Genomic DNA, 72,089 nt, shown 5'->3' with positions numbered 1-72,089 from the left:
GTCAATTGTAGCTGAGCTTTTCTCCCAATATACTTGGAATTACAGGATGTTCCACCCACAAAATTAAAGATCTACGAGTCTAGTTTCTAACTTATTTAGCCGTTCGTTGATACAATGTTGGAGTTGAATGATATTCGTGTTTATGCGAGACCGCGCAAGCAGCTCCCAATGGGACCCACTTATTCGATTGGATATCTTGATATATATATGTGTGTGTGTGTGTGTGACACCTACAACCCGTTTTTACTCATTCATTTCCACTCTATCAGATCCTAGACACCTAAAGACCTTCTCTCAAAGTTCTCTCATGATCCAAGACCCAAACAAAGGCCAAACAACACAAATCAAGTGTTGGGAATCCTGTGGCACTAAAGAGTTCTCGTTCTTCTTGTGGTTGCTGATTTTGTTGTGGTTCTAGCTCGTGTGGGGGGTTTTTGTAAGTGTTTTAAGTTATGTAAAATACTCTCCCAAGGTTTTCATATCAACCCTAGGTGATTTCATCTCTTCCAAAGTGATTCAAGTGCCGAGAAATCCGAAGTGCCTGCTAGTTTTGCTTCCTTGTTCTTATGGCTGCATTGGAAGGATACTTTGTGGTGAAGTAAGCTCCAAATCGAGTTGTTCTATCCATCTAAAGTTGAGGAAACTCTTACTATACATGTATTTAAGCTTATCCATGTTGCGGCTAAGTCGTGGATGCTAGAACTTGTGAGATATCTATAAAAAAGCTTGTTAGTAATGTTGTTGATTGGTGGACTATTTGGGAGGCTTAATATGATTATTATTGATATTGTTTAAGTTGTTGGTGGCTGTTGTGACGTGTGGGAATTCATATAAACATGGGATGTGCTGTCAGTTTTCTTGTAGAATAATTGTATCGTTCAAATGCAATAAGTTATGACATTCGTATTGTGACAATAGTATTGTTCATTGCTTGTAGACACAAGAGCTGCAAGTTAAGTTTGTTTGAGGATTGGACAAGATATTATGAGGTATGTAAGGTCTTCCTTCCTTTTCTTTGGCATGATTCTGTAAGTTATGTTGCCCTTATAAGGAATTCAAGGGGGCGTGTCTTAGTATACATACTATTATGACGATTAAGGTTCGTTCACGAGTGTAGTCATATGCATATTGAAATGAATTGTGTTGGTCGTAGTTTCATGTATTCTTAAGCAGTAAATAGAGCTTTCCAAAAGGTCCTTGTCTTCTATATGTAACAAGACATTCAGATGTCAATTAAGGATTACATGCGAATGGTCTAATGAATCAGAAGCAATATAATGTCCGTATAGTGAGGAAAAGTTATACAAAAATAGTTCAACAATGTAGAATAGTGTATAGTTTGCAGAATGATAAGAATTATTCGACCTAAAGAATGCCACGACTTCCAATACTTACACGTTTGTGTTCACGAAACTGATAAAGAGCCATGAAGAAAAGCCATGTTGCTCTCAAGTTAAGTAAGGTTGATTATATACAAGGGTGATGTTAAGAGACGATATACGTTACCTATGGAGTCGTAAACTACAGAATATGATAATTTAGCAATAAGAAGACATTCGTATTGTGACAATAATATTGTTCATTGCTTGTAGACACAAGAGCTGCAAGTTAAGTTTGTTTGAGGATTGGACAGGATATTATGAGGTATGTAAGGTCTTCCTTCCTTTTCTTTGGCATGATTCCGTAAGTTATGTTGCCCTTATAAGGAATTCAAGCGGGCGTGTCTTTGTATACATAGTATTATGACGATTAAGGTTCGTTCACGGGTGTAGTCATACGAATATTGAAATGAGTTGTGTTGGTCGTAGTTTCATGTATTCTTAAGGAGTAAATAGAGCTTTCCAAAAGGTCCTTGTCTTCTATATGTAACAAGATATTCAGATGTCAATTAAGGATTGCATGCGAATGGTCTAATGAATCGGAAGCAATATAATGTCCGTATAATAAGGAAAAGTTATACACAAATAGTTCAACAAGGTAGAATATTGTATAGTTTGTAGAATGATAAGAATTATTCGACCTAAAGAATTCCACGACTTCCAATACTTACATGTTTGTGTTCACGAAACTGATAAAGACCCATGAAGAAAAGTCATGTTGCTCTCAAGTTAAGTAATGTTGATTATATACAAGGGTGATGTTAAGAGACGATATACGTTGCCTATGGAGTCGTAAACTACAGAATATGATAAGTTTAGCAATAAGAATATAAGTTGATAGAGCGTAAATCCCGCATCTCTTGTTACATATTGATAAATCTATATATATATATATATATATATATATATATATATATATATATATATATATATATATATATATATATATATATATATATATATATATATCACAAACTAAGCATATTACATAGCTAAAAGTAGATAGAATCATGTAATCCCCAAAAATTAGTCGTGATGTGAAATAATGATAGAAGTGTGATTCTGAAATAGGTACAATGTTCTTTACGACTAAATAATATAAAATACGAAGGATAATATAGAAAGAGACAAAGGAATAAGGATTGGTTATTGTAACGAGTTACTAACAAACTTATTTGTTTATGAATACGAGTTTATCCATTGATGATTGAATGATGTCTGCACGAGTGATATGAAATGAATATGTATAAGACATGATTCCTACGGATGGTCTATGAACACGTAGGTGTACATTGAAGCCCTATGGACGATCTATGAATGCATAGGTGCATAATGAGGGTTGGTTATGGACGGTCTCAGTTGCACGCATAACCAGACTTGTATTATGAGGCATACTGACGGTCTATTATGTTACGTGTATGAGCAACCAGCTATTCATGATTGTTGTGATCCGTAGGGACGGTCTACTATGTTTCGCGTACGAGCCACTGGTTATTCATGTTGAGTAAGCCTTATGGACGATCTCCATTGAAACGTGTAAGTGCCACATTTATGTTTTAGTGTAGCCCTAGAGATGTTTGATCTATCTGAGGTAAGTATTCAGATATAGGATGAAGTTCCATAATACGTTTATTGGTGGAGGAGTATGAAGAAGGACATCGCTGGGCATATTGCACGGTGTTTGAATTGTCAACAGGTCAAGTATGAGCATCATATACCGGGTGGTTTGCTTCTGAAGATTGATATACCAGAGTGTAAGTGGGAGCGTATTACTATGGACTTTTTGGTAGGGTTTCCATGGACCTTGAGGAAGTTCGATGCTATTGGGGTCATTATGGATCGGCTGACTAAGAAGACGCATTTCATTCGTGTTATAACTTCCTACACTTCGAAGTAGTTGGCTAAGATCTACATTAGAAAGATTGTCCGCTTGCATGGTATACCTGTTTCTATCATCCTGGATAGTGGCACTCAGCTTACATCGCACTTCTAAAGGGCTGATCAGCGTGAGTTGGGCATGGATGTTGAGTTGAGTACGACATTTCATCCTCAGACATACGGGCAGTTTGCGCGGATTATTCAAACCTTGGAGGATATGTTGAGGGCCTGTACTATTGACTTTGAAGGCCAGTAGGATCAGTTCCTACCTTTAGCAGAGTTTTCCTACAACAACAGCTACTAGTCTAACATTCAAATGGCTCGTATGAGGTATTATATGAGAGGCGATGTCGTTCTCTAGTTGGTTGGTTTGAGCCTGGTGGGACTAGCTTTTTGGGCACAAATTTGATTCGAGATGCTTTGGATAAAGGTGAGTTGATTTAAGAGAGACTTTGCACTGCTCATTCCAGGTAGAAGAGTTATGCTGATAGGAAGGTTCGTGATGTGGAATTCATGCTGGGTGAGAAGGTTCTACTTAGAGTTTTGTCTATGAAGGGCGTGATGAGATTTAGAAACAAGAGCAAGTTGAGCCCTCGGTATATTGGATCATTTGAGGTGTTCGAGAGAGTGGGTGAGGTGGCTTTCAGGCTTGTTTTGCCACCCATCTTGTTGGGAGTTGATCCGATGTTTCGTGTTTCCATGCTTTAAAAATATCACGAAGATCATTCACAAGTTTTGGACTTCAGCACAATGCAATTGGATGAGAACTTGACTTATGAGAAGGAGCTATTGGTCATATTGGATGGGCCGGTACGGAAGCTAAGGTCAATGGATATTGCACCGGTGAAGGTACAGTGGAGAGGTCAACCGGTTGAGGAGGCGACTTGGGAGACCGAACATGATATGTGGAGCATATATCTTCAGCTTTTCGGCATACCAGGTATGATTCTAGACCCATTCAAGGACGGGCGTTTGTTTAAGTGGGGGAGAATGTAACGACCTAGATGATTGTTTTGTGTATTTGAGCCTCGTTTTTGTGACTTGCGAGGATAGTTGGTTTTGTTTCGGGAAGGTTTTGGAGTGAATGGAACACTTAGTTTCATCGTCGGAAGCTTAAGTTTTAAGAGTCGGCCAAGGTTTGACTTTTGTGTAGACGTCCCTGGATTAGTGATTTGATGGTTCCAGTAAGTTCGTATGGTGACTTTGGACTTAGGCGTACTTATTGTCGAAATTTGGAAATTTGAAGGTTTGGAAAGTTCATAAGTTTGACCGGGAGTTGACTTTGATAATATCGGAATCGGATTATTGTTACGGAAGTTGGAATAGGTTCATTTTGTCATTTGGGACTTATGTGCAAAGTTTGATTGTAATCCGGATTGGTTAGGCATGAATCAGATGATTGGTAAAACATGGAATTTTGAGGAAAATTTGGGATTATTTTTTACAACTTAAGAGAGTGAAAATTGAGGATTTTAAGGTCAATTTGGACTTGAGTTTGGAATCTAATCACATATTGGACTTGTGGGATTGTGGATGGTCGGGATCTACCCCTTGACTCGGATTTTTACCATGTGAGCTCGGGTTGACTTTTGTTGACTTTTTAAGAATTGTGTAAAGATTGAAGCTTTATTGCTGGGAAGTGATTCTTATAACTTTATTTGACGTTATTGAGTAGTTTTGGGCTATATTTGAGCCGTTCGGAGGCCGATTTTTTTAGGGAAGGCATTTTTGGAATATTAGTCGGCTTGTTTGAAGTAAGTATCTTGCCTAGTCTTGGTTCGAGGCATTGGTTGCTTGAATTGTTGATGACGACTTTGTGTCGACGTTGATGCACACACGGGGGATGAGCCTTGTATTAAATACTAAGCTTCTTGCTATCATGCTTCATATATTTGTACCCCCTTCGTGAGCCACTTGAATCATTCTAGAGATCATGTGTCGGTTAATTTCCTGTTCAAACATGATAATTACTATTATGTGGCGTATTCGCCTAATCTGACCTATGGTAGCATACTTCGCACATGTATGCACCTTAGCATGTCACTTTTATTAGTCCATGAGTATGTAATATGATATCCACTGTTCGTGTGTGTGTGTGTGTGTGTGTATATATATATATATATATATCGTATATGCTTTTTCTGTGTGATATGGACTGAATTGGTAGCATGTGAGTGGTCCGTGCAGTTTGAGTTATGATAGCACGTGAATGGTCCATGCGGTTGTTATATTATGCAATATGAGTTGCATGTGCAGCATGTGGATAAGGATCCATCCACCTAGGGTCGTTCTCTCATGTTTCTCTCTTGATGACGTACACGTGGTATGTTGCAGCCAAACACATATGCAAGTATACTCGATCGTCAAGTAATAAAGTGCCTAGAAGTCGGATGTCTAACCCACGAGGACTTGGTATCAACTATTAACTAAATTAGACTATCCTAATTATCTAAACAAGAATTAAACCTAGAAGTATTTGACTCTAAGGTAATTAAAATTTAAAAAAAAAGCAAATAATGAACTCTGAACAAAAGAAGAGAAGATTTTTATGATATCAATGTAATGAAGACGATCTAACGTCACGAGCTATCTAACAATCCTATTGTATTCTTCAAGTGAATTGACTAATTAATTTATATGATTTATTAATTGACGGGGTTAATATTGCTCATAAGAATATATCGATCTCTTACTCGCCTATTCAAGCTAATCAAACACATATGTCTATAGAGTTAGAATCAACAAGAATGCATTTACGATTCCCGTATAATAACCAAGCAAGGAAATTAGCATATGTCTACTTTTCGCGAATCCATTCCCCGATGCCCAGGTTCAAGAACATGCTCTACTCGATCCTATGTGCAATCTAGAATTCTCACTTTCGAGTTCAACTCTAGATCGTAGATAGTATTTAATTGGTGATCAAGCAATCAAGTAATTAAGCGCAAGATTGAATAAATAAATCAATACGATAAACTAAGAAATCAAAATCAATATTTGAATAACATTATTCATGGGAGAACCACAATCCTAGAGCGTGAAGTTTAGTTCCACATAGATATGGTAGTCAAACAACAAATCATACAAAGAAACACATAAAATTACTAAATTTGGTAGAAGAAAAGATAAAACCTGGCCTCTACAGCGGCTTTGTGCTCTCCCTTCGTCAAAAGTTGTGTAAAAAATATGTTTAAGGACTATTTATAGGTGTAGGATAAAAGCCTAGGCGAAATAACCAAATCCAAAATTAAAAAGAAGAAAAAAAATAACTTCAAAATTGTGACCCGCGCGTCGCGCATGAAATTGGTCATTGTGGACCGCGCCTCGCGCAATGTAACGCGAGTAGGAACCTCGCGTTGATGAAGCCTCGCAGCCTGTAACGCGAGAGAATGGTGTGTGGTACATGCAGCGGCGCTCATCCTCTTTTGCTCTTCAATTTTCAAGTGCTCACGTAATCAATATTTCTGTTTGTCAATGTGCTTTCTTTCCAATTTCTTTGTGCCTTTTGCCTAACTTTATTACATTTTCTCTTGTCTTCATTTTCCTTTTGCTAAGTTAGATTAAAATCTTCCCAACAAATTCCCTTTTCTCAATATTTTATCTGACAATTTCACTTAGATCCAGTTCCAGCACTTTTTCTCCAACTTTCATCTCCAATATACCTATATTATATCTTAACACTCAAATAAGTATAAAATATCATAATTAAACCTTGTTGAGCATATTCAATATCAAATATAACTGAAAAGCAATAAAAATGCGAGTAAATTAATATCGAAACATAAGAAAATATGCCCAGCATACATCACGTTATGAGAAAAACTGATCAGTGTTCGGTATTTGCATCTCTTCTCGTTTTGCAAATACTTGGGTGTATACATATTTTTATCACATATATTCTATATATACTAGTTTTGAAATGTACACATGCCTCTTTATGCATATCTTCTCTATATGCTGTTTTGACTAGAAGGTGAAGGTACGGTACATATCTTCTCTATATGTTAACCTGTGCATATTGACTTGATTCTTAATGAATATCTTCTCTATATGCTAATGTTGATGATCCTTTGGTGATAAATGAATATCTTCTCTATATGCTGAGACGCTAAACTGTTATAAGACTTGCGCATATCCTTCTCTATATGCATTGATTTGGTTATACCAGTGTTTCATGCTTAGTTGGTATCATTGTTGTGTACTTGTATAATTATGAATTGAGCAGGTTGTTATGTGAGTATCATTGGTAATTCTGGCCACTACTACCTCATTGAGGTTAGTGATGATACTTACAGAGTATATCGGGTTAGTTGTACTCATACTACACTTTACACTTAATTGTTTCAAGAGTTAGATCCAGTCGGGCTTTGTGACCGGAGTTGTTCATTGAGTTTTGGACAGGTAGAGTTGCTTCCTGATTGCAGTCTCTAGCATCTCTTCCTATGTTTATTTACTGTTATTGTTGTTTTAGACAGTATTTTTGTAGTTCAGACTTGTATTTATAATGTAGAGCTCATGGCTCAGCGTTACTAGTTTTGGGGAGTTGTATTATCATTTGATATTATTTCTGGTTATTAGTCTTTTAGACTTGTCTATTCTATAATTTTTTACCATGTTTCCGTTATTATTTTATGAGCAAGTAGGTTAGGCGCCATCACGACTGGTGGTGGTTTTGGGTCGTGACACTCTTGTTATTTCTCTTACTTATTAACTGCATAGGTTTATAAGTAGGTTTCTTGTCTTAGCCTCGTCATTACCTCGTCGAGATCAAGCTCGACACTTACTGAGTACATGGGCTTGGTTGTACTCACACTACACTTCTACACTTCTTCTACAGATCCAAGCATTGGTCCCAGCGAAGTCTCGAGAGGTGCTTAATTTGGATATTTGGGAGCCTTGAGGTAGTTCTGCATATTCTTTCGCAGACTTTGGAGTCACCTTTATTGTCTCTATTGCTATTTATTTGTATTAGATAGTATCATATTTCTTTCAGAGTTCGTATTTGTAATCCTTAGAGCTCATGTGCTTAGTGACGCCGGCTTTGGGGAGTTTTAGACAGTTGTATTGGTTTTAAAGTTATTATATACTTTTAGAGCTTTTACTCTTTTTCTATGATATTATGCTATTAATTGTTTAGTTTTTCTTCTTTATTTACTTTTAAGTATTGGCTTGCCTAGCAAATGAGGTTAAGTGCTATTACAACTCCTTGGTTGGGATTTTGGATCGTTACAAGTTGATATCAAAGCCCTAGGTTGCATAAGTCTCACGAGTCATGAGCATATCTGAAAGTACCGGGGGGGGGGGGTGAATTGTAACTAATAAAAGAAAACTTAGTCGACTTAGAAGAGACTTAATCGACTTTTCTTTATCAGCAGATTTGATTGGCGATGAAAAGTAAATTGCAAGAAATTTAAAGACTGAGAACACAGGAGTTTTATGTTGGTTCAATACCGGTGTGGTACATACATCCAGTTCCCTTGGGTCACAAGGATTCTCTTAGATCTTCAATAGTTGGTTACAATAGCAATGGCTTTTTGGATCGTTCACCACCAATGATTTTCAGCGACAATGTTTTATAAGCTTGGCACAACTCTTGTTTTGCTTCCTAACACTTCCTATCTTTTGAGACACTAGTAAACTTAGGAATACAGTATTTTTGCTAAGAACTAGGAAGACATAGAAAACAGTGGTAAGAAGGTAGTTGAATTCTTGAGTCTGCCAATCTTCTTATAGGAGAGTTTTGAGTAGCCGTTGCAGATTGACCTTTGATTGAGGCACAAAATGTTCTAAGAGATTTGACCCAAGGGGTGCTTCTGAATCCTGCACAAGAGATGGGCTGGATTTATTTACGTCCTTCCTTTTCATATCCATAATCAAGGGAGTGATTTGTGGCTTGACTTGGTCGATCAATCTTCAGTATCTCTGGATTCCAAATCAATCCTTGAAGTAGGGTCTGACTTCCTTTAGTGGATGCACTTCATTTTGTTTCCTTTTTGATGGCCTTGACGTCCTTTGATTTAGCATTATTTTTGGTGCATTTGATCTTGTTTCCTTTCTGATATCTTTAACAAAAGGACTTTCTTTGAAGTAATACCGCCCTCCTAATTTCCTGCAATTAAATAGATATAATTAGATTTGCACTATTGTCATTATTGAAACTTAGGTATAACAATCTCCCCCTTTTTGATGATGACAATAAAAAAGAGTAAATAGAGTATACTTCCATGTCATAACTTAAGATGCCTGCTCCCTCTGAGTTGTTACCATGTAAACTGAAGTGTTTCTCCCCCTGAGTTGTTGCTCTGGTTTACTCATCACGTTTCTCCCCTTTTGACATCAATCAAAAAGAAAGAACCAAGTGCAGATAGAACAGACATAACAAAGTAGATAATAAACAAAGTAGTTAGGGTAGCAGAGGTTATGCCTTCAGCAGAGGCACATGGTGATGGTTCTTATAGACCAACGCAAAATTAGTTCACAAAATAAAAACAAGCAAAGAGCAAAAGTGATCGTTTTAAACAGACACACAACTGCCTTAATTCCTCCCCAGAAAGTATTTCAGGGTATTGATCACTTTAGTGCAGAAGGAGTCATAGGAGGTTTCAACTTCTTTGGTAATTTTCTCGATCTTTTCTGTCATGGAGTTGAATGCCCTAATTCCTTGCCTCCTTGTGCCTCCCATGTCCATCCCGAGCTTAGCCACATCTATACCTATTTCTTTGGTGACTTCCCTGATCTTGTCCACCTGTTCCTTCATTGCAATGAGCATTATTTTTATCCCATCTAGACTTTGTTGAATCTGCTATAGGTTGTTGGTAGCAGTGGACTGAGGCTTTGTTGGTTCAGTGGGTGCTTCAACATGTACTGGAGCGCTTTCAACCTTGGCACGTCTAACCCATCCATCGTCACTTAAGGTGTAACCTATCATAGCAAAGGCTGTCATATCATAGGTGCTTGTAATGTGCTTAGGCGAGAAAGGTGCCAAATCAACCTTCATGACCTCGAGAATATGTGAGATGAGCAAGCCATAGGGTAAACAAGCAGCAGAAGAAAATATATCCCTGATACTTTCAAGCATATACTGACGAATCCACGCATACCAGTCATGCCTTTTATAGTTCACACGACAGTAAAGAACAAAGATATTGTTGATAACCAATTTTTCTCTATATCTTTTATATGCATAAATACTTTAAAAATAGCATATATATGCATATACAAGCATGCACAAGGTTTTATAATTTTTTTTCCACAATTTTTAAAGATTTTAAATTGATTTATCTCCTTCCCTTTTATTCATAAAATCCTCAATAATTATCCCTCAAATTATTGTTATGATAATTTAGTCATTTAATTTCTATATTTATGCCAAAATATGGTTAAAATATTTTTTGTGCATTTTTATAGTTGCATTTTATATTTTTAAAAGCTAAATTGCATATAATTGCAATATTAGCCTTATTAATGTATAATTACATTTATATGCATAAAATCGGTTTCCTATATTTTTAAAATGTTAAATATCTATTTTAAATCATTTTAGTACACAAAATTATTTTCCAAAAATTATTTATTATTTATTATAAATTATATGGGAAAAATTAGCTATTTAAAATATAGCCAGATTTACATTTCAATTGTAGCCTAAATTAAACCCAACCCCAGCCCAATTTCATATTAAACTATCCGACCCAAACCTTGAACCCGCCTACCCGACCCAACACCAATTAAGTCCTGGCCGTTGATCTCTCAGATCAACGGCCCGTATTAATCCTTTCCTTTTTTTATTCCAACGACCCCCTAACCCTATCTCATTTCCAAATTCCGCCTGCATTCTCTCATCTCTCAACCACTCAACCTAACCCTAGCTCTTCTCAACCGCCGACCTTCTTCTCCGGTGATCTCCCTTTAACTTCTAAGCTTCCAATGGTTCCTCTATTGCCATGCTCACCTTCTCTAAGGTCTTCAAGGGCCCTGGGCCACGCCGACTTGCATCTAGGGTTTGCTATTGTCTAATCTTGGTTACTCCAGTGTGATTTCAAGTGAAATCACGCTGTATTTGGCACGATCCTTGAGATTTTAGACAGGTTCTTTCATCTCTACTTGGGTTTCTTCTGAAAACCCTAATTTTTTTGCTTACATCTCCTAGATCTGTACAATTTTTAAACGATATGAGTCTGTTTCTTTGATGTTTTACACTATCCTTGCAACTCTTTACAAGAATCATCGATTTCAAAGTGTTTTCACCTTCTTCTCAAATTAGGGTTTTCGGAACTTCTTCTATAACTTTGTTTAAACCGACTCTTTATGTTTAAACTTCTATCGCTTGCATATTTCGACTGATTCTATGATTTTACTACCTCTTCAACTTGCCTATGTTGAAAACCCTAATTTCTTAGTTCTAATCTTGGGTTTCTGAGTTTTGTTTTGATAACGTGTTCAGTTAATCTATACGTTTTTGTGATTCTGTGATTTTACCCTATGATTGCTTGTTAAGGTTCGTAATTATGGCTATCCCTGCCTATTGTGTGATTTTACCCTATTTTGTTCACCAATGTCTCTGATTCTCCACTTCTCTTGCCTGTATCATGCTTATTCTACTAATTCAGACTATGCTCTACATGAATCCCTAATTTATATATGATTTTTGCCCTACTCGACCTCTTAGAGTTCTGATTTTCTTCTTTTATTGTTCATAACAAGAACAACATAAGTACTTACTAATCTCTAAATAGCATCCTTGAGAATGACCATCTGTGCACTTGCCCCATCTTCAACAAACATTATTGCTGATCTGAACGATGCCCATTTGCGAAATGCAATTGTAGAAGTTACTACAAGAAGGCTCCTTTTTTTAAGCTAGAACAGAGACCTTGTAAAGGGGAAATAAGATGAACGAGATATTTTGATCCAATAGAAACTTTCTAGCATAAAGGAGTTCTCTGAGCTTAACAACATGATCGTACTGTCTCACTATAGCTAAGGCAATATGATAAAGCTAAACTTAGATAGTAGTAAAGCACAGTAAGAATTCCCCTTGTACATATATAGAGCGGTTAAAATTGCTAGTACATGATTCAGTGTTGAGCAGCAAAACTAACTACACTCGATGTGAAGTTGCAAAGCTACTTCTTGTAACATCTAAAACAACTAAAGTCGTACGCCGTCGCGCTCTGGCGAGATCTCAAAATACTATGAACGTCAGCAGATGTAACTAGGCTTTGTATGGAGTCGAAGGNTTCACCAATGTCTCTGATTCTCCACTTCTCTTGCCTGTATCATGCTTATTCTACTAATTCAGACTATGCTCTACATGAATCCCTAATTTATATATGATTTTGGTCCTACTCGACCTCTTAGAGTTCTGATTTTTGCTTACTATGTGCTTATTCTTATAAAGTTGTGCTAAATCAGTGCTATTTTCTATTTTTGAATCCTTGAATCTTTATGATTGATCTTTCACTATTTTCGCCTGATATCTCTACTGATTTTTAACCTTGTAAAATATTTTTGACCTTACTCTACAGCCAATTATGCTATTAATTGATTTCGTAAGTCTTTCCTTGATTGAAATATGCTGAACCTAGCCTCTATTACATGTGTGTACTGGTACTATGCAGAAAATACTTCCTTATTTGTTATGCTCAGCCTTATACGATTTCCTTCCTTATTTGCCACATGTTTATTACCGTTTGAAGTTGACTCCTCAATTAAAGGAGTACTTACCATGATTTCGTGATTGATTGATTCTGAGTCCCCATAATTACTGATGAACTGTGATTTTTACCTTATGTGATACCTGCTTTTAAACTATGCATACACACTCTTTCATTAACATAAGACAACGAACACTTTGGTTCAAAAGCTCTCTCTCTCACACTTAAAACTTTCTGCTCTTTCTTTGTGCTACTTGTCTCCTGCTCCTTCACTTTTTCTTACTGTCCTCTTTACTGGTATGTTCTAGTTTCAATTCAAGTTTCAACAACAACATGGTTCTTTTATTGCTTCAGTTCATCTTGTTTCTAGTTTGCTTCTACTTATGGTTTTGCTGTGAAACTTGCAGTTAATGTGATTACATAATTAGCATATTATGAACCCCCTTCCTTAGGATCAGTATGAGCATGTTCCCCCTTTATGTAGTCTGTTTTTGCACTATCTGGTCTATGGTATGAATCCCCTCTATGTAGTCTACACTCTTGACTTGTATGGTTCTGGAATTGATCTTAAATCATTTGGATCCTATACTAAACCCCCTTAATTATTGCTGGTTCTGTGACTGTGCTTGATCAGTTGTGTTTGAGCATGTCTGTACCACTTCCTAAGACCTTGGCTGGTTCTGTGTTTACAATCATGTGTTCCATGTGTGCCCAATCCCCATCACCCTTGTGTGTAATTTTTCCCCTCTTGGTTTTGGTCCTGTGAACATTGCTGATGTGATTTTAGATTCCATATTTGATTTACTGTTGCTTGATCATGTAACTGTCTCTTTTCAAAGCTGTTTTACTACCTGACCCTCTCCTTTATTCTACAAAACTGTTTCAAACAAGTCTCTTTTAACACTGTTTTCTTACTAAAACCTTTTCAAACTATCTCAAGTACTCTCACTCTACTCCTAAGTCAATAAGTTATGCCCCCTCCAGTATGTGTACTGCCTTGGTATCCTCTTGAGAACCCTCTGAACTCTGGCATACTGAGGCTGGCCCTTCCACACTGTACTTATTTAATTTTGGTTACCAAGTCTAGGTGTAAGCACTGCCCGGGATCCTTGAGATCCTTAGGGAACTTTGATGCACCTAGACTATGATATTGTCTATGGGATTGAAGCATTTGAGGCTATTGGAGGCTGTGGAAATCTGGGCCTAATTGAAGGCTCCCTATAGAATAGCTTCTTATTTTCTTATTTACTTATGTAATTCATTCATATGGTCTGTAATAACTTGTAAACAAATATTGGGGTAATTAGTGAAAAGGGGTGGGTAGTTACATGTTTGTGGGGTAATACGGGTAGAAACCATGCCTATAGGACTTTACATTTTGATATGATTGCCTTACCAAGTAGAAAACATGCCTACAGGATTTTCACATCTCGTCATGTTTGTCTCACCATTTAGAAATCATGCCTATAGGTTTCAAGTGATTCATAATAGAAATCATGTTTATAAGTCTTAAAATCAGTTTCACAAGTAGATGCCATGCCTATAGGATATAATTTAACCTAGCCTCTGTTATAATAAGTGTTTACATGTTTTCATGCCTATAGGGAACAATATCAAATCATGCCTATGGATCTCGCCTAGGTTTAGTTTAAATAACTCAATCCAGTTAACGTTTAATTCACTTCGAAACTGGTTTAATTAATGGTTTATGTTTCCTGAAACGAGTTCTTTTAAAAACTGCCTTAATCTATTATTAGACAGCATGCACATAGGGATTTAAAAGTCTGTTTTAAAATCTGCCCTGTTTTACCTTAAAAATGTATCCATCAGTATTCCGCGTATAGGCAAGCCTGTAGGGCGTTTCCAAAACTTGCAATCCTGAAACTGTTTTCTATGACTTAATGTTTTTCTAATCCTAACGGGTTTTTAAAAACCAATAGGCAACTGCTAGGGTCATTACTCCTCAGTTTATGAGATAAATTGCTTGTCTTCTGCATATTCACCTAGACATCCTGCCTCAGGATACTATTTAATAAAAGCCCTTAATTGTGCTTGAGTCATGCTGTTTATGTGCCTTATTTTAGGAGGAAACTTTGAGCCTCTAATTGCTCCTTTTTTTTATGTGCTAAAAGTCCTAATTGTTTTGCCTGTCGCCTTAGAATTTTCACCTTTAAAACCTTAGGGGTCTGTCTAGAACCACATATAGGTAGAGGTCCTAAATCCCTCCAGGTCCATTAAGAAGGGACGGGTAACACACTCACTTTGCATGACCACTAAGGGGATGGGAAGGGTAGATATGGGATATGATGACTACGCGCTAATGTCACGTGTAGCCCCTCATCGAGGAGTGTTTACCGGACATTGTGTGGATGATCCTATAGGCTAACCAACCTAGGACTCCTCCTTTGCCAAACTCCTTTTTCTATTTAACACCTTTGTTTACAACTTGTTCAAAAAATCTTTATTACTTGAGTTACCCAACATGCTTTACTTGCAACCTATTTGATTCAACTATTTATTTATATGGACTAATTTGTGAATATAAGTTCGGCCAGGACCCACAGTTGTGGACCAAGAAGGGTACCTAACACCTTCCCCTCGAGGTTATTTCGAGCCCTTACCCTAATCTCTGGTTATGCAGACCAATCCAAGAGTTAATCATTCTAGGTGCCCTAACGCACCGTAATCCGTTAGGTGGCGACTCTTCAAATACCCAATTTCCAAAAGGAAATGAGTTATCACACCCCATGGAATTTCAAAACCCGGACCTCTCTCCGCGAGGAGGGAAAAAAGGGGGTGCGACAGATATCTCTAGTAGTCAAAGTGCTGAGAGACCCAGTCCTGGGAAGTAGAGTAGTATCGATCATGAAACGCGGTGTTCAAACTTGAGACTTTTAGGACCAATGTCAGGAGGGTTTTCAGACAGAAAAACTTTTGCCTCTTCTAAAGAAACTTCAAAGTCTTTAGGCCAGGAGTTTTGCACAAAAACATCATAACCATGAAACTTAGCACAAAAGATCTTTTCAAATTGATAGGAATCAAGAACAATCCGAGTGCCTAAAACCATTGACTCCAAGTCATCTTTGTCATTAACAAACAGATTTGTATAAAACATCCTCACGGGTTCTTCATACACAAAATTTCCAATAGTATCAAACAGAGGAGAAAGATGTTCAAAATCAAAGATAGAAATCACACCACAGTGCAACTTTTTCGTAAGAGAGAGACTTACAGAGCATCCATAGGCCATAGATTTAGACTTATAAGACTCAAACCTTGATTTCTCACTTGGTCCATAGAAGTTCAGTTCATCCTCTAGCCAAAATATGTGCTTTCCACTTTCCCTTTCTTGCATGCAGGCCTTTTGAGGGTTTGCTCCATAGGTCTTTTTCCTGCCTTCTTCTGGCTAATAGGAAGATCCTCCGATGAGTCACTGCTTTCATTATCGGTTTTGAAGAAGTCTGAATCAAGGTATGATTCAAGGTCGATGGTTTCTTTAGGATTTTGGGTTTTTTAAAATCGTATGCTTTGTCTTGTTGTAGTGGAAGATGAGAGGTTTCTCTTCGCCATGGTAGAGAAATTGGTGAGAAGTAATGGAGAATGAGAGAGGAAGGGGGTACTTATCTAGGCTTTTGGAAGATTGAAGGGTTGCATCGGTTAGAGGAAAGGGCAGGTTCAGATTGAAGTGACACTTCCAATGAGTTGCTTTGGCGGCACCAATAGAAGTGTAATAATAGCAGTCACATCAAATTAATACACTCATCAATTAAGAAAACTAAAAAAGGAAGTAAAATATTTTACAAAGATACGGAAGATTTTTTACATAATAGACATAATACCAATCTTTTTATGCAATAGATAAAATCTTTCTTCGAAAAGAGGTTTTGTAAAAATATCAGCAAGTTGAAACTCAGTACTAATGAACTCTAACAAGATATCACCTTTTGTAACATGATCACGAATAAAATGATGCTTAATTTCTATATGTTTTGGCCTAGAATGATGCACAGAATTTTTTGACAGACATATAACACTGGTATTATCACAGGATATAGGAGTAGAGGTAAGAGATAAATCATAATCAAGAAATTGATGCATGATCCAAACAACTTGTGTATGACAGCTTCCAACAGCTAAATATTCTACTATAGTAGTTGACAAGGCAACACAATTTTGTTTCTTGCTATGCCAAGAAATTAGAGCATTCCCCAACAATTGGCATGTGCCACTAGTACTTTTCCTATCAATCCTGTCACCTGCAAAATCTACATCTGAAAAACCATTTAAACCAAAATTGTTGAGCATACCATAATCCTAATTCAGAGGTCCCAATGAGATATATAATTATGCGTTCAACTACAGTCAGATGAGATTTATTTGGAGCCGACTGAAATCTTGCACACTTACATACACTGAATATTATATCTGGTCGACTAATAGTGAGATACAGTAAAGATCCAATCATTCCTCTATACATTGTTTCATCCACACTTTTTTCATTCTTATCTTCTTCAAGCATAGTTGTTGGACTCATTGGAGTTCCAATAGGCTTTGCATTCTCCATACCAAACTTCTTTATGAGTTCCTTGGTGTACTTGGTTTGGCTAATAAAATCCCTTTGGGAGATTGTTTGATTTTCAATCCAAGAAAGAAAGTTATCTCTCCCATTATGCTCATTTTGAATTCTCCTTTCTTAATACAAGCAATATCTTCACATAATACAGAGTTAGGGCTCCAAAAAATAATATCGTCTACATTTGAGTAATAAGATTACTTGAATTTGAGTGCTTAATAAACAAGGTTATGTCGATATTACCTCGTTTGAAACCTTGATTTAGGAGAAAAGATCTTAGTCTTTCATACCAAGCTCGAGAGGCTTGCTTGAGTCCGTATAGAGCTTTAGACAGCTCGAATACATGGTTTGGGAAGCTATTGCTTACAAAGCCAGGAGGTTGTTTCGCGTATACTTCTTTAGAGATATATTCATTTAGGAAGGCGTTTTTTACATCCATTTGAAATAGCTTGAATCCTTTATGAGCAGCAAAAGCAAGTAGTATTCGAATGGATTCTAATCTTGCTACAGGTGCAAATGTTTCATCGTAGTAGATTCCCTCTTGCTAAGAGTAAACTTGAGCAACTAGCCTTGATTTGTTACGAACTACTTGACTAGATTCATTTATCTTATTTCTGAAAACACATTTAGTTCCTATAATGGAAACATTGATGGTTTTGGAACCAAGTCCCGCACTTTATTTCTTTCAAATTGATCAAGTTCATCTTTCATGGCTTTGACCCAGTAGTCATCTTTAAGTGCTTCATCAACTTTTTTTGGCTCAAGTTGTGATATTAAGGCCATGTGAGAGTTGAGCTTATGAGATCTTCTGGTAATGATACCTTCTTGTGGATTTCCAATGATGAACTTGTGGGTATATCCAAGTTCACTTTTCCATTCATTTGGAACACCTGTGACTGGCTCCTTTTCCACAGTGGTTGACTGTTCAGCAGAAGATGGTTCATGGACTTCAATATGCTCCTCAGTTGACTGATTTTACTGATTGGTCGACTGATTGTGACTGTCTTTTCCTGTAACAACAGACTTTGGGACAATAGAGATTTCTTCATCTTCAGGAAGTTTTTCATTCCTTTTGCGAGGGTTAGCATCCACAAAAATAACATGAATGGATTCCTCAATGCATAAAGTTCTTTTATTGAATACTTTATATGCTCTACTTGAGGGAGAATATTCAAGAAAAATACCTATCGTCGCTTTTTGGATCAAACTTACCCAAATTGTACTTTCCATTATTGTGAATGAAGCATTTGCATCCAAATGGGTGGAAGTAACTGATGTTGGGTTTCTTACCATTCCATAGCTCATATGGAGTCTTTTTAAGAATGGGTCGAATCAGACATCTGTTGATAATATGACATGCTGTGCTTACAGCTTCTATCCAGAAGTGGTGAGGTGGAGAGTCATCCACAATCATGGTTCTTGCCATGTCCTGCAAAGTTCTGTTCTTACGTTCTACCACTCTATTCTATTGAGGTGATCTTATCGAAGAGAAGTTGTGAGAGATTTCTTGACCATTACAGAAGTTTTCAAGGGCTCTGCTTTCGAACTCTCCTCCATGGTCACTTTTGATAGTAGAAATGTAATATCCCTTTTCACGTTGTACCTTCTTATAGATGACTTCGAAATTCCTTAGGGCTTCATCTTTATGGCTCAGAAAAAACCCAAGTGAAACAAGAAAAATTATCTACGATAACAAAAGCATATTTTCTATCACCAATACTAGTAGTTCTAGTTGGACCAAACAAATCCATATGCAAGAGTTGAAGAGGTTTAGTAGTAGAAATAATATTTTTAATTTTAAAAGATGAACGAGTTTATTTTCCTAATTGACATGCATCACAAATATGATCTTTTGAAAAATCTAGTTTTGGAAGACCAATGACAAGATCACGTTTGCAAAGTTTTTGAATAGTATGCATGCTAGCATGACCAAACTTTCTATACCATACCCAGGGATCATCAATCATAGAAGCTAGACAAATTTGATTACCAAGACTATCTATGTTACTGATAGTATAAACATTCTGTCTCTACTTCAAGAAAGAATAACTCTACCTGATTCATCTTCAATAAACCAACCATATTTTTTAAACAAACCTCATAGTCATTGTCACATAGTTGAATAATACTAAAAAGGTTGAAACCAAGTTCATCAATCAGGTATACTTCATCTACATCACATGTTGAGCTGAGAGGGACTCTTCCAACTCTAATTATATTCCCTTTTGATTTATCTCCAAAAGTGACAGTTCCTCCATCTAGTTTGGTGACCGTCTTGAACAGTTGTTTGTCACAAGTCATATGTCTGGAACACGCGCTATCAAGATACCATTTACCTTTTTTATTTTTTGTGTGATGTTCCTACAAAAACAATTACTTGTTTTTAGGTACCCAAGCCTGCTTGGGTCCTGAATGGTTAGTGTTCTGAGTATTAGCTTGACTAGAGGGCTTGGGTCACCAGACCCATCTCCTGATGTTCTTAAACATGCAATGGTAAGAGGTATGACCGAGTTTTCCGCAGTAGAAACATGAGGGGTTATTAGAATTTTCAGAGGCTTTTTCTCCTCTAATTCTAAACTTGCAATGGTTAGAGTTGTGCCCATTTTTGCCACAGTGAGTACATGAAGAAATATTTCTAGTTCTAGCTGGAGATTTATGAGGAGCAAACTGATTTGATCTAACTCAACTATGATTGGTGGATTTTCGTAATCCATTCAGTTGAAGTTGAAGTTCATTAACTTCATCTTGAAGCATACTTCCAACTTCAAAGCCCAGTCTTTCTTTTCTCTTTGGATTTTTCGAAGTTCATTCAGAACTTTCTTAATATTTGCAAGAGCAATGTTAATAAATTCTTGGAGTTCATGACAGTTAGGACATGTAGGAAGACGTACCTCACTTGTACCTTCGTCTGCCATGAGAACAAGTTCACCTGAGTCTTCAGCGCTATCTTCGTTGATGGCCATGAAGCACATGTTGGCGATATCTTCATGATCAGATTCTTCTTCATCACTCCAAGCTCCAAGGGATTTTTTTTTTGAAAGTTCCTGCTAAGATTCTTTTTCAGTTCAGGGCATTCAGCTTGGATGTGTCCATATTTTCCACACTCGTAGCATCTTCTATCATTTTTGTCGTTATCATTGTTCATCTTCCCTTTTTTGAAGTCTTATTTACCTCTTCTGCTGTTTTTGTTCTTCTTCATCATGCTTGTTACAACTTTGGAAATCATAGCTATATTCTCATCTTGTTCTCCTTCTTCTTCTTCTTCTTCTTCTTCTTCTTCTTCTTCTTCTTCTTCTTCTTCTTCTTCTTCTTCTTTATTTTTTGATTCAGCCATGATTGCTTTGAATGCGACTATCTTCTTATTTTCTTGTTGGACTTGCCTGTCTAAATGTGTTTTCTCAAATGCAATTACATCGCCTCTAGGTTCATCATAGGACATTTTGTCAAGATCCTGACATTCCAAAGCAATGACTTTGGGTTTCCAAATCGTGGGAAGACTTCTTAGAGTTTTTCTGACATGTTCTCCGCTTTTGATTGGCCTACCAAATGATTTTAGGTCTACAAGGATTTTGCTGAACCTGGAAAACATTTCTTTTACTGATTTTCCATCCTTCATTTGAAATAATTCATAGTCTCGAACTAGGAGATTGATCCTTGTTTCTTTCACTTTGTCGGTTCCTTCATATGTGACCTCTAATTTATCCCACATTTCCTTTGCAGTTTCACATCTTGATATCTTTTCATATTATTCTCCATTGATAGCATTGTGCATCAGATTTTTTTCCTTAGCATTCACTTGTATGACAGCTGATTGTTCTTAAGTGTAATCATCTAAATAAAGAGGATCAGATGACACTATGACTTGACCATTGTCATCCTTCTTTGGCAGAATTAGAAGATTTTCCTTTTTTATCACGCGCCAAACTTTAATGTCATATGACATAGTGTAGGTCTCCATGCTTACTTCCAGTGAGAAAAATGCTGACCATTGAAGTACGGTGGTCGTACCTGAGAAGTTCCTTCTTGGAATAACGATGCAACGATTGTATTTGATCCCATGATATTTTCCTCACTTTCTGTTAAGCAAAACTCGTGAGCCTTGCTCTGATACCAATTGAAAGTACAAGGGGGGAGGGTGAATTATAACTAATTTAAAAAACTTAGTCGACTTAATCGAATTTTCTTTATCAGCAAGTTTGATTGGCGATGAAAAGTAAATTGCAAGAAATTTAAAGACCGGGAACAGAGGAGTTTTATACCATTTCAGTACCGGTGTGATACCTACATCCAGTTCCATTGGGTCACAAGGGTTCTCTAAGATCTTCAACAGTTGGTTACAAAAGCAGTGGTTTTATGGATCGTTCACCACCAACGATTTTCAGCGATAATATTTTATAAGCTTGAAACAACTCTTGTTTTGCTTCATAACACTTCCTATCTTGTGAGACACTAGTAAACTTAGGAATATAGTGTTTGAGAACTAGGAAGACATAGAAAACAGTGGTAAGTTGCGTAGTTGAATTCTTGAGTTTGCCAATCTTCTTATAGAAGAGTTTTGAGTAGCTGTAGCAGATTGACCCTTGATTGAGGAACAAAATATTCTAAGAGATTTGACCCAAGGGGTGCCTCTGAATCATGCACAAGAGAAGGGTTGGATTCATTTACGTCTTCCTTTTGGTATCCATAATCAAGGGAGTGATTTGTGGCTTGACTTGGTCGATCAATCTTCAGTATCTCCAGATTCCAAATCAATCCTTGAAGTAGGGCCTGACTGTTACACCCCATGTTTCCGTATGTGAGAGTACGTCATAAGTCAATTGATATAAGCTCATAAATGAGATTATATTTAGAAGAATTTAAAGTAATTTAATCATGTTACCTTGGAGGTTACAAATATTTAAGATCATGAATAACAAGTACCAAGAGGGTTGGAAAGCTTAGAAGCTAAACCAATTGAAGAAAATAAATTTTGTCGAAAGTCGACAAGTTTGGATTGTTATAACATGTACTTTGGGGTAAGACTAGGGTTCGTAACATGATAAGGAGGTTATTTTATGAGTTATTTTAGTCTTATGATAGTCATGTGCTATGTTTTGAAGTCAAGAAAGTTGTAAAACAAAAGTTGGCAAAGGTCATCACAAGTTACATTCATAAATGTGCTAAAAATTAGGTCAAATGTAGCTGAGCGTTTCTCCAAATATACTTGGAATTACGGGGTGATCTACCTACTAAATTGAAGATCTATGAGTCTAGTTTCTAACGCATTAAACTGTTTGTCAATACAATGTTGGAGTAGAGATATATTTGCATTTTTGCAAGACCGCGCAAGCAGCTCCCAATGGGACCCACTTAGGCAGTGGTTGACCTACTTCACTTTATAAACGATTTGGACGCCTAATTTTTTTTATTATTTTCGACTCAACTTCGTCTCCAAACTTCTCCTAACCCTCCTAAACAGATACCATAAGGGTTTGAAGTGATTCCAAAGTGATTACACCATATTTTAATATCAAAAGTTAGTTCTAGTGAAAAACAACACCTCTTTGAGGCTGTGTTATCATTGAGGATAGTTGTGGGCTGTGTTTTGCTGAAATTTCAAGTTGTTGCTACTGGATAAGGTGATTATAATAGCCTAATAATTGTGATTAAGCTTGCTTGTATGTTGGTTAAGTTGTTAGGATGATAAACTACAAGATAATACTTGGATTAGCTTAAGTCACTTCTATGGTGTTGTATTGCCATTGAGGGATGTTGTAAGCTAAATATAACTTGGATTTTAGCTTGAAGCTACTGTAGGAGGTATTTATATTGTGTTCTTGCATGTTCTTAAGGTTATCTTGATGTTGATTAAGTTAAATGGATGGACTAGACATGAACTAGTGAATGAAGTTGCTAATTGAGGATAGTTGGAGTTGTGGATTATTTTCTTTGTAATAAATATATGGTATAGGGCTGGAATCATTGATGAATGAATTCATTATCATACTAATGATAATGTTAAGTTAATGTAACAAGTCTATAAAGGGTGATATGGGGTATACAGATTCCAATCCGAGCTTGCCACTCGTTATGAAGTAGTTGTGACTTGTTGTTGCTATATGGTGTCTTTTTATTGATATTTATATCTTGCTAGATTTCTATGGTTGTTGTTGTTGGTATATGGTATTGGAGGAGGCTCTTGTTACAGGGGATATGCTACACAAATTTACATAAACGAGCTACTAATTTAAGTTGCCGACTTAGCCTTTACTCAGCACTGGTTTTGAATCTCATTATGCTATGGTAGATTGAGTTGAGTTGTTTGAAGAATTGCTTGAAAGTTATTAAGGAATCAACGGAGTTAAGGTATATTAATTCAATCCCTTCTTTCCTTTTGGCATGGTCCATATGATACAACGAAACGAGCAAGCACAACACTTTCACAAATGATTCTATTTTTATAAGTACTAGGGTTGCCTATGTTCTTGATTTCCCATATGTCCTACTACCATATCGTCTGTTCATGGGTTTCATGACATTCCGAGAGATCTTATTGACTTACTTTATTATAAATTACATTCATTTATACATGTATATTAACACATGACCAGATGGCGTTATATATGCGTATATTATATGTATTTAGGGTATGGGGAAAGGTTATGGCGTTATATACGCACCGCCACTTGATCAGCTGGTATAAATTGATGATTTTGCCCACAGAGGCCGAGATGATATGATGGGATGCCCTCAGAGGCTTGATGATGTTATGTACGCATATACCTATGCATGGTATGGCATTTTACATATATGCATGACATTATAAATGTTTCATGATTCACAGAGCTATTCAGACTTACATGTTGAATTCTTTACTCATGTTTCTTTCATGTGTTTTATATACTATGTTTCATGCCTTACATACTTGGTATTTTATTTGTAATGACGTCCCTTTTGCCTGGGGACGCTGCGTTTCATGCCTGGTGGTCCCGATAGACAGGTTGACAGTCCTCCTAGTAGGCTATCAGCTCAGCGGAAGGTGTTAGTACACTCCACTTGCTCCGTAGTTACTTATTTGGTCGGTATGCTTTGGACATGTATTTACTAGTATGGCAGGCCCATGTCTCAGCCTTTATGACGTTTACGTAGGCTTAGAGGCTTGTAGATAGATGTCATGTATATGAAAGATTGTATGGCCTTGTCGGCCTATGTTTAGTGTACGAGTGATCATTTTGGTCTTATAGGCCCGTATCTCACATGTATAAATTTGTATTACATGTTGGGTCATCCTATGTCGAGTATTCCCTTATGTTTTATTCTGGTTATATCATAAAGGCCCTTTTGGCCCCTTTATCCATGATGGTATGATAAGAAACAAATACGTTACGTTGGTACTCGGTTGGTTAAGGCATCTGGTGCCCGTCGTGGACCATCAGTTTGGGTCGTGACAAAAGTGGTATCAAAGCAGTTGTGTCCTGGGGAGTCTAAAAGTCGTGTCTAGTAGTGTCTTTTTTATGGGTGTATTGTGCACCACACTTATAAGTAGAAGGACTATAGGGCATTTAGGACTATCACTTTTTCTTCTTATTCTAGATCGTGTGGTAGAGCTCAGTTGTAAGAATTCAAACTCCTAAATTCCATTTTATTCGCAGTACAACGATACCTACATCCTAAACAACAGTTGGTACGAGATTGAATGTGGTTGTGGAAGAGTTAAGCCAGAGGAACTCAATTTTGCATCATGCTTATGATGAGTAAATGTGAGATTTTCAGTAGATCATCTGTATAGTAAGACGTGTAAGCTTCTTGATAAGGAGCCCTAAGGCATGAATATCTATCTACCCATGTGGTAAAAAGAAATAAGAGAATCACAAGGTAGATACAAGTTTCAACAAGTGAAAGAGGCAAGGTGAAGAAGGGTACGAGGTACCCAGTTAGTGAAGATTATTAGAATTTACTATTCATACAGAGAAATATAAGCATTCTGAGTTACCTTCAACAGTAACATGGGTATGTACAATTGGCCACACCCATCACTATTATGCCCTATGGGAGCTAACAGATATAGTTAAAAGAAGGATGTGATATTAAGATCCAGCTGAGATTAGAGTAACCTAAAATGCTTGATGGATTGTTAGCATTAGCTGACATCTCTGAATGATATTGCAAATGTGGTAATCGATCTTCTTGTGAGATACACAGATGGTGCACTCTAGAATAGTACAATTAGATATGAATACTAGAATGTTCAGAAAAATCATAAGATTGTGCAAGATAAAATTGAAATGAATTTGGGAACGAAGAATTTGATAATAGTCGACATCGTGAGAATTTCAGAGATTGCGTTCTGGAAGTAATAGAATGGACAACAGAAGAATAATCTTTAAAGGTAATTCAAGAAGACGATTCCCTAATGCAAGCACTGTGAGCAGAGTTAAGCTTAAGAGACTAAGTGTGCTAGTTACACTAGGTGTCACCCTCGCGCGTAAAAAAAAATTCAGTTATCCTTGGTATAGAAGGGTTACCTCAAGGGGAGTAAGATGTCAGTGAAGATGTAAGAAGACGCCAAAGATGATGAGGTAACTATGGAATATTAAAGGAAGAATGCGGAAGGCGAAAGGAATGAGTTTGCATTTATTCGGATCCCACAGATATACTACGACTCCAGAACATTATGCAAGCACGATGCCGGGGAGAGGAAGTAAGGGTTCCCGCCCGGGATATTAATAACTAAGTGTGAATGGACACTTGATATATATTTTTTAATGCGGTTATTGGAGAGTGAAAAATTGAAAAACGCATATCAGATTTTAGAGAGAGAGAGAGAAAGGAGAAAGAGAGATGGGGAACTGTATGTCGGATGTGAAAGAAGGGAAGCAGGCTATAGGAGGAGTGGGCCACCATATGGACCCAGCAGCCGCCGCTGCTGTTGGTGGTGGTGGAGGGCCCAATGATGCCGTTGACTTGTTCTGTAGGACAAACGGACTTCACGCCCTTTACACGCCAATCCACATGTATTTTGAGTGATGGGAAAGGAAGCAACAACCGGCCAACACCATAGATTGCGACAACAAAGAAATGACAAACAAGAATCAACGGTCGGGGATTTAAGCCAGAAAGCAAAGATATATCAGTCCTACTGAGAAAACTCCTCCAAGGCTCAAATAGTCGAAGCACGCCTGGCGCATCTCATTCCTAGCTTGATCAGGTGAAGCAATGAACACCTTATACAAAGCACCAGCTAACATATTGTTGGTGGATGCCACATGCTGTAGATACAAATATTGATGCAAAACGAATAAATCATTCATGAAGCTAAAGGTACCGGTAAGAGTCACACCTATTGCTCAAGAAGAATTATGTAGATCAGAATACCATCGATCATGAACAACATTGTATGCACTCCATAAAAAAGTGGCACCTATCGTGGCTAACGAACGGGAAAAAAATTAATGGTGATATTTGAGATCATATGAGTTACAGGAAATTTCAGTATTCATGGGCAATAAGATAAGCCAAGTATTCATGCAACAAGTGGTAGAACGACCAAGAAAAGTAATTGCTTACATTTAAAGAAAGTTGAGAAGGCACGAAAGGAACTATTCAATCATTGACCCAGAGTTAGTTACGTCATGAACTCACTTAAGATTTCGGAGTGATATCCATGCAGCATATATGTTGACATTTGTATAGTTATCAGAGACTCCGGTATAAGTTAAAAGAAAGAATTAAGTCCACGTCACGGATAAAGGCTTGAATTATTAGAAGATTATATCATGGATGCTACATAGAGTCCATGAAAGGCTAATGTAATAGCTAATACCCTAAACCGAAGATCGGAAGACAGCTTAAGCCTACATAAAAGCTGAGGGGGAAGAGAAAGCTCAAAAGTTACATCAGGAGTCCGATTGTTAGACCCAGATGATTATAGAAATCATTACTCAAACCATTGCAGAATGACTTTTAATAACAGAAGTACAAGAGAGATAATAAACGACCATATTCTATAAAAGCTCTACGATAAAGATAGTTAGAAGAGTACCAGCCTCATAAGACGTCAATATGAAGCTCCAACCAGATTGTGTATGCACCAGGGGCGCAAGTATTGTAGTAGATCTTTAAGGTGTGGATGTGAGCTCCACCAATGTGGAAGGGAGGTTAAGCGATAGAAGATACGATGCGAGATTTAAAGGTAAGTATGGTAAATGAGAGTAAGAAGGTGACGATAATAGGTAATGTCTCGGGATTAAGCCCATCAAAACAAGAGAGCCGATGGATTTCGTATGTTATAAAAGACTCAATATAGCCTGCAAGAGGATGAAATTTAGGCCCTTGATTGGGTAATGATTCAAAAACAAAGGGTTTTCATGAATTGCACAGAATTAGAATACCCCCATAACATGGGTCATGTTGGAATGCTATGAAATACGATTATTGAAGTATAGTATCGCCCCTAGGTTGATCAGGCAAATCACTCTAGATGTTCCCCAATGAGACGTGAGCCCTAGTGATAATGTATTACGTAAGAGGTTTCAAGTTATCAACGGTAAATTATAGGTCAACATTAAGGTGAATCAACAATAGACGGATAAAATTTTCAAAGTGTGACAGAGATTAGGAACCCATTCTTTAGATAAACAGTAATAAGGAAGCATTAAAGGGCTTAGATTTATACATATAGGATAAGCAGCGAAAGAGTAACCTGGAGTTGGGTAGCACACCTTGGTAATAATAAACTGAAGTAAGAGTATAGTATGACCTACCTAGTTGTAGTAAAGCCATAAGCATAGATAACTGAGGCTATGAAACAAGATATATCAATAGTCGTAAGTTCGACAAAGCACCGAGCGAAGAATTTTAGTACACATATAGATGTCCAAAGGGACAACTTGTCATAATTCTGTATATGTTCATAAAGCGAGACCTAGAGATTGGCTAACAGCTGGAGGAAAAAGGAGAGAAGAGTCGCATAGGTGCACTTATAAGGTCAAAGTCGTACATGTTGCATGATAGAAGGTAGCAATAATTACGAGATTGGAAGAATTCTTTACCACAAGTCATGCTGTGAGAAAGAGACCTAAAGGGGGGAATGCACTAGCTTTTGAATTTATTCACAGAACAGTTGCCTAGATGGCAAGGATAGTATTAAAGTATTCATAAAAGCTATAGGTTATAAGACTAATAGGTGCATCAGCCAACATTCGAGGAGGAATGTTCTAAAGGGGGAGTGATGTTACATCCCATGTTTCGGTATGTGAGAGTACATCGTAAGTTAATTAATATAAGCACGGGAATGAGATTATATTTGGAAGACCATCCACGTTTGTTTGGATTAAAAATCCTTCTTTACCACGTGTCCTGAGACAAAGAATTAAGCTTTGTATAAGAATTGACCTATTGTGAAGTTTCCATACATACAATATTAGAAAAGGATGACTTGCCATAAGAGTTCCGAAAATTGAGAAGGGATTAAAAGGGCTGAGTTGGAGCCCTTTTTTGAAATTGTCACTTTATTCATATTTTCATACATATCCAATTGCACAATATTATTTAACGTGGAATAACATTTCTACGAAGAAAAGGGCAACTTGAATTTGCCTACAAAGTACCGAGTAATGGGACTTGTGACTAGTGGGTAGTTGTACAAAAAATTGGTGAAAGGAAAGCAAGTACTATGCATGTCTATATATAGCATGAAGGAGAGGCTATATGGAATAATTCTAACGGGATTTCCTTCTCCCCTCCACTCATCCAATTTGTCTGAATATTAGGCGTAAAATTTGGGGTAAATTTTTGGGATTTATTTGGAACGAAAATTCTTTTTTTCTTTACTACCAAAAACGAAAAAAAAAGAAGAGCTCCGCTGTTATATATAGGAGTATTTTTTAACGCGGTTATTGGAGAGTGAAAATCGCATATCAGATTTTAGAGAGAGAGAGAGAGAGAAAGGAGAAAGAGAGATGGGGAACTGTATGTCGGATGTGAAAGGAGGGAAGCAGGCTATAGTAGGAGTGGGCCACCATATGGACCCAGCAGCCGCCGCTGCTGTTGGTGGTGCTGGTGGTGGTGGAGGGCCCAATGATGTTGTTGACTTGTTCTGTAGGACAAACGGACTTCACGCCCTTTACACGCCAATCGAGGTTATATGTCTTTTTCATCTTAAAGTTGCAATTTAACTTCCTTGACTTTGTTTCAAAGTTGCCTTTCGAATAAAATAAGTTCCACTGTTGTTTTAATATTATTTCCATTGTGTACTCGTGGTTTTGGGATAACATTCTGATTTGGGCTTAGAAGAGTATCTTTTTCCTTTTTGGGGTTTATGAACCTTATTTTATTGTTTGAAATAGGTGTAGCAATGGTTGTTGTTGTTGGGGTTATAAATCCTGACTTTTCATTAATTTATTGAATAGACACGGTTTACAAACTCATGATAGAGGTGCCGTACTAGTTAAGTTTATTTAACAATGTTCAGTAGCTTCTCCATGGGTTCCTTTGCATGCATTACCAAGCATGAGTAGTTAACTTTGTTGCCAATATATATATATATATATATATATATATATATATATATATATATATATATATATATATATATTGGGAACAATTACTGTCAAAAGTTTTTCTTAATTCCAGACTTGAAATCTCTATATTAATCCATCTAGATAATGAGTTATAAACACTCCAGGAAAAGTGACTGGGATATTGAGAATGAAAGCCGCGTTAAGTTTTCACTTTTAAACTATCAACTGGAGTTCCATAGGTAATTAGGCTTAGGATAATGATGTCACCTTAAAATCCTTGTTCGAGGTAGTAGCATTATACGAAAAAGAAAACTTTAACAAAAGATTTAGCCTGGCAAAACTCTTTTAACTTATCTGAAGGAATTTCAGGATCTGCATTTCGGCATAAGATGCCGCCACTCTTTCTGTTACTCACCTGATTAGCTGAAGGTTTGACTTGAAGTATCTGACAACAACAACAATAACCCAATAAAATCTCACAAGTAGGGTCTGGGGAGGGTAGAGTGTACACAGACCTTACCCCTACCTCGGGGGAATAGAGAGGTTGTTTCCGGTAGACCCTCGGCTCAAGAAGACGAAAAGAGAAACAATATATCAGTATTATCAACAAAAAACAATAGAAATAATGACAGCAACATAAGAACTAGAGAATAGATGGAAAGCACTAACAATAACCAGTAAATAAGGCCTGGTACAAAGAAAAACTAGAGAATAATATGAAGACAACATGAACCACTAGCAGTCTAAGATAAAACCCTATCAGACTAGCCTTTCCCAAATACTTGAAGTATCTAGCAATGTAGTTTAAGCAACAAACCAAATTTCTCTTAGCTTTCATTTGATTTAGGTAGATATTGTTCTAAGGGAGAGGAAATACATCTTCCTTCTCTAATTATTTTGTTCATTAAGGGTGTGTATGGTACGAAGGAAAATGTTTTCCATGGAAAATGTTTTCCTTAGAAAATGAGTGATTTTATCACTTATTTTCCTTGTTTGGGTGAGTGAAATTTTTTTCCGGCAAATATTTTCTACTGTTTGGTTAGAGAGAAAAAAAATTATTTTTTCGAAAAATAGTTTTTTTTTAAACTACTCTCCTCAGACTCTTCTCCCAAATCCCCATTTTTTCTGTGCCCCCCCCCCCCCCTCCCCACAAAAAAAATACCCAACGTTTTTAGGACTTTATTTTCTTCAAGAATTTAATTATTCTTATAAAAATCACACAAATCCAAAGAACTAATGTGCTACTTTACTTTTTTTCGTAAAAAACAATGTTGAAATTTATGTTCCATAACTAACAAGAAAAAACTCTATTTTTAGTTGAAAAAGAAAGTATTATTTCTATAACATGATAAGAAAGTACTTCATTTTGCTTAAATTAAAGAAAATACTTTTTCCGCATCATGACAAGAAAATACTCATTTTATTGAAATCAAATAAAATATTTTTTCTACGCTGTAAAAAAAATATTCATTTTGTTGAAATGAAAGAAAATACTTTTTACTACATCATTTTGTTGAAATGAAAAAAAAAATTTCTACATCATGAAATGAAAGTACCTGTTTTGTTGAAATGAACAAAAATACTTTTTTTACATCACGAAAGGAAAATACTTATTTTGTTGAAATAAAAAATAAAGTACTCTATCTACAACATGTAAAGAAAGTACTCTTTAACAATATTTCTATCCGGGGTAGGGGCAGGGGTAGGGGTAGGGGTAGGAGTGGGGGTGGGAGGGGGTAGGGTGGGGTGGGGTGGATGGGGGTGTGGGGTTGATGGGGACGGAGAATAGAGTGGGAAAGGTTGAAAAAGAGTTTTGGAAAATGTTTTCCCTTCTCTTGGGAAAACTTTTTCCTCCAATTGGAGGAAAATGAGTTGATGAGAAAAATGTTTTCCAAAACATTTAAGCCAAGAAATATTTTACTTCGTAGCAAACACACCCTAATAGTCTCAACAGTAAACAAGAATACATTCGTTACTGCAGAAGTTGTACGTAAGTCTAGATGCACACTTTTGCATTAGAGTCAACTCCTCCAAGAGGATCCAAAATTAATCTTCGAAGCAAATATATACAGTATCCAAATTGGCCTACATGTTGAATACTACAAATGACAATGGTGAAGAAATAGAATAACAGAAACCTAAAACTTCTTAAGAGTCATCAGCTCCACCAAAATGAAATAAAGCTTTATTACCAATTCCTACAACACTATGCCTCATTACCATGTTAGTTGAGTTGATTATATGAATATTCAATAATCATTTCGCTCCATTTGGACCCGTTTTATGCCAATGCTCAACAATATTGGGCTCTCTACATTTTTTTACCGATATACAATGAACTCGACCTCAATTGTGGCTTTCCTAGCAGTTTCCATTTAAGGAGTTTCCCATGGCATTAGTTTCTTTATTGCTGTGATTATGAGAATATTATGTTGCTCTGAACATATGTGCTTTGATTATCAACTGCAGTTATCATTATCGGCTTCAAAGCTACGTGATCTTGATATTGTTTCTAAGGTACCTTCTCTTTTGAATGTTAAACTTCCGGTTTATTGGTGATATCTGTCTGTGTATCCCAGTCATTATTTTTAAAGCTTATTCTATCTTTTGAGAATATTATGGTATACTTGCTAGTTGTTGCTCAAAACTTCCTTCTGTCATCATGGACAATGATTTGTTTGTTTTAAATTCTTTTATATTAAGCTAAAATGATTATAGGATCATGTCAGTTATAAACATGCAAATAGTCAAGTCAGTGTGGCTCATGAATAAATAGAATCAAAGTGTAATATGTTCCTTTCCGTTATCAATTACTGAATACGTTTTGGTGTGAAAGTTTAGGGCTCATTTGTTATGAGGTATAAGAAAAAACAATGTCTATATGGAACTTCGTATTATCAATCAGCATTTTGATTACCCATTTTGTTTCCTATACAGATACCTGCATAACTTTTGCAACATTTCTTAATTATATTATATACCGGATTCAATATTGAATAACAATACACGTATTAGCAATACATGTATTTAATCCCACAAATGAATTGTCCGTTAAACTATTATTTGTTTAGTTATAATGTTTCTTATTACTATTTCTCAAGTTTCTAATAAGGTTGGTGGTATTGACCGTAAAATTATAAGAAAGTGTTTAGAGTAAAACTTTTATCCTTGAAAGAGGAATTTTAGGATTTGCTTAGTTTTCTATTTCATATTTTAGTATACGCCATTTTTAACTTTCCATGTAAAATTATCTTTTCATATGAGAAAATAAAAAATTGGTACTTATAAATTTTATTGAATATTCAACTGTTTCAAGCTAATTATTTTAGTTACATATAATAAAACTGATATTGGATTATTTGAACCTTGGGTCATTGGTATTACTGGATATTAATTTAATACCAAACACATGCTTTAACTTTTATAAGGAAAATAAAAGATCAGGTAACTAATACAATAATCCAGTGATTATTAATCTTTGTTTTACCATTTTTGTATTAAAGTCTTACTGTCATATTGTCTATTTATGTGATGTCAATCCCTTGCTATGCGTTCTAAGGTAGCAGAGTTCTTATTTGAAAGTTGAAACTATGTGTAGCTGATATACCTGCTGTAAATTCTGTTAACAAGATTGTATAATACTCTCTCCATTCGAGAATGCATTGCCTGTATTTACAAGGAGCTAACCGTCTAATTTTGTCTTATATTGAACATCTGCAAAGATTTATGATGTAATGTCAAATAAAATGCATAATGTTGCAGAGTTACTGCATTTGGTTGAATTGAAGCATTGGGATAAATTGATAGAAATATAAATATGAATGAATCTACTCCGTTAGTAATTCCATTAAATTTATAGAAATAGCTATTCCAAAAAGAACTGACACTCAAAGAAATTTTACTTTTCTGATTTAAAGTATTGTCACCATATTACAAATATGTAACTTAGGATAAGTGGTAACATCAGTAACATGTCTGAACAATATATTCATGTGTAGTAGTGTTCTGATTGCTTCACCTATGTTTAACTCAATTAAACTGTACTCTTCATTTCATACTTCTTGTGTTGTCTGAATTGTAAACCAAAAAGCTTGCATCAAGCCTGAAACTTTAAATCTTTCTTATGGTCAATTTCTCTTTTTCTCGTGTTATCCCTATAACAGTTCTAGTTTGAAATTTCAAAACCCAGTCACATAGCTGGGTTTCCGTCGTTTTTATACCTTCCTTCCCAATGTTCAAGTTCTTCTTTTGCATTGTTTTATCAATGATTTTGGTGTTCTACTTAAATTCAGAGTGTTCCAATGGCAGTAGTATGCGTTAGAAAAAGAGATGGGACACTGGAAGAGCTTGGTCGAACAGAAGTTATAATGAACAATTTGGACGCCGTATGGATACAGAAAATTCATATCATGTACCAGTTTGAGACTGTGCAGACACTGATGTAGGTTTTTGCTCTTCGTGCTTATTTGATCTCTGAATTTATGGATGTCTATTATGTTCAATTAGCCCCTGACGTGCTTTTCCATATCTTTTGATTTTCAGTTTCCATGTCTATGATATAGACACAAAATATCATAATTTACCAGTTAAGGTATGCTTACTTTCTGTAAGTAGACAATTGTTACCAGTTTCCAGTATCTTTAAAGTCCAGCTGAAGGATACTGAGAAATATACTTCAACTTTAGCTTTTATTTGGTTATCACTTTTCCCCTTCCCCTCTTTCTTTGTGAGGGGGTGGGAAAGATGAGCAGGGATTCAGAATGGGTTGAATAAGCCCTTAATCTCCATAACATGAATCCTTAATGAATAAGCTAACCCCTTTACTCACCACAGTTATTTGTATGTGTCAGTGTCTTGAGCAAGATGATACATATGTAGTTGGTCTGGACCTTTTTTTCTTAACTTAAATTAATTTTTATTGTCTTTACTTGATACAGTTGGAGAAACTCCAATATCGTTTTCACTTGTGGACACTGCAAGTGCTTGTCACAAGTAGGAAATGATACTTTGACAAAAGTAACTATGAGAAATGTTCTTGTGCATCATCTGATTTAAACAATTTTTGTGTCATCCGTTTGAAGTAGGCATTTGACTTTGAGTCACATGTATGATTCTTTAGCTTGACATGAGATTTTCTGGGGCACAAATATTCAGGACCCCCCTAAACTTGACAACTTTTGTTTAGTTCCCCCTTAAACTTTACGTGGTCTTTATTACCCCCTGAACTTGGAAATTTGATAGCCTCAACCCCCCTAGACGCTGATGTGGCAAAGAGCGTGAATACATTCTCTTTTAGGCGCGTAGGAGGGAAAAGAATCGAAAAATCAGCTTCTAAGTGGGGTACTTTTGAAATATTAATTGCTACATAATCAAATATAATGATTTATTTGTTCCAATTGTATTTGTCGCTGTTTCTTCTTAATATACGTTGCATATTTTATCTGAATTGTGTTTTTTTAGATACACTGAATATTTGTTTCAACTATGTATTTTTATTTCCGGTCCAAATCTACAAAAGTTAGTTGAAACTCTATTTCTTTTAGCCAAATAAAAAGAAGGTTTAGCCAAAGTAATGAAGTTCAAATGGTGTATTTTCTACAAAAAGAAAAAAGTATTGTGTATTTTTCTTTTCATGAGATGACTATTTATTTAAACTATGCATTATTTTTTTTCGGGTCAAATTCGTAAAATATTTTGCTGGAGTTTTATTATTTTTAGCCAAAATATGGAGTTCCAATAACGTATTTTTCTTTAGATGCAATGAGTATATGTTTTAACTATGTATTCCTTCTTTTCCTAACCAAATATGTAAAAATTACAGTATCCAAATAAAAATTATAGTCAAAATAATGTTGTTCCAAGTTTTTGTAACAGATTGGCACGAAAAAGATAATTTAAATAATTGGTGGACTTAAAAAGGTAAAAATATATGTTTTATTGTAAAAAAATTCCACATGGACAAAAAAATCCATGTGGCAGCGCGTGTGTCATACTCCCATGGATTGTCAGCATCCAGGGGGTTGAGGCTATCAAAATGCCAAGTTCAGAGGGGTGTTAAAGACCACATGAAGTTTAAGTAGGAACTAAATAAAAGTTGCCAAGTTCAGGGTAGTCCCGAACAATTTTGCTGATTTTCTGGATCTAATATTTTTGTTTTCCATTCTTTAGCACTTGAGATTTAAAATCTTCCTTACTACTAGAAAGAAAACATGTAAACTAAATAGAAGAAGGGAAGCAAACTTCTTAACAATCTGTCTTTCTGCAAATGTTCACTTTTATCTCTTTGCATCTAAACTCAAAAAGTCTATTATGGACTTTAAAAAATCTATAAATGAAAGTAATCTACGTCTGAAAGTTTGTTGTAACAATCAAGCTTGGAATGTTCAATTCGAATAATTCATGGAACTGCTAATGTTTAATATTATTTTCTTTCCCTTGACCATATTTGCATATTTATGCGTTATCTACTTTATTGATCAACAAATAATTTGCAGTTTTTCAGTGACGTATTTGCCAAGCATTATGGCTAAATTGAAAGGTTTTTTGCACTGCAGGACCTGAAATTAAAGGACCAAGATTTCCTTGGTGAAGGCAGTTGTGTTCTCTCAGAGGTAAGATAATTGCATTCGCTCGGGCTGACACAAATTCCATAGTATCCCTAGTCATTCTTATACTTATTCAGCTGCTTCTTGGTGATATTGACTCATTGATGGCGTAACAAGGGAATTATCATAATCCGATATAGTGAGCATCAGTCACAATAGGTTCTTTCTTTTCTCCAGCAATATAACAAAGTAACTTTCTAGACTATTAATAGCAAACAAGATCTTGACCAAGCAAGTTATGTACCAGCCCCATCTAATTTTACCCCAGTAATTAGTGCATGAGAAGCATCCATTAATGTTTGCATTAGGGTAGGATGTCTACATCACATCCCTTAGGTCCGGCCCTTCCCCCGACCCTGCGTGAACACGGGATGCCTTGTGCACCGGCTGCGCTTTAATTAGTGCATGAAAAATGTTATCTACTGTCTTTGTGTCCCCCTTAGCAAATCCTAAAAGAATTTGAATATGTAAAAACACTTACCAAACTGAAATTTAGGGAGGAGAAGTACAGAATTCAGCCGAAAATTTAGGAAAGAGACAGAAAATAGTAACTCTATCGATGGAAAAAATATATTTATGACACGTCGGAACCAGGGGCGAATTTACCTTAGACCAAGCGGTCGAAAAGTTTACTAAATAGGTATATATAATTAAAATACAAAACTAAAAATTGGATAAATATAAAACAGTGACACCACTCAGCGCAAAGAGCTAAGTAGCTCTCTTGGTCAAGTGCGTTGTTTTTCTAGGGAAAGCCAAGGTTCGAATCCTCATAGCTTCATTACGGTCTTTTTATTCCTTTCATCCATTTCAATAAGTTAGTTCAGCTATTTTTTTCCTTCTTCATCTGGTTTCTCGGCTATGAAGTTAAGAATGATTTAAGGAATCAAATAAATAATTAGCTTTTGACTTATTGTTTAATGCCTTCTATAAAAAAAAATTTAACAAAATTTAGTATTATTCTAATCAGGTTATTTTGCATACATTTCAAAAAATAAAAAAACTTATCATAAAGAGTTCAATGATATGCTTGAGTTGTGTTTTATTAATATGATTTGAATTTTGTTACTATTAATATGATATTGCTACACTAATTTATTTATTTCGTCACTTCTTAAAATAGTGACACCGCTTATGAAAAATCCTGCGTACGCCACTAGTCGGAACCCTAGCTTTGATGCTCAAAAATTGTTGAACCTGGGACCCAACTTAGTTAAAAACTCTCTAAAAAGGTCGTCGATAAATGGTCCACACATTGGCGTGTGAAATTTATGCATCACCGGAATCTGGACTGTCGGAGGCACATTCCGGCGTGTGCGGCGTTCTTTCTCGGAGCTGCTTGTGGTGGTATTTGTTTTTGCACACCACTGACATTAATTTCAACACTTATAGCCTCCGGAACCACCTCGAAACAATAAAAAGCGAGAAGAAAACTCAACCTCTTGGAACCCTAGTGATGTAGAGAGAGAAAACTCGCATCAAAAGGGCAACAATGGCTCTGATACCATGTTGAAATTAATGAAGAAGAAAAGGCTTCTTTGTATTTCAATATATCTGTACAATACATGAGCTATAATATTTATATAATAAGTCCTATCTCTAATTTAGGAAAGACAATTAATGCTGTTTACAATCAAATAAAATAAGATCCTTATAATTAAGCTAATCAAATATTCAACAAAACTTCTAGATCCTCTTGACCAATTCAATTGGTGGCTTCTTGTGTTGGTTGCTCCACCCTCCAAGTCGTATCATCTTCAAGAACTTTCACATTGGAAACAAAGACACTAGAAAGAGAATAAGTTAATATGCTAGTAGATAAACAAGGAACCTAATCACTCAAACTCTCTTTTGATTCACCTTTTTCTTGCCACTCAACTCTCTTTTATTCTTGCTCACTCTCTTTTTGTCCTCTTGATATCGCATGCTCTTCACTACTCTTAACCTCTCATTTTGCCTCTCTTGGGATGTCAACAAGCACACCTTTACTTCTCTCTCTCATCCTTTCTTTTTTGCACATATCTTTTGTAGTAGCCTTCAAGGATGACTTTTTAGCTTCCTTGCAATAGTGTAAGATTGATCAATTTTCCTCCTTGCTCAAATGTGTTGTGATCTCATAACCATGATTTCCTAATAATGAGACGACAAGCATGCAATTGCACTACGCCGTATTTTGCTTAATCCTTGTACTTCCCAATAACAAAAGGAATCTTCACCATCTTGTTCACTTTAAGATCTCCGTAACCATTTAACAATTTTGACTTATAAGTTCTAGGATGCTAAAAAGTTCCTAAATTTATCTCCTTCAGCGAGGTAGCAGTTACCAAATCGTCACAACTAGCTCCATCAACTACTAAACTGCACATTCTATTCTCAATCACATACTTGTTGTATAAACTGTTATATCTTTGTACTGATTCTGCTTCTTCATCCTAAGGAATAGTTAAGGCTCACTTAATCATATCCCTCATAAAAGTCCATAGCCGTCTTGCTTCTTTATAAACTAATGAAACATGTTCGACATCAGCATCATCTTGATAATACTCTTAGCTCCTCAATTAGCTCATCAACACAAGAATCATCTTTTTAAAAGAAGTTACACCAACACAGGTCAGCCTCATCCTCAAGTAAACACACAACTTCACAAGTGGAATCACATGTAAGTACTCCCGAGGAATCAACACCACAATTATCATGATTAATATCCACACAGTTAAATGGCCTACTCACACCTGAGGAAGCTTCGGTATCAATTTCACTAATTGGCACACTTTGAAAAGCATTATCACAAGAGGAAAACTAAGTGTAACTAAATAACCTTGATCCTTATTTAAGAGTTTTTCTTTACACACTAGAAGCCTCATAGCCTGTTTGGTCAAGCTCCTTTTGGCCAAAAGGTTTTTTTAGTCAAAAGTACTTTTTGCCAAAATTTAGGTGTTTGACCAACTTTTAGAAGGAAAAAAATGTTTTGATAGAAGTAGAAGTAGTTTTTGAGAAGCAGATAAAAGTAGCTTTTTTCCAAAAGCACTTTTTGAAAAGCACTTTTGAGAAAAATACACTTAGAAGCACTTTTGAAAAGCTTGGCTAAACACTAATTCCTGCTCAAAAGTGCTTTTCAAATTAATTAGCCAAATACAAACTGCTTCTCACTAAAAATCCTTTTTTGATAAGCAAATTTGCGATGCTTGGCCAAACAGGCTATCAGATGGGGTATTTGTGTAGCATAGGTTTTTATAAGCTGACTCCTCCACAAGCTTGGGTGCTTGTTGATGGGAGACATGTCTGGCTTCCTGTATAAGAGACGTGCTTATCATTTAACTATCCACAGCAACTTCTTTGAAAAAAATTCCTTTGCTAGTAGTATTTCACCTCAGATTCACTAGCTACTGCAATTTCCTATATTTGTTAGTGTCATAATAATGGAAATTTACACAGTTTGTTTCCTTTTTATCTTCCTGCAGATTGTGACCAAGCGCAACCGAAGTATAACACTGAATCTGCACAACAGGGATGGTCATGGCCTGAAAAACTTAGGGAAACTTACTGTTCTTGCAGAAGAAACAGTCACTTCAAGAACTGCAGTGGAGATGACATTGCGATGTACCAACCTGGAAAACAAGGATTTATTCTCAAAAAGTGTATGTAACACTGAACTGTACTTTCTTATGGAGCTTCTTGGTGTTTTCAGTCTCATTTGCTCTTTGTCATATACTATCTTCTTTCAGGATCCTTTTTTGAGAATATCTAGGATTGTCGAAACTGGAGGTTCTGTTCCAATTTGCAAGACAGAGGTCGTAAATGATAACTTATATCCCATATGGAAGCCTGTCTGTCTAACTATGCAACAATTTGTGAATAAGGTAGTTTCTTCGTTGCAAGAAGTCAATGCTTGCTACTTGATATCATCTACTAAAACTCCTTCACCTTTGACCATTGGTACCTTGATTGCTTCTAACATTGGGTGTGCCTGGTGCAATACAACATTTTTATTCTATCTAACTGATAGTTCTTTCAGTTGGCTATTTTGTTGTTTTTATCTGATCTACAGTGTATTTTTAGGGGAAAAAATAAAAAAATATGGAGCAATAGTGCATTAATAGGCTTAAAAGTATCTTTCACTATTTATTTTGAATATGGTTTCCTTGCAACTAAAAGTTTCCCTTTCCTATTTATTTTAGTTCTGAATTTAGTGGGTCTTTCTGTTTCCTGCAGGATAATCCACTAGTTATAGAGTGCTTTGATTTTAACAGCAGTGGCAACCATGTCCTCATCGGGTATCTGTTAAGCGTATAAAGAAATATTATTATCGTAGCTCGTTAGTTTTTTTGTTTCAGTTAAAGTAACTCCTTTTTGCTTGTCGGAGAACTTTTGTCATTCTTTTTGTTTTTTTTGAATAAATTATCACCACTTTTAATTCAGGAAATTACAAAAGACAGTGGCAGACCTTGAAAATATGCATAAGAGCAGAGTTGGTGCAAATTTTATTTCACCACCTTCTGGTTTTCGGGGTAATGAAAAGGTAAACTTTCCTTTGTAGTTGATGTTTTTATTTAATTATTCTTTTTTTGGTTGAAGGGGTTGGGGGCCTAACATCTTTGTGATATCCGAACACATTTGATTGTTTTCAGGTCCTGAAAGGTCAACTTTTTGTTGAAGGATATGCTGAGAAGCAACTCTATAGTTTTCTTGACTACATTTCTAGTGGATTTGAGCTTAGCTTTATGGTTGCCGTGGATTTTACTGGTGAAAGCACTATAACTATGTTTACAGTTTTTTTAAATTGGTCTAGGTAAAGAGTTTTCTGATGCATTACAATGCCCAGCTTCTAATGGAAATCCTCGCGATCCTCATTCCTTGCATTATATTGATCCTTCTGGCTGTTTGAATGCTTACTAGAGGGTAAGAGTTTATGACCTTTTTTTACTGACTACATCTTCTTTAAATTCCAATGTTTCCATTGCCTAATAGAACAGCTGAATGTTATTTATATGCCAGGAAAAAGAAAATCATGTGACTGATGATATTTATAATGTACTGTGGTTGCTTGACTGCATTACACACTGTGAAGTTTTAGGCTCTAGCAATGAATTTGTCCAATTTCTGTACCCAAAAGAAATGTTGTCTTACCTTTGTTTGCTCATAATCTGAAAGTATACACATTTAAGTTTGATTGTACGTGTTAAACTTTCTGTTCTATTACAAATCCTAGTATTCTGGTTCTAGCTATGCAAACAAACAGAGTTTTAATTGTCATGTTCAGTATCTGCATGCCAGAAAAGTTTTGTTGATAATTGGTCAATGTATTTGTTACAGGCTATTATGGAGGTTGGAGATGTCATACAATTTTATGATTCTGATAAACGCTTTCCTGCTTGGGGCTTTGGTGGCAGGGCATATAGTGGAACAGTATCTCACTGTTTCAACTTAGCTGGAAGCCCAGGTGCCTTTGAGGTAGAGTTAATTAGTTTTGCTTGCTAGAGATGTCCAGTTGCGAGTCATCTTATATATTATATCCCTCTGCTCCTTTTTATCTGTCACTTAATCCCAAAATAAATTTCGAAAATATTTGTCATTTTAGAAAGCCAAAAAGACATTATTATTATTATTGTTGTTGTTGTTGTTGTTGTTGTTCTTATTATTACTATTATTATTAATATTGGAATTATTATCATATGAATTCCAACATTAGTACTCATAAGGGCCTATTATCATTAATTACTCATTTAAGGAAAAGATAAGGGTAACTTAGTCAAATACTCCTTGTAATTAATTTTATCAAATAGTTTTCTTAATGGTTTTGTCAAAACCTTAAACGACGGATAAAGGGCTGGAGGTAGTACCTTGTGGCTCTATTGTTGATCGACTAACATTGCTGAAGTTCGCAACGATATCAGGAACATGACTAACACTTCTACTGATGGTTGTAGCACTGCAGATATTTTGCGGATGACATATAAAACTGCCATGAGGCTCTTATAATAATATTTAGTTATGCGGTTCTCTTGTGGCCTTTCCCAACTGATATCTTGAGATCTCAACTCAGTTTTCCATGGCAGTGCAATGCCTTTGACAATTTCCTCCTTTTTTTTGAACGAGTAACTTCCTGTTTTTTTCCCTTCTCTTTTGATATTTTTTAACAGGTGGACGGTGTGGGAGGTATCATGGCTGCTTATGCAAGTGCTTTGCAGAATTTTACTCTTTCTGGACCCACATTATTCGGACATGTAGTTAACAAGGCTGCAGAAATTGCTGCTGAGTCCCTCAAGTACAACCAGAGGAAATACTTTGTCCTCCTCATTATAACGGTAATTAACGGATCAAGGCAGTATTATTTTTATATGTGTAATATCAGCAAATTTATCTGGCGAGCTTAATCTTTTAATATTTGTAGGATGGTGTCCTTACTGATATGCAAGAAACAAAAGATGCTCTAGTCAGGGCATCTGACCTGCCACTTTCAATTCTTATTGTAGGAGTTGGAAGTGCAGATTTTACACAGATGGAGGTATATTCTCATCACAGCACTCGAACCTCTAAACGGAGCACATGATATCTACCTCTTATCTACACAAAAGTTGTAGTGACATCATTAACTAATCATGTTTATTATTTCCTTTCAGATCCTTGATGCTGACAATGGACATCGATTAGAGAGTTCCATTGGAAGGGTAGCTACACGAGACATTGTTCAATTTGTTCCAATGCGAGAAGTACATAGTGAGTTGAATACCCTCATAACACAGCATTGTCCTTAATGTTGCTTTTTGAGGCAAAGTTAGTCTGCATGCTAATGACATTACACAATTAGTTGGGAATTGACTTCTGATGTGTAGAAATATCAAGGTTTGTCGTATTAGTTGCTTTGGTTTTACAGATTGTCAAATCATCGATTGGATGTGTTTCCATGATTTTACTATTGCATGCAAAGAATTCTCCTTCGCGGACTTGTTGATAGCTTATTTGCTGCAATAACATTTGCGTCCTTACTCATATTTTGTGCTTGTGCTGGTTCTTCTCCACCAATTTGATTTAACATATAATACATCTTCAGTTGCTCTATATTTCATTTGCTTTTTGTTTCCTTGCATAATTGTTATGTTAGAATCAGTCAATATCCTTTTAACATTGTCGATAAGCTTGATTCTACTTTGTCATTCTGCAGGTGGACAAATTTCAGTTGTTCAAGCACTTCTAGAGGAGCTACCTGGGCAGTTTCTAGCGTACATGCGTTGTAGGAATATTAGACCTCATAACATTGCTGCTGCCCAAACATCTTCTCCAGGACATCCTATGCGGCTTGAGTAAGAAGAAGGATTTCTCATAGGCCATCAAAATCAATGTATGATTCCAGAAGAGAGTGTCTGCTGGGAAGGTTGAAGACTAATTTTTCCTTCTACAGAACGAATTGTATATGCTTCAAAACTAGTTTTGCACATATGTAAATACATAGGTTTTGGTTAGAGCGAAGTAGCTCATAGGTGTGACATTTATGATTGATTTACTTGTTTATACAACTAATCTCAGCACAATCAAACATGGTTCAGCCAATGAAAGGTTAGGATCAATGTCTCACCTGAGCTATGACTATAAGCTTTTAATAGCAAGCCTAATCAGTCATAACTAATATATTATTGCTAATGTTTAAGTGCGAAATCATTTCAGTGAGTGACTATCCTATTTGACTGTTAAAATTGTGGTCTAGATAAATTATGACCAGTGATAAACGGATGGACTATATGTTTTGACTTTTGTATAACAAATTAGCTTAGGGAAAGAGTCTAAGCGAGAAATCTATCATTGCTGGTTAACAAGATTCACACAAGCAAAAAACTTTCGCATATGCAGACGAAATATATAAGACGATAAGGTTAAAGGTGTGTAATGAACTTGTGGATGGATATTAGTCCCAAATTAAAGTTCGGAAGACATGGGTTAGGAGGGGGAGATTCGCAAGATTAAATTCCAAGTCCATCTAGAATCCATAATTTTATTAAATGAATCACAAGCTATATTTGCATTTTGTATTGTTATACTAATGCCATTGATCAACAGGGGCATTTTACCCCTATAAATATAGGACATTGCTCCCTCATTTCACCACACGAACTCACAAAGACAAAAATACCGTTTAAAAGAAAATCAAGTCGGAAATATGAGCAGTATTTTAGAGGGGATTGTTCAAAGAAAATATTTCCTTCGAGTGTTGTTGCTCCTATGATTTTGTGATATTCACATGCTCAGTGGATCTTGGCTCATTAGACTAACATTATTTTGCTCCTCTCGAATCATCATTTTTCTTTATTGGGAAAGGTTCCTCACGCGAAAATCTTGGTATCCTTATTTTTTTTCCTATTCCTATTATTTTTTTGTGTGATTATTTCCGCAAGTATTTCACAATTTCCAACACAAAGAACATACAAATTCTAGAGAAAATAAATTGAAGATCAGGGAGTCACGACCCAACTCTGGCATCTAAGTCGCGACAGGGCACGAGTCACTATTTATTTGGCAAAACCTCTAGCTAAAATGTGACAGAAAGCGTATAATAAGAGAAGAAAGAAAAACATTAAAGTAGTCTCATATATATAACAACGAATTTTTACCTCCTATAGCAAAGATTGATACCTTATTTATTTTAAATAAATACCTTTAAAAAAATTATATTCTATAGATACCTTTTGATTTTTATAGCCAAATATCTATTTATGGTTACCTCCTACTCTTAAGCCATAAAATACTCTTTGTATTATTTTTCTCTCTCATTCTTTCAGATTTTTCTCCACCCCCTCTCTCTCTCTCTCTCAACGCCATATTTCTCCATGGTTGTCTCTCAACGCCATATTTCTGCTCCACACAACAGTGATCTCTCGAATCAATTTCTTAGTTCTCAAATTGTGCAACCCATCAATTTCTTGCTCAGCCCTGTTAATAGCAACCCATCATTCTGAATCAATTTCTTAGTTCTCAAATTGTGCAATAAGAATTTGGGTCGTGTTTTATTTGTAACACCGGCAACCAAACAATGTTTTCCTTGATTTCGTGGTTAATAGTAACCCATCCTCACACTCTCCACAATCTCCACAATCTCCATTGGGTCGTGTTTTCACTATCGGCTTCCGGTGAACGGAGGATGCGCCGGAAATTAGGGTTTGTTCTTCAACAAAGACGACGGAGTTTGGGGCTGAGCAACTTGATTTTCTGTTAATATATTTCAATGTATTTTCATGTATTTCATTGTATTTATTGTCTTTTTTTTTTCATTGTAATTCAATGTATCTCGTTATAATCCATGTATTTCATTGTATTCACTGTCTTTTTTTCATTGTATTTCAATGTATCCCGCTGTATTATATGTATTTCATTATATTCAATGTCTCGCTATATGCCATAAATGTATTCATATGTTTTTTTTAATTAATATAATTTATGTATTCAGATGTATTATATAATTTCTCTGAAGATTGCTATGTTTTTGAGGTATTTTTCGGTTGAGAATTTTTTTTATAACTGAAAATATAAAATTTGTGTGTTATAATTGAGTTTGTTGAGTTATATTAGGAGTCTATTATGTTAATTGATTCACTTTCCGTTTTAAAAACAGTGTAATCCCCTATTTCACGCCGTGAATACAGTCGACTACAATTGAATACAATAATCTGTCCAGCTGTAATCCCATGTTTCACTCCATGAATACAGTCGAATACACTCGAATACAACAACTGATTAGCTGGACTTCCCTGATTCACGCCTTTTTTTTGCTACTGTATTCATGAATACAATAGCTTAAATACATCAAATACATCTTATAACCACACAAAAGGTATCTATAATCTGTAATATAGCAAATGGTATCTATAGATGACTAATTACTACCAAACGATCGTGCTTTATGAAAATTTCTCATATAACAACAGTGTGAAAGCATAGATAGGTCTCAAATCATCCCATAGTACCCAAAAGATATACTAAGTTATGGTGCACTAGAATCTGTATACAACAAATACGAGTCGCAGCTCGATAAAAGAGTCATAACCAGAAATAAAGAATAGAAGTTGAAGCTGCTTCCACAAACTAGAGGTGGATCACCTCAACTAGATAGATCTGGCAACTAGCTCAAATTACTGGTCAACAACTGGATCTACCTCTACTGTACTTGCGCACACGTAGTTACTATGAGTCTAAAAGACTTAGGAATATCATTGGCTCGCTCTCCCAGCTTACCTCTTAGGAAAGTCTTTACAAATTGCTAGTAATGCATACATACATTATAAGTAAAGCAATACAAGTATAAAATAATATACAAGTAAAGCAACTGAATTGAAATCATAAATACAAGTAAAGCATGTAAATATTATTGCGCCTATTTTATACGTATTAAGATAGAATTCAACATAATAAAAATATCCAGGTATGTTAAGGTTTAGGAAGCGCCACCTAACATTTAAGGTATACTAGGATACACACACATCATTTATATGTAATACTTCATTAGTCTACAAAAATATAATAGTGAAATTCTATGTAGGGATTTAATTTATTCTAGAGGAAAGAGATTGGGCATTCTCTAAAATCTACACTAAAATAGTTTCTTGTTACTTAGTCTAATAAGTAAGGGATATTATCTAATTATTTTACCTACCAATTATAAAAGAGTATAGATATTAAAAGACTAAAGTATTAAGAAATCTATGTAAAAGTATGTACAAAAGGGATTTAATAATTGATGAAAAAATAGTAAAAAAACATTTAGTCTTGTAAAAATGTGTAAAGGAATATATACATAAGTAGATATACCTTATGCCTTCCTTTCAAAATAGTTGAGCTAGCCTAATTAAAACCTGAATCTGCTTCCCTTTTAAAAGGAGGAAACTACACAAGATGCCTACGTTGGCCATTTATATTACCCGTTTCTATCCATGTTCAAAATAATTACATAAACTGCCTAAACGATTAAAACAAATTACCCGCCTACCCACAACCCATCCCTTAAGCCACGAGACCCATTTACATATATTTAATGGGTTATTTAATTCTCTTGTCCGCTTGTTTGTTATTAAGTTCCAAGGAACCATAGTTAGATCCTTATATAGCCACCAACTGCCACGTAACTTTTCTTGACCCCAATCCCTTTCTGTTTTGTCTCCTTTGTTTGCCAACTAACCTTTTTTCTTATTTACATGTAGGTTAGGTCCTTCACTCATCAACTTGTAACTTAATATATCCCAAGGTTGTTTAATTTCATGTAATGTCATGTATATCAAATTTAGCTATATTATATTCTTAAATTAAAATTAGCCCAAAATAATTATAAAAATTTGCGGGGCAGACAAGTCTGATTTCAATGAAGTATCAAGGCAAAGGTAACATCAGGGAGGATATCATGCAAATGTCTCATCTTGCTTCTAAGTTGAAAGCACTTAAGTTAGACCTCTCCGAGGACCTACTAGTGTATTTAGTTTTGATATCCCTTCCACCACAGTTTAGCCAGTTTTAGGTGAGCTATAATTGTCAGAAAGAGACTTGGTCTCTAAATGAGCTCATCTCACACTGTGTTCAGGAAAAGGATAGACTAAAGCAGGAAAAGATAGAAAGTGCTCACTTAACCGCTGTGCCTAAGGACAAAAGGAAGGACAAGAAGAGAAAGAATAAGGAATCTGCGGATACAGCAACACAAAAGAAACAATATAAGGAACCAACTATAGATGGTTGTTTCTTTTGTAAAGCTGCAGGTCATAAGAAGAAAGATTGTACCAACTATCACGCATGGCATGCAAAGAGAGGTACACCTCTTCATTTTGTTTGTTCTAAGGTTAATTTGACTTCGGTACCAAGACACTGATTGTGGATAGATTCCGGTATAACAAATCATATCATTATGTCTATGCATGATTACTTGAATTATCGAAAGCCTAATAATGGTGAAAGATACATCTATGATGGTGATGACAAGTCGGTGGAACTCGAAGCAAGTGGAACTTTTAGATTATTATTAAGAACCGATTTTATTTGAATTTGAAGGAGACTTATGTTGCACCATTTTTGATGGAATTTGATTTCTGTTATGTATTAGACAAGTTTGGTTATTTTTATTTATTTGGAAATAAAAAAGTCAGCCACTTTCATAATTCAAAATTAGTTGGTCCCGGTTCTTTATCATGTTACAATAATCTATACTTGATATGATTGCTTCGATCAATGAACCGTGCATGTTAACATAGCTGATAATAAGGGTAAATTAACCATCCAGTAGTCAGCTTCTTTATGGCACGAGAGATTAGGTAATATCTCCAAAGGAGAATTAAGAGACTTCTGTCCAATGATATTTTCTATCCCCTAAATTTTTCAAATTTTTTATTTTACTACTAAGGCAAATTTCCCCCCTAGTAATGTGAGGTTCTCTTCATCTTAGAGTTAAGGTATTGTTTCATTTGGTATCGAGATGAATCTTGTTGATATTGTGTATATGATGGTAGGCTAGAATTGCATATTTTGGTCACTTATTGCACTCTAATTCACTTTACTTTATTAGTGTTTGAGCTTTAAATTGTATCATTTTGCACCGAGTGTGTGTTTTAAGTCTTGTAGGAGCGATTTCGAGTTATGCAGATGTTGTGAAGCTAATTTGAGCTATTTGGAGCTTTGAAGTCTGAGTAAAAGCTCCAGGAATTAAGTCGGGATCGTGTTCGGGGATCAACGGACGAATAGTGAACTTAATGGGAGAAAAAAGAGTTGAGCAGGAGCGTTACTCAGATGCACAATCGCGCATGAGAGACCCCCAGCACGCACTGGAGTACGCAAGTAAGGCAGTGTTCCTCCAGAGGTGCGCGACCATATGCACCGTCACAACTCCAGGTGCCCGGCCGCGCACGTCCACTTCCGGAAACTTTACCCATACCTATTTTTGTAATTTCGGAGGTGACCCCTTTTGACCTATATGAAGCCTAGCCCGTCAAAAAACAAGGGACCAGATATTTTGGAGCAACTTTGGGAGAGAAGAAGGCAAGGAAACAACAGAGACGCGAAATACTTGATGCAATTCATTCAATACGGAAGTTTGTTTGATTTTGGGAATTGTAATATCTTCTTGTTCTTCTAATACTCTTGTGATAAAGAACTTCTCCACCATGGAGTAAATGTTCTTAGGGTTATTGACGGATATTGTGATTTGACTATTGTTTTGGGTTTTACTCTCTGTTAATTGCCGAATTCTTTGAATGAGTTATTAATTGAATTGCAAGGGCAAGTGTGGTTTTACTTTAATCGAAAGAGAAGTGTTGCTGCAGTTTGCATTGTGTTATCTTGTTGGGTTGATTTTACGCCTCTCTTAGGTAATCGAAAGAGCTTAGAGAGCTATCAATTGACCTAATTGGGAAGAATAGTCGAGAGACGTTCTTCGAAAGATCATTCATCCATTGTACCCGTTATTAGGTTGATTAACGGAACTCTCATTCATTCGGAAGAAGAATTTGAATCCTTAAGATAGCGTGATCATCCATTGAAATCAAAAGAGTCAATAGAAGTAAAGAGTGAACTTAGCACGGAGTTATCCAAAATAATAGTTGATCATGTATCTTGTTACATCCCTTACTTCTCACCTTGATATTCAATTGTTTAGTTTTTTACAATCGAAAATCTTAGTTTTATTATTAGGCCATAATAACATAAATCAAAGGTTTATTTTCCTGGATAGTGTTAAGCTGAAGATTTATTAGAACATTATTTAAACCAATCCCTGTGGAGACGAATTAAATACTATACTATCTTTGACTAGCGAGCCTAAGTTTTATACACTGGTTTTGCGCTCGTCAAATTTTGGCGCCGTTGTCGGGTTTTGGCTGTTAATACTGTTTGAATTAATTTTTGGTGCTAATTTAGGAACAATTTTATTTTATGTTCTTTTTTTACGCTCTTCTCATCTGTGTGCAGGCAACATGTTAAGTTCAGCGGTGTATGACTCGATCCTCTTCCAAGGAATTGGTGCCACGATCCAGAATTAGACAAGCACCTGCGGCAGTTGAGAAGGGAGAAAGGATCAAGCAGATTGTTGTTGGGTCAGACTTCGACTCAAAATACAATGATGAAAAATGAAGAGGATGTGAACCTAGCTGCGAGAGAGGGAGCTCAGCAACAGGAAGCACGGTTAGCAGCTGAAGTAGCCCGTAGAATTGCGAATGAAACAATCGACGGGGATCGAAGGTTCAATCCCAACCGAAACATGATCGAAGATGAATTTGAAAATGCAGCCCCTATACTTGGGAGGTCTTTAGGAGATTATGCCAGACTGGTGTACAACTAACATTAATCTAGTGTGAGGCCCCCACCCATTGATGCCAACAATTTTGAGCTCAAACAGGGAGTCATCCAGACCATTCAGAACAATTGCATATTCAGAGGCAAACCCAATGAAGATCCCAACAACCATCCGATGGACTTCGACGAAATTATGAACACATTCCGCTACAATGGAGCATCACATGATGCCATCTACCTCAGAGCATTCCCTTTCTCACTCAAGGATGATGCAAATCAGTGGTCGATAAGTCTGCCTACAAGGTCAATTCGTACATGGGAGGAGATGACTACCAAGTTCTTAGAAAAATATTTCTCTGCTGTTAAGACTGGACGATGAGGAAAGAGATTCACAATTTCAGCCAAGGTGAAGAGGAGACAGTGTTCGAGGTATGTGAATGATTTAAGGAGTTATTGCGGAGGTGCCCTCGTAATGGAATTGAGTAATGAATGCAACTACAGGACTTCTGGGACGAGTTAAATCCGTCATCAAGGATTGTCTTAATAGTGCGGTTGCAGGTCCTCTGATGAAGAAAACTCCAGAAGAAATTGTCACACTTCTGAATGAACTATCAGAAGACGCAGAACAATGGTCCATAGACCAAGGGGATCAAAGAAGATCAGTAGGGGTGTACCAAGTAGAATCGTCTGTAGCAATGCAGGCAAAAATTGCAGCTATGGCTAAGGACATCAAGCAACTGCGATGGCTCAGGTGCAAAATCAACCACAGATGGGATGTGACATCTGTGGATTGGGACACCCGACTCATGAGTGCCAAACATTCACCGCAGAAGAAGAAGTTAAGGCTTTAAGTAATTTTAACAGAAGCAACTACCTAGGAGGTGGTAATTTCAATTCTATGGGACAGAGACATCCGGTATTCTCATGGAGTACTTTAAATGGTAGCTTGAACTCATGGCAGCAACAAAATCCAGAGCACAAATGCAAGGACCTATTGGCTTCTAGAACCAACAGAGGCAACCATACCAGCCTCCACAGTCCAATAACTCAAGTTTAGAAGATCTAATGAAGGCATTCATAAATCAATCAGATGAAAAACTTGAGACTCAAGGGATCGTTATCCGGGAGCAAGGAACAGCCATCCGAAATCTAGAAAGACAAATGGAGCAGCTCGCATCATTGCTATCAGAAAGGTCTCCGGGGACTTTGTCTGCAAACACTTAGAAGAACCCAACAGAGATGATCAAGGCTGTGTCTCTTAGGAGTGGAAAAACATTAGCAGAGCCCATTGGAAAACCAAGGGCTGAGAAGGAGATCAACTCAACCAAGATAGCAGAAGAACAGAAAATCGGCGAATCTCTGCCTAAGGAGGATATTAGTAGTAGGAGGTTGATAAACAGAAATTTAGCAGTGCAGTTGAGAAAAGCAAGCACATGTAGTGTTACCCTTTCCTCAAAAGATGAAGCGGGAGAAACTAGACAAATGCTTTGGGAAATTCTTGGAGATGCTGAAACAGCTATGTGTGAACATGTTCACCGAGGTGCTCACCTAGATGCTAGCCTATGCAAAATTTCTGAAGGAAATCCTTTCAAGTAAAAGGAAGCTCGAGGAGGCGAAGGTTGTCAAACTTAATGCACACTGCAATGCCATTATACAAAACAAAATTCCTCAAAAGTGTGGGGATCCCGGCAGTTTCACTATACCCTGTTCATTGGGAAGCGAAATTTTTTGACAAAACCTTATGCGATTCAGGTGCATCCATTAACTTGATGCCATTATCGGTGTTCAAGAAATTGGAAGGAGAACTAGGAGTGATTAAATCGGTGCCGGTATCTTTGCAACTGGTTGATCAGACCACGATCATACCGGAGGGCATAATTGAAGACATTCTAGTGAGGGTAGACAAATTTGTCTTCCCAGTAGACTTCATTGTAGTAGACATGGAAGTGAATAAGGAGGTACTTCTAATCCTGAGGAGATCGTTTCTTTGCAATGGCCGGGATATTCTTGTTATATATAAGGGGCAACTCATGCTACGAGTGAGAAACAAAAAAGTGGTGTTTCAAATGAAGAGAATAACACAATACTCGTGTGATGAGGCATCTACCTATGCTTGTCTCAAGCTAGATGTGGTGTGAGAGTTTGCTGAACAACACAACCTATATAAGCTGGTAGGTGATGCATTAGAGAGATGCATTATTCAATCAAGCACAACAGAGGATGAAGATCCTGAGATCAAGAAGGAAGTTGAGGCACTGAAAGATGAGAACCTGGTGGTAGATGAAGAAGAATTTGAGAAAGAAAAATCAAGCCGAAGCTGGAATTGGAAGTACTCCCGACACACTTGAAATATGCTTTTTTGGAGACTAACAATTTTCCCGTGATTGTTGCTGCTGATTTGATAGGTGAACAAGAACACATGCTTACGGAAGCATAAAAAGGCAATCGGTTGGAGTATAGCCGATATTCAGGGGATCAACCCCGCAATCTGCATGCACAAGATCATGTTAGAAGAAGGGAGTAAACCGGTGGTGCAGCCCCAATGCAAATTCAACAAAAACCTTGAGGAGGTGGTGCAAAAAGAGATACTCAAATTGTAAAGAAAAATTGTTTTTTCCCGACGATGGATATCATTCGACAGGTTTTTGAGGGATTAAAGTCAAAAGAAAAAAGACAAGATTTCCTTTTGTTAGGTAGTGTATTAATTCCTCCTTGTTTTTTCTTTGTGCCGCGGTTCTTTTTCAAGGGCTTTGTTTGAACCGGGTGTAGTTAGTTTTTATTTTGGTAGGAGTAGGAAACCATGTGCTATGATCTAAAGGGAAGGCAATATCTATTGACTCTATTATACCTTGAGAATAGTGAGTGCTTTAGTTATGACGCTTAGACTCAATTTTTGACTCTTGCATAAGTACCTTTAAGTGTATGATCTTAATGTTGCCTAACTGCTCTGACTAGAGTATCGTGATTCCGATCTTGTGTGAGTTATGTGCCATGTGTGTGTGAGGTTTTGTGTTATTCTATGCATTGAATCTGATGTCTAGAACTTGCCATGTGTGTTTGCAAGGTGAAATAGTAGTTTTATTCAGTCTTGAAAGTGATATAGGAATTTCTTTGTTGAGCTAGTTATAGGCTTTTACCCACTAATTGTTATGTATCTTAGTTAACCCCTTTGAGCCTATAATCCTGTTTCTTTGGCAACCACATTACAAGCCTTATCCATTTGTTTGAATTGATCATCTATTTAAAACTTTTACCTCCCGTGAGCACTTGAATTGGTTATGAACTTTATAAAAGTTGAAGTGTGGGGTGGTTGGTTTGGCTTTTGAGTGGAACAAATGAATTAAGGAGAAAGGTCCACCGTATTGAAATTGTAAGAGCCACTTGAATTGAAAAAGAAAAGAAAGAAATAAAAAATATATATAGTTGTATTGTTGTGTAAAATATTCTTTGATAGTGGTGACTCTTGATGTAATTATGCTTAAAGAAGTAGGGAGTTAACGTAAATTGAGGTGAAGGTGGCGTTATGATTTGACATAAGCATGTAAATGGTTAAGTGTATGTATTAAAGTGCTTAGGGAGGTGTAGTCACTCTGGTATCCAAATGTATCCTACATCCTGCAACCTACATTACAACCAAATAAAGTCCTACTTGATCTTTGACTGAATGAGCTCAATTAGTAAAGTAGTACACTATGGTCAAGCCTATGGTACGTCATTTGTGTCATATGAATGTTATTTCTGAGAGTGAGCGAGTTCTTTCTATCTTGAGTTCCTAAATGTTCTTAATTTCTATTGTGTGGGGAAGTACTCTTTATTGTTGTGTGAGGTCACTTAATTCATGAAGGAAAGGTAATGTCATTGACCTCTAGGCTAGAGTAAGTGAGCGGGTTATGAATAATGCGTGGTGCTTTTGAGTCAACTCTTGAGGTTAAGATGTTATGATGTTATGATGTTGTACTTAATCTGTTTTAAAGAGTCTTGGTGTTATGAGTTATGAGAGTTGTTGAAAAAGGTCATGTTTTATGTGAAGTGTAGTTTGATTTCTCGAGGACGAGCAATGGTTTAAGTGTGGGGTGTTGATGGTAGGCTAGAATTGCGTATTTTGGTCACTTATTGCACTCTAATTCATTGCACTTTATTAGTGTTTGAGCTTTAAATGGTATTGTTTTGAACTGAGTGTGTGTTTTATGCCTTGTAGGAGCGATTCCGAGTTATGCAGATGTTGTGGAGATACTTCGAGCTATTTGTAGCTTTGATGTCTGAATAAAAGCTCAAGGGATTAAGTCGGGATCATATTCGGGGATCAACGGACGAATAATGCACTTAATGGGAGAAAAAAAGAGTTGAGCAGGAGCGTTACTCAGATGCGCGACTACGCATGAGAGACCCCCAGCGCGCACTGGAGCGCACAGGTAAGGCAGTGTTCTACCAGAGGTGCGCGGCCATATGCGCGGTCACACCTCCAGGGGCGCGGCCGTGGACGTCTGCTTCCGCAGACTTTAGCCAGGACTATTTTTGTAATTTCGGAGGCAACCCCTTTTGACCTATATGAAGCCTAGCCCGTCTAAAAACAAGGGATCGGAGATTTTGGAGCAACTTTGGGAGAGAAGAAGGCAAGGAATCAATGGAGACGCGAAATACTTGATCCAATTCATTCAATACGGAAGTTTGTTTGATTTTGGGAATTATAATGTCTTCTTGTTTTTCTAATACTCTTGTGATAAACAACTTCTCCACCATGGAGTAAACGTTCTTAGGGTTATTGATGGATATTGTGATTTGACTATTGTTTTGGGTTTTACTCTCTGTTAATTGCCGAATTCTTTGAATGAGTTATTAATTGAATTGCAAGGGCAAGTGTGGTTTTACTTTAATCGAAAGAGAAATGTTTCTTCAGTTTGCATTGTGTTATCTTGTTGGATTGATTTTACGCCTCTCATAGGTAATCGAAAGAGCTTAGAGAGTTATCACTGTATTTGTGCATATGTTCATAGGACCCATTATTAGGTTGGTTAACGGAACTCTCATTCATTCGGAAGAAGAATTTGAATCCTTAAGATAGCTTAATCATCTGTTGAAATCGAAAGAGTCAATAAAAGTAAATAGTGAACTTAGCACGGAGTAATCCAGAATAATAGTTGATTGTGTATCTTGTCACATCCCTTACTTCTCACTTTGATATTCAATCGTTGCTACTTAGTCATTAATTTTCCATTAGTTTCTTATAATCGAAAATCTTAGTTTTATTATTAGGCAATAATAACATAAATCAAAGGTTTATTTTCCTGGATAGTGTTAAGCTGAAGATTTATTAGAACATTATTTAAACCAATCCATGTGGAGACGAATTAAATACTATACTATCTTTGACTAGCGAGCCTAAGTTTTATACACTGGTTTTGCGCTCGTCGGTATACCACAAGTTTAGCGGGAGTAAGTATATCTTTTTGATTCGTATATATTTGATATTTGCATATGATTTTCGGATGTTAGGCATATGTTTAAACAAATTAGAAATCTATCTTTGAAGAGCGACCAAAAGGTTCATAAGGTACTTATAGAGAACATGTATACACTTTTTTATGCTCACATAAAGAAAGTCGGAAAAGTTAAAAATAATCAGGTATTCAGGTACCGACTTTGCTAGAGGCCAATATAATATGAACATACTTGGTTGATGAGATATATAAGGAAGAGTGTTAACCGAACACTCGTAGTTTTTTTTACCACATATTGTGTGGCATCTAATTATGGAATACGATTCCAGAGTTTTGTCACTGGCTGCGAATTTATGAATAAAGTTAAAAGAACACTTAAGTTATTCTGTGACAATAAGTTACCAGTTCTGTATTCTAATAACAACAGGGGTTCGGTAAAAGTCAAAGCACATTGACATAAAGTTTCTGGTTATTAAAGAAAGAGTTCAGAGCGGTTAGGTATCTATAGAGAAAATTAGTACAAACTCCATGATTGTGGATCCACTAAGGGACTACCAGCCAAGGTTTCATAACCATATTGTTCATATGGGTGTCATGTCATTTGAGGATATTCCGTTTTAGTGGGAGTTTGTAACCTCTTAAATGTTCTTTATGTATACAATTTGGTTTCAGTTTAAGGTTTCAGGTTATGCTTTCAATTTAAGGATATTTGAGGTTATTTCTGCAGAAATAAGTTATTTAGTTTAATTTCACTCTGACTTATTTTTTCAGTTGGATTAGTTGGAAACATGCATGCTTGGATCACATTGCATGTAATTTCCTTGCTACACATCCATACTTGATCTAGTCATTTGGTTATGTTAGTATTCATGATCAAAGAATGTTTAGTTATGATAAATGTAATAAATGCCGCCTTGGTCCAATATTGGCATGATTGATGGACGTGATTGTTCGGAGGTACTTTGGTTTATGATAGTAAAATTTTTGAGGTCATAAGCTGACATACAATTATAAAGTTATATGTACATATATATATATGTCGTCCAAGTGGGAGATTGTAAGAGTTTATTGATTTGCACATATATTTATATTAAGAATAATTGTTTGTTGGTTGCTATCATCAAAATATTGACCCAAGCTAAAGTGATTTGCTAAGTTTTAAAGTTAAATGGGTCAACAAGACACCTCCTAAAGCATGGGGTCTTATGCGTAGATACCCGGATGTAATCTCTTATTTAATGATGGACTAAATTAGAATTACGTAAACTGTGTGCTTCTATAAATAGGGTTATGGTCCCAAATCATATGTAGGGTTCTTTTCTAATATTACATCATTGTAAAAGTGTGAGCCGCCATCTGTGCAACTCCTACGTCTCAGTTTGGAAGATCACTATCCGCAATGACGACCAGTTTTACCGGTTTTTATGGATTTAGGTGCGCTTTCGCATCTAGTATTTGTTCTTGATGATTTTACATGATAGGTCTTGGGTAAAAGATGAAGAATTTCATCTTTAAAATAATTTGGTTCTAACAATTGGTATCAGAGCCTTTTCACACTTGAAAATACTTTTTCAATTTCAGCCATAAATTCTTTAGCCGTCTTAACCATGTCGGACATAGTGCTCCTGAATATTTCTAGAATGACTTTCTTCATGATCATCAACTTTAAAGCTTGATACTCATAAGCTTGAGGTTTATTTGGACAGTTATTTGAAAGATTTGGGTAAAGCCATTTCTTAAAGATCCATAATTAGAAAAAACCAAATGCAACATTGAAGAACTTTAAACTTGAAACTCATATATTGGTTTGCTGAGTTTGTAGTTATTTTGATAGGATTTTACCTAGGGTTTGGTTGAAATGTTGATTAGAGGTCATGGCTAAAGTTTGAGCCAATTTGATGGAGATTTTGCAGTAGAGTTGCAGGATTGAAATTGAGTTAAACTAGCAAAAAATATAGATTTGTACTGTATATCAAAATGATATATGTATACTGTTTTGATATATAATATTTAATTTAATCAAATAAAATTTATTCTAACATTATACTATTACAGTATACAGTATAGTATAATAGTATATTGTTAAAATTTGATCCCTTTAAATTTATTAAAAATTTTCATTGCAAACTTTTTGAATGTTTCAATGTCTATTTCAATTTTTTCCTTAAAAAAATAGTTAGTTTGAAATGTTGAATGTAAGTTGTGGTGAAAGTTTGGGTCAATTTGTTGGAGATTTTACAGTAGATGTGTGAATTTTAGGTTGAAAACTAAGTTAAACGAGCGACATATACGAATTTGAGTTGTATACCAAAATAGTATACCTATATACCAGCATATTATTACAATTTAGTCCTTTTTGAATTTTTAAAAATTTTCACTGAGTTATTTTTCAACTTTTCAATGGAGTTCTCATGTATTTTCAATTTTTTTTCTTAAACCAAATTATTGAGTTTGAAATATTTGATTGGATGTTGTGGCTAAAGTTTGAGTTAATTTGGTGGAAATTCTGGAGTAGATTTTTAAAATTTAGGTTGAACTTGAGTTGAACTAGCGAAGAAGATTAATTTGTACTGTATACAAAAATAACATACTAATACCATTTTGGTATATAATATTTAATTTAATAGTGTATAATTTATTCTATTGGACTGGCGAAGAAGAATTTGTATTGTATATCAAAATGATATACTATTACATTTTAATATGCAATTCATTCCAACGGTATACTGTTATAGTATACTATATAATGTAACACTATACTATTACAATTTGGCCTTCTAGATTTTTTTGAAATTTTCATTGAGTTCTTTTTCAACTTTTCAACGGAGTTCTCATATTTTTTTAATTTTTTTCTTAAACCAAAATTATTTAGTTTGAAATATTTGATTGGAGGTTGTGGCTAAAGTTTGAGTCAAATTAGTGAAAATTCTGGAGTAGATTTTTGAAATTTAGGTTGAAATTGAGTTGAACCGCCGAAGAAGAATTTGTAATGTATACCAAAATAATATAGTATATACCATTCTGGTATACAACTCATTCCATGACACAACGCAAAATCCCAACCTGTCGTGATGGAACCTAACACACTTGGTAGGCAAGCCAATCATTTGAATAAATTATGTTTGAATAAACAAAACAACGAAAAATCTCATAAATATGTGATACAAATAATTGAAATGCTACTACAACCACCCCAAAATATGGTGTTAACAAGTACGTGAGCACTACTAAGTATCATCATAAACCAAAACTCTAGTACAACTATTTGAGAAATAGAACAGTACATAAAATAATAAAAGGAAAGAGAGCCAAGTTTTGCGGACGTCATAACAGCTACCTTGAGGTCTCCAAGCAACTAATGGCAACGATCTAGTAATAACCGCGTCCAGATGTACCTGGATCTACACACGAAGTGCAGAGTGTAGTATGAGTACCCAAACCCAATGTACTCAATAAGTAACAGGATTAACCTTGGGCTGAATGTAGTGACGAGCTAAGAAGGATACCGTCAGAACCAATATAATGACAACACAAGTAAGATAATGACAATGATAGTAAATAACTTAGAGAAACTTCTATATTCAGCTCGTTCATGGTACATAATTTAGACATGTTTTCAAGTTCACAATTAAAGACAACATTGATAATATTATGTCAAGTATCGCTAGCATGAGGAATGGTACATCTCTATGCCTACATGTCAAATATGCATGTCAAATGTAAGGTATCACAGTGATATTTTCAGGTACTCACACTCTCAGAGTACTCAATCTATCTATCTCAAATGCCCACTCATCACACATAAAATCACTCAACACTGTACGGGTGCCTCGCATCAATGCCCCTCACCAAATCACGTGTATATATCACTGTGCTTGCTCACCGCTGGTATGTCAAACTCTGGAGGGGCGGATCCTGCCAAAGCATTAGTATAAAGCCTATAAGGCCTACTGCGGCGTGCATCCCGATCCAAAATAACACTCACAACCCGGTTCTCAGGCCCCACCTCAGTCAATAATCTCTTAAGTCTCAGGCGTTCACAATCTCGTACTACTTATCCCAAACAATAATAATATGTGATGTAACAGTAAAGGATAACAAATACTGAGATATGATATACAATTGAAGGATCATGACTGAGTACATAATTGCAGTTAAAGCGGATAACTCAAAACAGCAGAAATAATCTCACTAGGTCTCAACAAAATAAGCACATACCCTAAAAATGATTTCTAACATCACAGTTCAATTACTCTAACAAGTAAGATTTTCACGGATAGGACAAGACTTGATAACAACACAATACAAAGAATAAACAGGATCATAATTATCACGGTGTACATCCACACGCCCGTCACCTAGCATGTACGTCACCCCAACACAAATCATATAATACATTTTCCAGGGATTTATACCCTCAGTTCCAAGTTTAAAACTGATACTTACCTCGAAGTGCGCAACTAAATGCTCCAACAAACCCTTGCCTCGCGAATCGGCCTCCGAACGACTCGAATCTAGTCATAAACAACTTAATATAATCAATACAAGCTATAGGAATCGATTCCACACGATAAAGCTACGATCTTTAACCAAATTCAAAAGATCAACCCCGAGCCTGCACCTCGAAACCCGACAAAATTTATAAAATTCGAACACCCATTCAATTACGAGTCCAACCATACCAAAATTATCCAATTCCAACCACAAAGCGACCCTCAAATCCTCAAATCTTACTCTTCAATACATAGTCTAATAATCTCCCAATAAAGGAGCATAATCTCATCACAGTGCGAAAGGGGACTTGTCGCCAATTGTCTTCTACACCAGCATGTGTAGTTTAGGTTATAGGTCGTTACAACCTACACCTTCTCGGTTACATAAAAATACACCCAAAAACCTTTCATTTAAAATGTTTTATAAAACTTTTCTTTTTATTGTCACTTGGGACATACATCATCATTTTTATTTTTGCAAAATGGCCACATTTCATCTTCATACTTTCACTTTATTCACTTGCCATGGGTTATCAAGAGACAACAAAGGCATTTAAGGCATTGGAAAATCATGGCTAAAAATACATGAGTACATAAGAGCATAAAACACTTGAAATATTTCCAAGAGGAGCGCATAATGTTGGCAATTGAAATATGAGTTGAATTAATAAGCATTTTATAAATCAATCATTTCAAACATTTCAAAACAAAGGAATAGGAACTAGTACAAAACGTATTTAGATTTTACGAGGAGTTCACGGAATCCAATTCTATAAAAGGAGATTAGCCAAACATACCTCAAAATCCCCCTTAATGATACTACAATAATCCACCACACTAAACAACTATAATCTATAATAACAACATCCAACGAGAACAATATTAGTAGCAAATTCCATAATTTAGGCCATCTAGATACTTTATCAAACACCTAGTGGGTATAAATCTCTATAATTGTTAACAGTAGAATTTATTCATCAACATACCACCATTTACCGGCAATATATCCCACTATCATCCTTAATTATTTTATAACTTCCAACATCACCTGCATGTCCAACCATCCAGACTGAACCAACAAAATTCCATCAAATAACCACCCTTCATTCTCTACAATAGCTATGATTTTTAAATTGGAAACTTATGGCTTCCAATCACAACCCCATAAGTTCCGACACTTAATTCATACTTATGTACTAATAACAAATCCATGCTTATAATTCTAACGGTGTAAAATTACCTTTTGGAAGAAATCTTGCAAGACCCTCCTTTTAGTTCATGAAGAAATTCCTTGAAAATCTACTGATTTCATGGTAGATTAAGTTAGTTCTAGTGTGGAATTGATGGAATAAAATACCAAACCAATGGTGATTACTCACCTTGAAGATAGGAGGAGTTCTCGATCTTGATAGATGGGAAAAGAGCTCCAAAAATTGGCTAAGTGAAATAGTGATTAGGTCGCAGCAGACTCAACCTTAGGAAGAGTGGGCGCTAATACTTTTACCCAATAGTGGTATCGGGGTCAATTTCCACAGGGAGCTAGGAAGGGAGTTGGATATTTGTTTAGCCTAGAAATGCGAGTTTGCTTCTAATTGATCTTCTATCATTTTTGGGTTTTTCTTTGTGATTATCAACTACAATTTAACAACTATTAATTATAACTAAATTATGCTAAGATATCAAATCTAGGTTGTATGCAAGATAGAGAAAGGCACTAGGGTCGTGGCATTTACCTAGGTGGTCAACTAACGGGTAGAGATTCCTAATACGAGAATGATGATTATGGGGCTTATGATATAACCGTTGTACGGTAGCACTCACTCTCACACCTCTCGGTAGAAAGAATGATTTTGCCTAATTGACTCTCTCGAGACCAATTGGGTAGGCTAACAAACCAAACAACTTAGGGTTCAAGTTGGGTAATTGCTCTCTCGAGGTTTTACCCGTTAATTGGGACTACTATTCTTATAGGTCCATCCCAATTCCTTGTTGGGTTAATTTTGAAGTCATAGACACTCTTTCTCAAGAAGAGTCAAGAACCACAAAACTAGACTTAGTGTTTGCAACCACCAAATCCAAGTGAAAACATAAAAATAACCCAAATATCAAACACCCAACATCATTCAAGCATTAAACAATCATACCCATTAATTACCCACACTAAGGTTGAGCCACAACCCTAGCTTATGGGTTTAGCTAGCCATAATAACAACAGAAATTGAAGGAGAAATAGATAAAATGAACATATTAATTAACTAGAAGGTAAAACTACAAGAATCCACGTTAAACACAATGAAAAATGCCCAAAATAGGCTAAGACTTTTGTCTCACGAGTGCAGCAGCTCTTCTGTATCTAATTCATACCCTAAAAATGGCAAATATTCTATTTATACTAAGTTAAGAAAAACTGGACAAAAATACCCCTGCGGGGTCTGTGCGGTCCGCACGATGATGACACGCGGCCGTACTGGGTTGCTTTACTTCTGAGACTTGCTTTCTGAAGATTTTGACGCGGACCGCACAATGATGAAGTGCGGCCGCATAATGACTGGCGCGGACCGCGTGAACTTGTAGTGCGGCCGCATGAGTGGCTTGTGATGGTCTCTGAACTTTTGAGGTGCGGACCGCGTGAACTTGTAGTGCGGCCGCATAGGCTGGGACTGAGAATGCCAACTCTCTGAACTTTTGTGGTGCGGACCGCGTGAACTTACAGCGCGGCCGTATTGGTTGGAGCTGAGAATGCCACCCTCTGAACTTCAGTGGTGCGGCCGCATGACATGATGGTGCGGTCCGCACCAAGTTCTGAATATCCATGCTTTCATGATCTTTGACACTTGAGCAGGTTTCACTCCGTTTCGAGCCGATTTTTGACTTTCGTCACCTTGTTGCTCAAACCTGCGATCAAGCGCAACTTATAAGCATTCTGGGTATATTTTATGGTAAATTATACATAAAGCATAGACAAGTATGGGCATAAAACGTGTCAAAATCACAGTTATCAAAATGGGGGGGAAAAGACTACAAAAATGAACTTTTTAAAGTCTGGTTTGGGCGCTAGGGGGAGGCACCATGCGCTGGTCCAAAAATGGCTTCTAGTTTGGGTGCTAGAGGAGGCGCCACACGCTGGCCTAGGCACCGTATTATTTTGCCAGACAGCCATAAGTAAAAATGTTATAACCTCTTATAGGAATGTAAAAATTATGGTTTGAAGCAGCGGAAACAAGACTCAAATAGCTTTTGTTTGATAGGTAGATCACCCCATTATTCTTTACACTTTGGTAGTTGTGCTCGTTTGAAATCGGGTAATATGTAAGCTCATTTGAAACTTTAGTCTGTCACATAGCTTCCAACTTAGCTCGGTCCTAGGGCATTCCCTGGATCTTAAACCACATCAAATACACCTATTATCATGACAATTTAAGTTGGTTCTAGTCCATAGTCTCGCAAAATAATAGTTAAGGAACTCTTGAGTGCGCTTTATCTTAAATCATTAGGAAATTTTATAGGGCCTTACAATATAAGTTTGCCTAGCGGTTTCTGCATCTGCGGTCCAGAACTGTGCACCTGCAACCTCCACTCAGTTGGCCAATCCTTTAGGTGTGGACACCATCTTTGCAAATGTGAATCCCGCATCTGTGGACCACCCCCGTAGAAGTGACCATCAAGAAGCACCCAAATATTCGCAAAAGCGAACGCTGCCCATCCAGACTCCTCTTCGCATCTACGAACCCACTTGCAGGTGCGATGCACCAGCACCATACTTTCCAACAACGCCAAAATGGCTCGGAAGCCATCCGGAACACACCCGGGCCCCAAGACCCCATCCAATCATGCTAGTAGGTCCGAATACCTAATCCAAACTTCTTCCAATGCTCAAAACATCACAATATTATCCAAAATCATGAATCACACATCAAAACTCAAGTTGCATAACTTTTAAATTCAAGAACTTCAAACTTCTAACCAAGCATACCATTCATTCCTAACCAAGTTGGCTTATATCCAAACAATGCATACAAGTTCCAAATGACAAAGCAAACCTATTCCAATTCTCGGAACAACAATCCGAATCCGATATCAATAAACTCAACTCCCCGTCAAACTTAAGAACTTTCCAAACCTTCAAATCACTAACTTTCAGCAAATAGAGTCAAACATTCTACGAACCTCTAAATTCAAATTTGGATATATGCCTAAATCCAAAAGCACCATACAAACCTATTGGAACCATCAAATCACCAACCTGAGGTCGTCTACTCAAAAGTCAAAAACCTTGGTCAACTCTTACAACTTAAGCTTCCAAAAATGAAACAAAATGTTCCAGTCATTCTCAAACCTTCTCGATACCAACCAAAACATCCCAGCAAGTCATCAAACAACAAACGCACATACATGAAGCATCAAATACGGAAACAAGGCTCAAATACACAAAACGACCGACTGGTCATTACATTTTCCCCCTATTAAACAAATGTTCATCCTCGAACATGTTTAGAATCATACCTAGAATGCAGAAAAAATGGGGATATCTGCTCTGCATATCATGCTCAGTCTCCCAAGTCTCCTTCTCAACTGATTTACTTCTCTACTAAACCTTCAGTGATGCAACATCTTTTGACCTAAGCTTTCAAACCTGCCTATCCAAGATGGCCAACGGCTCTTCTTCATAAGTCAAATTCTCATCCAACTGCACTGAGCTGAAATTCAACGCATGTGATTGATATTCAAGACACATCTGAAGCATGGAGATATGAAACACCGGATGAACCCTCGACAAACTAGGTGGAATAGCAAGTATATAATCACTTCACCAACTCTCTTCAAGATCTCAAATAGACCAATATATCGAGGACTCAACTTGCCCTTCTTCCCAAATCTCATTACCCTTTTCATAGGCGAAACTCTAAGGAGAACCTTCTAACCATCCATGAAAACCACATCACGAACCTTCCTATTGGCATAACTCTTCTGCTTGGACTGTGGTAAGCCTCTCCTAAATCAACTTCACCTTCTCCAAAGCACCTCAAACCAAATTTGTGCCCAATAATATTGCCTCGCTAGGTTGAAACCAACCAACCAGAGAATGACATCGCCTCAAAGGCATCTAGATACTAGATTGGTAGCTATTATTGTAAGCAAGCTCAGCTAAAGGTAGAAACATATCCCATTGACCCCTGAAATCATTAATGCATGACCTTAACATATCCTCTAAGATCTAAATGGTCCCCTCAGTCTGCCCATCCAGCTAAAGGTGAAATGCAGTGCTCAGCTCAACATGCGTGCCTAACTCACACTAAATGACTCTCCAAAACTGTGATGTAAACTGAGTGCCTCGGTCAGAGATGATAGATAAAGACATACCATGCAAGCGGACAATCTATCTTATGTAGATCTTAGTCAACTGCTCAGAAGTGTAGGAATCTGGAATGAATTTGCCAATTTGGTCAACCGATCCACAATGACCCAATGGAATCACCACCAAGTCGATAGTAATACACTCCCACTTCCACTCCAGTATATCAATCTTCTGAAGCAAACCACCCGGTCTCTGGTTCTCATACTTGACCCGCTTACAATTCGAACACCATGCAACATTTCCCAACAATGTCCTACTTCATCCTTCTCCACCAATAATGTTTCTTCAAAGCACGATATATTTTCGTAGCACCTGGATGAATAGAATACCGCAAACTGAGAGCCTCCTCAAGAATGAACTCTCTCAAGCCATAAACATTAGGAACACAAATCCGACCCTGAAGTTGCAATATACCATCATAACCAACGATAACCTCCTTAGCACCACATCTCTGCACTGTGTCCTTAAAGACGAGCAATGGGGATCATCATACTTGCGAGCCTTAATGAGCTCAAACAAGGATGACTGTGCAACAACACAAGAAAGAACTCTTGTAGGATTAGAAATATCCAACCTCACCAATCTATTGGCCAACGCCTGAACATCTATAGCTAAGGGTCTCTCTACAAATGGATATATGCCAAACTTCCCATACTCCCCGCCTTTCTATTCAAAGTGTCTGCTACCATATTAGCCTGTCCAAAAGGATACAAAATAGTGATATCATAATCCTTCAACAACTCCAACCACCTCCGCTGCCTCAAATTCAAATCCTTCCGTTTGAACAAATGCTGGAGACACTGGTGAAACACTCAACATGATGAAACCCTTATTCAACATGTCCTACAATTGTTCCTCCAATTCCTTCAACTCAGCTGGTGCCATGCGATATGGTGGAATAGATATGATCTGAGTTTCGAGCACCAAATAAATACAAAAGTCAATATCCCTGTCGGGTGCATGCTCGGTAGGTCTACATGAAACACATCTGGAAACTCTCTCACTATCTAAACTGACTCAACAGTAGGAGTATCAACGCTAGCATCTCTCACAAAGTCCAGATATGCCAAACAACTTCTACCATTCGTTGCGCCTTTAGAAATGAAATCTTTCTACTAGGAGTGTGACCAACAGAACCCTTCTATTCCAACCTTGGAAACCTTGGCATCGCAAATGTCTCAATCTTAGCGTGACAATCAAAAATAGCATGGTACGGAGATAGCAAATCCATACCCAAACTCACCTCAAAATCAATTATATTGAGTAGTAAATGATCAACCCTAGTCTTATAATACCCAACAGTAACCACACAAGACTGATACACAAGATCTACCATAATAAAATCACTAACAGGTGTAGATCCATGAACATGGATATCAAGGGAACCACAAGGCATATCCAAATAAGGAGAAAATATGATGACATATAAGAATAAGTGGAACCATGCCAAATTATATGAAGCATCCATTTGGCACACTGAAACAATACATGTGATCATGGCATCTAAAGCAACTGCCTCCAGTCTAGCCGGGAATGCATAACAGCGGGCTTGTTCTCTACTTGACTGACCTCCCCATCTAGGATGACCTCGAATAGACTGAGTTCCACCCCTAGCTGGCGGTGTGGGTGGTGTAGCTTCTAGCATTGAAACTGTGGGCTAGGTATCCTGAGGTGGTATTAGAAGCCTAGGGCAATCCCTCTTGAGATGACTCAAGTCCCCACACTCAAAACTACCCATCCTTTGGCGAGGCTACTAACTCCGTGACCGACCTTGAGAACCTGAATATCCGCTCGTAGAACTCTGAGCAGATGGAGCATGGTATGAACTCTGTGTTTGTAGTGCACTGAAAGATGGCTGGCCAGGGCGAGCACTATATGAACTGCAATTAACTAACGAACCACGAGAAACTTGATAAGCTACCTGAGCGGGCCTGAAAGGACGGCCTCTACTATGATGTGCCTCGCCTCCAAATAAGGCACCTCCCAAACCACCCAAACCACGGGGCCTCTTCGCCCCTACCTGCGAACACACTCTAAGTTCTTGGAAATCTTAATCAGCTAGTGAAAACTAATATCAGTCTCGGCCTCTCGGGCCATACCGTATCAAATACCATAGTTGAGGTCCTCAATAAACCTCCTGACTTTTTCCCTCTCAGTAGGGACCAAAAACGCTACATGGAGAGTAACTCGGTGAACTTCATCTCGTACTGGGTAGTGGTCAAGTCCTCCTGGCATAGATGCTCATACTCATGGTGCAATTCATTTCTACGAGTTTGTGGTACGAACTTCTCAAAAAAGAGAAGTGATAACTGAGACCAAGTAAGTGGTGCTACACCAAATGGCCTACTAAACTCATAAGACTGCCACCACTTGTATGATGGCCTTGACAACTGGAAGATAGTAAAATCAACCCCATTTGAGCCCACTACACCCAACATGCGTACAATCCGATGAAACTGATCAGGAAAACCCTATGCATCCTCAGTAGGCTCTCCACTAAAATGAGGAGGATGAAGTCTCTAAAATCTCTCTAACCTCTTTTTCTCCTCAAAAGTCAAGGATGGTCTAATCTCGGACTGAACCACAACAACTGGCTGCATAGGCAGAACCCCCAGTGTTTGATAACCACAAGCTAGTTGCTCTGATGTATGTGCAGCGCGAGTCTAGGCTCCTCCCCCAACCTGTGAGGTAGATGGAGCAACAGAGATCATACCCCCTGAGCCAAACTCATATACACGCTCAAAATCTGAGCCAAAGTCTCCTGAAGTCCAGGTGTAGAAATAAGTCCCTCCTGAGCTTGTATTGGTCCCACCAGCTCAACATAATCAGGCATCTTCTCCTCAACAGGAACTACTAGTGGCTCCACAGTGGCTACTCTAGCTGGACCTCTAGGCGCGGCGCGTGCTCCACCCTTTCCTCTACCTCGGCGGCTTCTCGTGGCCCTGGCCTGGGGTACTAGCGCATGTCCAGCTGTACCATAAGAATGTGTCCTCACCATCTGTGAGATAATAGAAGAGTAAATATTCAAAATCAGTGGTGAACAAATCCGCACGATGGAAAATGAAAGAAAAAGAAGTTTTCCTAACAGTCTTGTAGCCTCTTGAAGATAGTACAGAGGTCTTTGTACCTATCCACAAAACTCTACTAGACTTGCTCATGACTCATGAGACCTAAGCAACATAATGCTCTGATACCAACATGTCACGATCCAAAACCACCACCCGTCGTGATGCCGTCTAATCCCACTTTCTAGGTAAGCCAATTATAGATAATGACGAAATATGATAGCAAATTAAAGAATTAAATAATTTTGAAAGACAAATAACCATAGATAATTTAAAATCATTACACAACTCCCCAGAACTGGTAACACTAAGTCATGAGATCTACAGTATGAATAAAAGTCTGAAATACAGAATACTATCTAAAAAAACAACGATAGTAAAGGAAAGTAGGAAGAGAAGTCAGGGACTATAATCAGGAAGCAGTTGTACCTCGGTCTCCATAGCTCAACAAACAGTTCAGCTCATAAAGCTCGATTAGGTCCAACTCATGAATCCATACAATTAAGTGCAGAGTGTAGTATGAGTACAACTGACCCTATTTACTCAGTAAGTATCATGACTAACCTTGACGAGGTAGTAGTGGCGAGAATTACCAATGATATTCACTTAACAACCTGCTCAGTTCATAAATACGTAAGTAAAGGCAGTAACGGTACCAAAACTAAGCATGAAATATAGGTATAACCAAATCAATGGACATAAAGAAAATGTGTGTAAGTCTTAAAATAGTTTAACATCTCAGCATATAGAAAGGATATGCATTTATCACCAATGGATCATCAACATTTGCATATAGAGATGATATGCATAGATTATCAAGTCAATGTGCATAGGTTAACATATAGAGAAGATATGCATCGTGCCTTCATCTTTCAGTCAAAGCATCATATAGAGAAGATATGCATAAAGAGGCAAGTATACATTCTAAAACTAGCATATAGAGAAGATATCGATAAAATCATGTATAGACCCCAAGTGTTTGCATATAAAGAAGATACGTGAAAACTAAACACTGATAATTTTGTCTTATAATGCGTGTACGTCATCAAGAGAGAAACATGAGAGGACGACCCTAGGGGGATGGATCCTTATCCACATGCTACATCAACAACTCAAGTGCCATATTATAACAACCGCACGGACCACTCACATGCTATCATAACTCAACCCGTATGGACCACTCATGCGCTGCAAATCTAGTCCATATCACACAGAAAGCATATACAAGAATGCATGTGTAATGACCCGATAGGTCATCTCATGTATTAGAACAAAATTCTATATTCTAAAGCCTTAAATATCTTATTTTAGCCTTCCGCGATTTACGTGCGTGATCCGGGTGCTTTTACGGAAGGCTTATATGTTAAAAACTGACAAAAACAAGAATTGTTGCCTTAAAAGTTAAATTGAGTTGACTTTGGTCAACGTTTTGAGCAAGCAGATCCGGGTCCTTGTTTCGACAGTTCCGGTGGGTTCGTATCGTAATTTGGGACCTGGGCATATGTCCGGAATCGAATTTCGAGGTCCCTAGCTCGAGATATGAATTTTTTATTGATAATTGAAAGTCTGAAAGTTAAATGGTTTTTATGAATTGATTGATGTTTGGTCTTGTTGATACCGGGTCCGTATTTTGGTTCCGGAGCCCGATACAGGTCCATTGAAATATTTTTTACTTGTCTATGAAATTCGGTGAGAAACGGAGTTAGTTTTACGTGATTCAGACGTCCAGATGTGAAAATAAAAGTTCATTTGATTTGGTGTTCAATTCGTAGTTCTAGGTGTTATTTTGGTGATTTGATCGCGCGAGCAAGTGAGTATGATGTTTTTGGAATTGTGTGCATGTTTGGTTTGGAGCCCCGAGGTCTCGGTTGAGTTTCGGATAAGCTACGGAGTGTTTGAACTTAGAGAAAACACAGCAGTTCCAGCACCTGATCTGCAGACTTCGCATTTGCAAGTTCTGGCTCGCAAATGCGAGCCTCACATTTGCAAAGAGGCCATCGCATTTGTGAGCAGAGAGGCTGGAAGGGGACCTTCGCAATTGCGAAGCTCTAGGTCGCAATTGTGATCATCATAGGCCGCATTTGCGAAAGCAGCAGGCTCAGGCACTCTTCGCATTTGCGAAGGAAAGTTCGCATTTGCGGGGTTTGCATTTGCGAACCCCAGGTCGCGAATGCGATACCTGCAACAGACCAAATAGTTAGAAAAATGGGATTTTCACTCATTCTTCAAATTTTCAAAACAAGAAAACCCTAGGGGAGATTTTTCCAAGACCTTTTCTCTCCAAATCATTGGTAAGTGATTCTAACCAATTCTCTTTCAATCTTTCATTACATTTCACAAGTTTTTAACCTAAAATCTAGTGTTTTCATGGTGGAAATTTAGGGGTTTGGGTATAATTAGGGATTTTTGAGAAATTGGGATTTAGACCTCAAATTGGGGTCGGATTCCAAAACAAATTACATAACCGGGCTCGGGGGTGAATGGGTAATGAGGTTTTGGTCCGAATTTCGGGTTTTGATCAAGCGGGCTCGGGAGTTAACTTTTGTTGACTTTTTCAATAATGGCTAAAATTGAGTCTTTTGCAACCGTGGGTGATTCCTAAGGATTATTTTGAATGGTTTGGTTGGTAATTTTCTAGTTATTGTTGGTTCGGAGGCTAGTTTGAAAGGCAAAGCCGTGGTTGAGCTTTGAGTGGTCTTTGGAGCGAGGTAAGTGTTGTATCTAACCTTGACTTGAGGGAATTAGGGACCCTCGGACTATGTGCTACATGAATTTCATGTTAGCGGCGTATATGCAAGGTGACGAGTGCTTATACGCCGTCGAATTATTTGTTTTCCGTAATTTACCGCTTTTCCTTAATTATTTCCTTTCCTGTCTTAACTGCTATATGCTTTCC

General features: G+C 36.8%; 2 protein-coding genes across 2 annotated transcripts; both read left to right on the top strand.

Moving 5' to 3' along the window:
• The first annotated feature begins 29,119 nt into the window (after positions 1-29,119).
• On the top strand, positions 29,120-44,092 carry LOC109236454 (protein BONZAI 3). The gene is given in 16 exon segments (XM_019402634.1): positions 29,120-29,605; positions 32,456-32,503; positions 34,279-34,427; positions 34,529-34,577; positions 36,541-36,597; positions 40,053-40,229; positions 40,317-40,451; positions 40,804-40,865; positions 41,011-41,110; positions 41,220-41,334; positions 41,414-41,490; positions 41,905-42,042; positions 42,732-42,896; positions 42,983-43,096; positions 43,212-43,308; positions 43,754-44,092. Coding segments are annotated over 16 exon segments (1,806 nt in total). The 5' UTR covers positions 29,120-29,425; the 3' UTR covers positions 43,897-44,092.
• A 7,988-nt stretch (positions 44,093-52,080) lies between these two features.
• LOC109236459 lies at positions 52,081-53,189 on the top strand. The gene is made up of 3 exons (XM_019402641.1): positions 52,081-52,381; positions 52,594-52,799; positions 53,010-53,189. Exons 1-3 carry the CDS (start codon positions 52,081-52,083, stop codon positions 53,187-53,189), a joined length of 687 nt encoding a protein of 228 aa, XP_019258186.1.
• The last annotated feature ends 18,900 nt before the right edge of the window (positions 53,190-72,089 follow it).

This window comes from Nicotiana attenuata, unplaced genomic scaffold, assembly GCF_001879085.1.
Source record: "Nicotiana attenuata strain UT unplaced genomic scaffold, NIATTr2, whole genome shotgun sequence".
Lineage (NCBI taxonomy): Eukaryota > Viridiplantae > Streptophyta > Magnoliopsida > Solanales > Solanaceae > Nicotiana > Nicotiana attenuata.
Note: the sequence above shows the minus strand (reverse complement) of the source record. Positions and strands in the feature narration are given on the sequence as shown.

Bases quoted from the DNA above. Each gene is read 5' to 3' on its own strand.
- LOC109236459 (XM_019402641.1), top strand. From the start codon at position 52,081: ATGATCAAGGCTGTGTCTCTTAGGAGTGGAAAAACATTAGCAGAGCCC. The intron at 52,382-52,593 runs GTGCTCACCTAG...TATGCGATTCAG, and splicing joins GTGTGAACATGTTCACCGAG to GTGCATCCATTAACTTGATG. The intron at 52,800-53,009 runs GTACTTCTAATC...AACCTATATAAG, and splicing joins ACATGGAAGTGAATAAGGAG to CTGGTAGGTGATGCATTAGA.